We start from the raw sequence: 72,089 nt of genomic DNA on the forward strand, positions 1-72,089 counted from the left end.
TCAACACCCTTCCAGACTGCATTTACTCTCTGAACCAGTGGTTGGTCCTGTTAGAAATAACTTAGTGAACACAACAGAAATGTCCTTGCTGTATTGTCTTTTTTGTATTGCTTTGTTTGTTTGTGGATTTTGTTTTTGCTGTTGTTGTCGATTTGGGGTTTGGTTTGGGGTTTTTTTACATGCTATATTCTTATTTATTTGTTGAACTGTAAGGCAGAAAAAGGGAAGGCCATTCATAATTCAGAGCTGCAGAAAAAAAAACATCCTAAGGGCTGTAAAGTTTGGACAAATAACAAAATCTGGACATGCCATTCTTCTCCTGTGGCTGTGTTTAAGGACTCAAACCTTTTCAACTTCCACTTTTTCACCAAAAGCCCTTTGACCCTTGGTTTGTTCATTTTTACCCCTATTTCTAGGAACTTTTCGGTAACTATTCCAATCTCAGGAGTGAGATAAGTCTCAGAGTTAAGCTGGTATGGTGGTGGAGAATTTAGAATGCAAAAGTTCAAGGAAAGAAACAGCGCCAGTTTAAGAAACACCAGGGCTGAACCTCCCTGACTAGATTGGGTTCTTCACCCAAGATACCCATCAGTATCTGATCCTGCCTAGATAGGAAATCCAGCAAAGTATACCTATAGGTTGGAAGTACACTAGTTATAGGTTGGAAGTACAGTTGGTATAATCAAGAAGCAACATAACCCTCACTTGTAGGCATTCAAAACTGGATATAACTGTAGGGTTTGTCTGTTGGGTTTGGTGGTTTTTTTAATTATCTTTAGATGCTTTTCAAAAAAAAAAAAAAAATCTAAGCTAAACTGAAAAGACATTTTTGCTGCAAAGTGAGAAAGTTTATGGAGAAGGTTATGTTTCTGTATCAGCTGCAATTTACGTCTTGAGGCTATACCAAAAATATTTTCTGAACAAAAAAGGTTTTAGTGCAGTACATAAATGGTTGAAATACAGTAGCTATTACAGAAATGGGAAGAGGACTACAAACGCCTACGTAAATTCATAGGTCCCTTTCTCTGTGAGATGCACATGCTGATGAAGTAAACCATGTATTACAGTAAATGGAGAGTGTAGGAGCACCTGGATATATCCCTCCATACGTAAGAAATGTGTATGAACATGTGCCTCCCATTTCCCGAAGCACAAATTATGATTTACTGTTGAGTTTCAAAAGACATATCCTCACAAATATGAACCATTGGGGAAGGCTTTTTTGTTAATTCATCAGGAGCACTTCCATTTGTACCAAGCAGCAAGGTAACACTTCAGAAGAGCTCAGCTACTCCACATACTTCCAAACAACAGAGCTAGATGGCAGGCAGGAAACATGCAGGGGTAAAGGTTTTGTCTGATTCTTTCAACCCATGTAATAATCATCATTACATTGAGCTACCAAGTAAGAATGTTGACCTCTATGATTCTATGTTTCAAACATTAAATTTCTATGGCTCACACATTCCTCCTTGGGCTTTTATCCCCTTACAGGATTTCACTTTTCTGGAAGGCATTAGCTATACAAGAATAAAAATGCAATAGTTAACAAGTTACTCAGGACTTTCTCTAAAATGTTAGGTGTGATGACTGTAGAATACCGCTGCACTGACATGCCTCTAGCACACATGCTGTTAATTCCTCCTGTCTTATTGACTGCAGATTCACTTGTAGACCACTATATTTGGGAACTGTCAACATTCCTCAATGATTTAATAAGCAAACATTACCAGCCAACCTAATAATAAAGACAAAAAACTATCTGCTCTTGCATTACTACTTATTTGTACTATAGCACTGCTTAGAAATTTGAACTGAGATCAAAGACCTACTTACATCTCCATTTTTAAATTGAAAGCAACTGTGTTTCTAGGAAATAGACCTTAGCTGCATATAATTTACAGCACACAGAGCAAGCATAAAGGGACTGTCTGCCATGGCTAGGGTTAACTTCTGCCAGTAGCCAAGGGCCAGACCCACACTCTACCTGGGTTGGAAACCAGTAACCAGGGCTGGAAGGGGCCAGGCAGGGAGCCATTCAAGGGGACAGGCTCAAAGACACAATTACTCCAGCCTTCTATTTAACACAGGATGGGCTGGCTCAACTTCAGCAGCCCCACAGGGTGGATCTGGGGTTTGACACCACACTGGGCATCTCTCAATGGAGAGCAACCCACCTCCATCCCTGCAGCAGCAACTTCACCTCCACCAACAGCTCCTTTACTCCCAAATCCCTGCAAAGCCAATAGCTGCTGCAGCAGCATGTTAGCATCTCACAGCAGTGCGCACATCAAGGAATGGAGCCCAGGAATGAGGGCAAGCACTGCTTGTGTGAGGACAGGAAGGTCTGTTCCAAAATTGGACCTGAATCCCATGAGCATGAAAATCTGACTTACCTTGGTCTGAGCTATGTAGCAGGACCAAGCAAATAAAGTTATGCCTCTAAATTCTTCCCATATTGCAGCATCTATTTCAGTTTAATCACCATCAGGTCCTCTGGGAGTCAGCAAGAACAAGGCTAATTCTTGTTTCATCCAAGCAGATTTATCCTGCAAAAAAGTGGGGACTATTGCAAATAGAAAGGCAAAATGCATTATAATTTTCTGAAATACCTTGACATTTGAATGCTGCATTGGCTTTTTTTTCAGTCTGTTAAAGAATCTTAAAACTACAAGCTGTGTTATTTGAACACAATCTTTTTTATTCTAAATGCTGGTTTGTTTCTACCACCAAATGTCTGCTGTTCCACATACAGGACATCGTTATCCCCCAATGCTATCTATCTGAAAATTGTCTGTATTTCTTGGCAGTAAGGAACAGAGTTACATATAACAGAAAGGCAGTAGTAAAGAGGATTTGGCTTGTTCTGGCAGATCTATCCATAATCCTTTACAGAACTGCTATCATCTGCTAAACTGTGAACCCAAAAGAGCTCACCACAGCGCTCAGGGCTGGCACAACCTGCTGTGCGGGTTTCCCTTCATACCTGCCCATTTTACCTGCTCACACCCCACCACCACAGGGACATGGGCTGAAGGAAAGCAAGAAAAGTTTTTCAGTGCCCAAGAAACAATCTTCTGCCACCAGAGAGGAAAGAGCTACAGACACTACTCTTATTTTCCCTTTTTTCTCTCAGTTTTGATGCCATTTCAGATGTTGGAGTGACTCAGAACTGGCTGAAAGCACAGGAAAATTAAGCTGGAGGCTGCCATGGAGAGCAGACTGCCAAGTCTCTCCTTGTCAGGAGATAGTGGTGGGCTGGAAGCCACCCCTACTTCAGGCTCCAGCAGCCCCAGCATACCTGGAGGTACCAATGAGAAGATATCACCAATGAGAAGACCCTGTGTGGTGCTCTTCTCCACTTCTCCCCAGGAGGATGGAAAGAGGATGCATGAGTCTCTTGGAGCACTTCAGCTCCCTGTCCTGAATCCACCTTTCTCTCATTGGAGCCCATTTCCTTCTGATGGCTCAAAAAAAAAAAATTCATTTTAGTAATTCTGGAATATCTGTGTGTTTGTTTTATCTCTTTCTAAAGTTGCGTCTATTTTAGAATGCTTTTATTACTAATCCAGATTTACAAAACCAGTTCTTTAATAACAAAACTCCCCAATTCACCCAACACTAGTAAAACTTAAAAAAAAATCTGACCAAAAAAATAATCATCAATGACTGGAACCATTTTGGTTTTAGCAAAGTGACATTTTCATGCTCAGGAATGATTTCTGTATTGCAAACCATGCATTATTCATCTCTGTTCAGAACTCAGTCATGAAAAATGCAAAAAATCTCAGAAATCCAGGCCCTTTTATTTCTAAGCCTTGGATAATTCAATAAGAGTCATTTAAAACATTATTCAGAGGACCCAGTGATAATCCATTATGGGCACCACCCAGGGAGACAACTACAGCAGAAAGATATTTTACCAGAGCGCTGGCCAATAACAAATTGCAAAGCACAGAGGCACAGTATTTCTCTTTTGCTATATTTTCAGTCACTCTTTTACTGATTATTTTTTCCTTCCACAATATCTTATTTATCATTTTTAATCATGTCCTAGTGACCTCCATGGTTTGTAATTGAAGGACCAGCATAAACATGATTAAAGAACTAGAAAAAAGTAATAAATAAAAACAGGAGAAGTATGGATGTGTGAAAGCATTCAGAATATTTTGAAGTGTGTTTTCTCATAGGCCTCCAGGACTATGCGGGGAAACGGTTTTATGTTATGAAGACACCATAGGATACATATTTAATATGAGGGCTGAGTTGTTCCATACCTTCCTTTCACACTGCACTGTCCTTGCAATCACTGCAGTTACATGGGGGAGGCAGAGCTCCAGCCCCAGCCTGCCCACACGGCATCCACAAAATCCTATGTTAAATTTTCTAGACTAGATGCTCCTAAATGCTGCTACCAGGTCTACTGAAGGCTTACATTCAACTGACACCTACAGAAGAATGTTGCCTGCCACAACTCAGGACAAGGCAGCATTTACTTCTGCCTAAAGCTTCTACCACAGGTGGAACCGCAGTCATTTTTGTACTCCAACATGCTAGAGCACTCAGTTAATCCTGTCTTCCTCTTCTGGCAATCAGCAAGTGGTGCTTGAAGTGTGCACTCTATCTCAGAGCAGCTTGGGCTGCCCGGAGCTCCCAGCCCCACCTGTGTGGTCCAATAACCCTGCCAATAAATGTGACAGCAGCTCTGTGGCTTTGATGTAAACTGTCACCCCTGCCCATTTGGTGTCAAATGGTGTCAAATAACTATCAATAAATCTGAGGTATAACTCACCATCAATTTCTATCTTGTCCATGGAATGACTGACACTGATTTGTTCCTATACCGAAATAGAACTGGCCCACTATTCCTGGTGGTGTCAACAGACCTCTCTCACCTAACCTCAAGAATTCAGTTATGAAGTGAGGGTGGCAAAGGATGACCAGTGCTCTGCTATAGGTCATAAAACTGACAGTATAAGGATGGGAGGGAGGGAAGTTCAGACAGATACAAGGATGCCCAAGTTCTGTAATAATTTGTTTCTAAAACAAAAAATAAATTAGGAGAGGAAGAAAGAAGCAAACGGGCTTCTTAAAAAATATACTTCTTCAAATAAAATATAATCCTGTCAACTGTTGTCTTACTGTGAGCTCAGCTGCTGTGCTAAAGCTGCAAGCCGTATTAAGAGTTGCAGAAACCATAAACTCTAACATAACTCTCTTTAATTTATAGTTGTCTGACAGTTTTGTTCTACTAAGCTATTTACTTGATGTATACCTAACATCACTTCAAATGAACAGTTCGAAATAGAAATACAATGTAGATGGGATAAATGATTTTGTCTAGAAGACTTTCAAAGTTGGCCTGTAAAATACACCAGTCACAAAACTTGCTTACTCCCACCTGCATACACTGCTGTTCAGAGCCATCACCCATTTCACCATCCACAAGTATCCTCCCATACAGACAGAGGTTCTGCTTTGTCAGAATGCAAAATCACATCTTTAGGTGAGATATGTCACCTTTACTTTGTGTGTAGGCACCTGTCCACTGATAAATCAAAAACCCTGAGAACAGGTGTCATGGTTTAAACAAAGTCAGCCATAAACCATACAGCCCGTCCACTCACTCCCCGCCTTCTTGCCCTCCCCCTGCACCCAGAGGGACGGAGAGGACAATAGAAAAGAATGCAACTCCCACTGGTTGAGATAAGAACAGTTTAGTAACTAAGGTATAACACAAACCACTACTGCTACCACCAATAATAATAATGATAAAGGAAATAACAACAGGAAAGAATACAACACCTCAGCACCAGCCGACCAATAACTCCCCCACTCCCCACAGCCAAGCACTGACCGATACCTCGTTCCACCCTGCAGTCCTAGCCCTTCCGGGTAACTCCCCATTACATCCTGGGCATGACATGCTGTGGTATGGAATACCTCTTTGGCTAGTTTGGGTCAGGTGTCCCATCTCTGCTTCCTCCCCGCTTCCCCTCCTCCCTGGCAGAGCATGAGGCTCAGAAAGTCCTTGGCCAGACCAAGCATTTGAGCAGCAACCAAAAACATCAGCGTTATCAACGCTGTTCCCAGGCCAAAAAATGAAAACACAGCACTGCACTAGCTACTAAGAAGGAGAAAAATGACTGCTACTGCTGAACCCAGGACAACAGGTTAAAAACTGGACTGTACCTCCCACCACTTGTGAGCTATTGTTCAATGCTGGCAATTGTACTTGGAAACAACAAATACGATGTAGAACCATACAGGACATGGACCAAGAAAGACCTTGGTATAAGCATGGATTACATTTCAAAGACTTCTATGCAACCAGCTCTGGAAGGACATAGTCTTTCACCCTCTTTAAGAGTTTCATAGAGGACTCTGGCTAGATTTTCACAGCCTCACGTGTTAGCATTGCAAAAGCTGCTCTTACACAGGCTCATTTATTCGGCAGAAACCTAGCAGAAGGACAGTGAAGTGTGATTAGGGTGACCCCATTCTAGGAACTGCACAGGCACCACACACAAGTAATTACACATGTAAAAATACATAGGTAAGCAACATACACAGAAAGGGATGTGGAAAACAAATCTTAAAGTTACATTAAAAATCCACTCCTACGGAATTCATTGCAACCTTGAGGAATGAAGAAGAGCACCTCAAATAAGGCTTTTAAGTGAGCAACCCAGAAACATTCTCAGGAACACTGTATAAACACGTTTGTGCTAGCCAAGGATGATTCAAGAGATTTCCACCAATATTCACTTTGGAAGCTGATAAAACATAAAAGGTGCTACAAAAAAGGAGATTTATCCTGTCAAGGTTATTCTGGCCTTAGTCTAGCAAAGCACTAAAGCACATGTATACTTTTCCGCACAAAAACAATTTCAGTGTAAACAGCCTTAAAGCAGCTTATAAGATCAAGGCTAAAATACCTACACCTTTTCTTACAAAGCCTCATAAGTACAAGAAAGTCTTAAAAGCAGTTTATTTAATATAACATCTCCCTGAAGTTCTGACCTTGACCTCTTTCATTCTGAAGAATAAATATGTTTATCAAAATATTCAACAATTAGTCACAGCAAGAACAGAAACTAAAGTCCTATCATATTACAAAGAAAAATGTCCTTGTTCTAATCAGCTGTTACTCACCCCTTTTGCAAGCAGTAAAGTTGTAATTACCCCATTCAAGGCTCCACATCTCCAAACTTTAGTCTAAGCACGGAAGTTTGATTTATTCATCCAGCATGCCTGCTCTGCAAAACCACCTGTGAAGGATCTGCACTATAAAGCAAGTCCACATCCAGCCAGGAGCAACAACAAAGACAATACCTAACTGCTGCCACTGCAAAATGGTTTTCACCAAGAGCACAGTAGCCCATTATTAGATTGTCAGGAATCTTTGATTTAAAGGCCATAAAAGCTATATTTTATCCTGGATTTTGCTATATCAAGTGTTTTCTAGCCTGTAGAATTAAATTCCTTAAGAACTGAGAACTTTCCTATCTTAATTGCATTTTTTATTTGTTTACGCTGTTGGCATATGACTCCAGATTCTGTGCAGAGTTACTGAATAAAAGAAACAAGGTGTACAACACTCAAACAAATCAGAACAAGCCTTGTACCACATATATGGATTCATTGACAAAGCAAAGGTGCAAGAGTGAGGTATGTTCATACACCCAAGACAAAAGCAAGACCTGGTGCTTTACTAAGTACAACATTCACACCATGTCTGGCTCAATATCTGCAGATATTTAGAGAAACATCACCTCTAATGAGGGTGATATTTTGATCTCTGTTATAGAGAATCACTGATGGGGGAGAGCTGGAAAAGTCTTCCATCTCAGGAAGCCTCTCTGAGAAGATTACTAGGAGCCCAGTGACAGAGACCAAAGCAGAAGCTGAACTTCATTTCACAATAGCTCTCACAATGGGCTTGGTCTGTGTTGTGACTAGAGCTAATAAAAAAATAACATAGAAGGCTCCAAGATGTTCTCTTTTTGCATTTCCTCCATAAAAAACTGATACAGTCAAACTAAGAAAATAAGTCTGAGAGATGTGTTGCTTAGCAGAAGCTTCATGCAGAGCTCTTTTTTGTACAAGACAGAGCTGTCTTGTGTCACTCTGTAGGGTGGGTTCTTACAATGCCAATGGACCTTGACCTGCCTTTGGGGCTGCATGTAATGTGGGATAGAGTTTGTTCAAGGGAGTAGACAAACAGACTGGAATGAGACACCGAGATAAACAGATTAAAAATCCCATTAAGCAGTGAGTCAGTGTAGATGAATCAAACTATTTAAATATTTTTGGTTGGAAAGAAAAAGAACGATGGCATATGAGGCTGAGGGAGGAGGTGGGTATCCCCCCTGCACATCAGTTTACGCACAAACTGGAAAGTTTCACTGAATACTTTTAGTTACCAAGCAAGTTTCTTCCTGGTGCCAGAATAGCAGGAAATTGTTCTATATCTCAACAGAAGCTAGCAACATTTGGAATACCATTCAATCTGCAGACTGGCAATCAGTGCTGTGACTGGTATACCCAGTGGAAGCAGAGCAGTTCTTAAAAGCAGTCCCACACACTCCCTACCATCTCCTTTATCCTCCAGCAGCAGGCTGTCCAGGGCTCTACCCCTGCTCCAGCCCTCTGTCTCCCCCTTACCCAGCTGTGCAAAGCTGGGTCTGCGCTATAAGAAATGTGAAATGAGTCTTTTTGTCTGAGACAGCAAAATCTTTTGAGAATAGTAAATCAGATGGTGACTATGCTTTGCATCTCTTGGGGAAAGAACAGTCCACCTGTTCTTTGTATGTTTGGTAATGATTTCCCTGAAAGCAACCCATTGATAAAATAGAAAATAAACAAAAACCACCAAACAAAAACAAAGCAGAGTAAAACAAGTAGATCAGGAATACGTCAAGGAAACCGAACAGCACTACTGCAATGCACCCTGCTGGAAGAAAAGAAGAAATCCTGACAAGGGGTTAGGGATGCGGGAGTGACTACAGAAGACGATCCCTGCATATAACAGGAGCAAGTCTGCAATCTGAGCAGCACACGACATTTGATGAGCCCTCCTGGGGCTGAAGCAAGTTTGTTTCATTCTTTTAAGTTGAAGTGATGAATTCATGAAGTACTCATATAAAAATTCCTATAAGCACATACAAACCTTATAAAACACACAGTGAAAGGCAGAATTTGGCCAGAAAGTTCATTACTGATGAAAAACAGGAAAAAGATGCACATGTAGAAAACAGTTTCATACCTAGTATATAGATATAAATATCAACATTGATGTAGCGGGGTTTATCTTGGTGGCTTCCAGCCTTGCCAAAATCAAGTAAAGTGCTGAGAAATTAAAACTTATAAATTATTTTATGGTCATAGCCTCACAAGCATGAAGTTTCATCAATATTTTTCAGAGAATGTCAAAAAAAATCTAAGCTTAGGATAAAGGAAAAATCTGAGTTACCCACTCATCTGTCAAAAGGAAAACTAGGCACACATATTGATTACAAACATCAGGTAGCTTGTTGATGTTCTCAGTTTACAACAACATATAGGGTATTAATGCAGAAAAAGAAGTGAAATACAGTCTGCCTGCCACATGTATGGTTCCCCATTTTAGTTTTCTTTAAGTCACTATTTATTCTGCAGGTTCCAAAATTCCAAAGGAAGCCTGCTTTCTGAACTTAAAGCACAGTGTTCATCAGGCCCACCTAGAGGTTTTTTCTGAAATCTCACGTCTGTTAGCATTAAGCAGAGAGCCCTTCAAAGGAAGACTTCTCCATAAGAAAGACAGGAATAGTAAGTTGTTATTAACCAGGAATAAAGAAATTTTCCATGGTCTAAGATGCTACCCAATATTAGAAGCCATTCCAGACATCATCTCATCAACAAATTGTGCCAGTTGCTCCCTGAAATAATTTGGATGTCTTGATTTTGGAAACACTGAACTGTAGATTATGAGTATCACAAATCTCAGTTTTATCTCCAGAAGAAATCAGCAAATTTAAAACAGGAAACACATTCAAATGATATCGCATCAATAAATTCACTCAATACAGGTCATTTCTCAAAGGATTCACCAAGGCACATCACAAAGTCATAATACCCATTCATTCCACAGAATGAATGATTTTGAAGGGACAGGTGGATAAACCATAAATTAATGATTTTTAATATAGAAATAAGTGCAAGAAATGTCTAGAAGGTCCACAAATAATGAAGAGCTCTATTTCTTTAAGAAGTTCCTTAGTGATCATTATGGCTAACAATCATTTTGCCAAATTTCAGAACTTCCAGTCTGACCACAAAAAAACATAATAATAATTTATTTTTTACCGGAAATATCCATAACAGTTGTTTCAGGTTTGTACTGTCTTCACTTACGATAAGCAGCAGTTCTTTTGGTTACTGGACATGCTTATTTGCTATTTAATAAATGGCATTTATATTTTGCCATTATTTTCCTTCTAATTACTGCATCACAAACAGACTGCCTTTTAAAATATGTAGTTTGATGAAAAATTATAAACAATAATCAATCAGATCAAAATAAATTCAAGTCATCACTGGCATCTGCATGTTATGTAAGTGATCTTTTATTTTATAGTCCAGTTAATTTTATCTCTATTTATGTCTTTGTAATAAATATCAGTAAATTGTGCACTATTTATCATTTCAAATTATGACTGTGCATATATAATGAGAATATTGTGCTCACAACAGTTGGTAGGAATGAGTGAAAATTTGTAACAAGAGCGCCTGCCTGGCCTTTCATTTTAAGCATAACACCTTTGTAACCGCCAATACTAAGATATATGAAATTCCAGATGAAGAGAAAACACTATAAAATCTCCAGTACCTAGACTCCCATACAGTAAACTTTTTCAAACAATGGATCAAATTGCTGCAAACTCCATTGCTAGAAATAAGCTTTAAGAAGCCTTTTTAAGCAAGTATTTCCCGAAGTAATCCTCTATTGGCACTAGAAAAAAATTTAGAGAATATGACTATACCACTCTGTAACTCAAAATGTATATCTATTAAGAGAACATAATAAATCATAAAAGTCTGTCACAACCAAAGCAATGAGTTAAAAAGCAAAGATTAAATAAAATTTAATAAAAAAGTATTATGGGCAAACGTGAATCAATATTTATTCTGTAGTTCTACCATATTTCTTCAACATGAAATAGCCCAGAATGTCTCTTACTTGCAGCATTATCTGTTTTGCAGCTCAGAAAGAATTTCAGAGAGATTGCTTCAAATCAAAAACTCTTATGGGGGATAGCAGTAAATATTACTTGCTAAATAAACAAGGAACTGACATACCATCACTCATCTTGTCTAGAAATTACAAGAAACCCAAACCTGCAGAGAAATTATATTCACAGTAATCAAGAGAACCCATGAAACAAACAGAGGGTGGGGTTAGGGGGAATAAAGCAACCAAGAAAGGGTGTGCTCACCCCAAGGCGAGGGTACCTGGTGGAAGAAATCAGGCAATCTTCATTCACAGATGTCACAGACCAGCATCTCTCTGATGAGCTTATCCTCAGCATCTCCCACCTGCTCCTTTCCTAAGGTGGTGTTTGGAAATGGGAAGGATATAAGTCTGTAACAAGGAACTAGATCTAGTTTACATTCTTAATTTTCCATTGTCCCACAATCTGCACTAGCAAGTGAAAACACAATACATTCAAATTTGAACACAAATTATTTTAAGCAATACTTGTTCAAGTACTGTCATGAGGTCCCATATCATGATTTTACGCTAGTAAATAGGTAACTCCTAATTTAAATAAGATAAACAAATGAGAACTGGGAAGGGTGTCTTTTAAAAACACCCTGTATCCTCTCGTTGTTTTACAATATCGTTATATTGGAAAAGCAGCTTGTCTTTTTCCCTGCGTATCAGCAAAGCAGTTTTGCAGTAGTCAGGGCTAAGAGTGGTATTGAGAAACAATATCTTCTGGGGAATGTTTTGCTGGAATGGATGGCTCGTGTTTAAAGCTTAATAGAGCTCAGGCAATTTCACCTTACTCCCCATCCAGATGAGGAAGATATCATAAATAGATGAACTTCAAGATGAAATGAGACTTTCTCCTACATGCAATGAGATTGCTATATTTCAAGTGCGAGTGATAGGGATATTTCCTGTTTTTAAGGAGCTATTCCAAATGATCACTGCTACATTCAGTAGAAAAATGTCTTCAATTTTCACATGGAGAATATACGAAGCGGTTTTGCCAACTCGTATGCTTCTCTGTCAGACATTTAATTTATCTTGCAGCTGGCAGAAGACACAAGAGTCATGTCTGCTGTCAACATCAGTGTAGCTGAAATGGTGGCCCCTTTGTTTTCAGACATGGTTGAGATTTTTCTTCTGGGGAAAGACATGGATGTGGTAACTGATTGCACAATCTCACCACACATCCCCACTGTGTCTGTTCAATGTTGCTATCTCAAAGTTCAAGAAAGAAGAGAGAAACCAATCTGACAACCAGGCAGGGATCAGTGGGGACACAGAGCATCAGCTGCCTGCATATCAGCAGTCCTGCGGCATAACACCAGCCAGCTTCAGCACTGCTTTAAGACTTTCCTTTAGCAAAGCAATTAAAGCTTCCAAAAAGCGACTAATGTTGCTTTAAGTGTTGGTTACTCAGCCTGAGTATACATGTAGTATAATTCAGCATTTCTCTGCTCCTGACAGATTAGATAACGTGGTCAGTGAATTTGAAAAGCATAAATGCAGAACTCATTTGCATCAGTGCTTTCAATTAGCTCAGAATGTTTTCTCATTTAATTATTAGCCCATGGTAAACTAGTTATCAATTAATTGCTAGAAAATGGAAGTAAGTGTGTGTTATTGCTTAGATCTCTAATTGGCTCTACTGTTGCTTTCTTGTTAAATGCTAATTGAAGTTTTGAAACAGTCAAACATTAGTTAACTTTAAATGGTTTAACAAGATACACTGGGGTATAAACGCATTTATATTACACGTTATATTTATGCCAGATTATGGGAACTACAAAGCAAAAATGGCAGATTTTTTCTTTTTCACTAATACATGCCACTATTTATATGTCTCTTAATAAAATGAGCAATGTCTTTTTCTTAATTTCATTTGTCAGCTATCTATTCAATGTTACAAATAACACATATAAGTCAAGACAAAACTGACTTCAAAGTCCTAATTCTAGTTTGTAGTTCATGCAAGGTCTCAATCTGGGGAAATGAAAAAAACCAAACTCAGATTAAGCATTATAACCTGGGACTCCGCCTGCTAACACAACACATCCTGCCTTCCTCTTCTGCAATTCTGACCCATCTCCAAGAAATACAGCTCCCTGTCCCAGGCACTGTACTTGCACTCATCTCTCCTGGGGTCTGCATTCCAGGTAAGCAGCAAAAGAGGTTTCTTCCACTCAATGTTTGTATGTGCTTTTATTTCTTCAAGATCTTCTTGATATATCACTGTGAAATTCAGCTGAGCTGTGACTCCCTGCTTGACTGCTGGATGCATAGCATAAACCCTCCATACATGTATCTGTTTACCAGCTAAAAATCATTATTCCCTATACCCCCTTCTCAGTTACACACCCTGGTATTTCTCAACTGTGATAATATATCATTTCCCATATCATCATTCTTTCTTAAAATACAGGAGAACTTGCTCATTGGATCACTAAGTGATCTCATTGCCATGACAATAGATAGTCATTTGTGCAGAAGTTTCATTTCACCATATTCATCCCCTCAGCTTTTTGGAGGGAAGAATCCCATTTATGGCTTCCACACACATTCTAAACATAAGGAGCAATTGAAAAAATTTCCTGAAAGGAAAGACATCAAACTAGATACTAATGTTAAACCAAGTGTATGGAATTCATTCAAAAATAGAAACTATAGGCAAGAAACAGCTGTAGCAACTGCAAATGTTATTTTTTAGTATGGCATTTCAAGCTTCAGGTGGAGTTTAGCTGCTGGAACTAGAAATGTGATAGATTAAAGCTCAGCTTCTCCCTTACGCATTGCACTCCATTAAAAAGTTATAGTCATCAAAGAAGAAAAACAATGTCTTAGAAGGGCAACATCATCATCTCAGAGCTGTTTTCCACAAAATAAGGAAGGTGTTTGCATAAAAAACATGAGATGCAAATATAAGCAGTTTGTAGCAATCACCAGTACAAACACTAACTTTCACTAATGCTTCCAATTTAAAAGTAATAATTTCATTATGAAACCAGATCTCAATGAAAATATATGAAGCATTCATTTTTTTTCAGTTTGAGTACATCTGTAGTCTTCATATTTTATTAGACATTGGGTAAGACAAGCAAAGACACTGATATGTTTAGATCCTGTAGATCAAACAGAGCATTCACAACTTGACAAAGAGGGGTGCGGGAGTAATACAAAGCTTCATATCTATGCTATCGTTTTCCAGAAAGCGTTTTAAAGACTTGATTCAAAAAGCCATCAAAGGTGTGTCCTAGTTCCAGGCATCCTAAGCACAGCTCACACACAAGTTTCATCACTATTAAGGGAGGAGATTTAGAAAGGCCCAAGTGGTAGATAGCAGCAGTAAAACCCAGTCAAAGCTGCCAAGTACTTCTGAAAATGAGACACTAATTTAGAGTCCTAAAGATGGGATTTCTGAAGGTGTTACGGTCTTTAGAAGTGTAAAAGTCCCATTGATTTTCAGTGGAATTTTATCCCTCTAGACAGCTGAAAATCCCATTGCAAATGTCAATTAAAGAAGCCAGAAAGTTAGAACTTTCAGCTGCAATTTGATTGCCACTGAATTATACCTGAATATGCCCCTTTAGCTCCTCCAGGGCCTTTCAAACATTCCAGCTCTTGAACTAATTTAAAAATGTTCTTTGATATAGAAATATATGCCAGTAGATTAATAAATCTACCTGCAAGAGGCTAAACAGATGTTTTAGACCTCGCAGCTGCAGCTCCAGATTCCATTCTCCAGATCTGAGCAGGATGAGTCCAGAGACAGAGTGGGGAGTGATGGCTGGAATACAGAACAGATCCCACAGCTGGAACTCCGCATCCTGCAGCAGCAGCATCTGCCTCAGCCACAGAGCAGGGAGAGCAGATCAGGAGAGCTGTAAGGAAAGTGAAGGCCAGCCTGGGCTCCACGTATTCCATTAACAAACATTCCCTACTTGCAGCTGATTATCATCATCACTGAGCATATCCTTCACTATTTTAAAACACCAGAAATAGAAAATTTCTTTTTCATGCAAAATTTTTCTCCAGACCAACAGTCTATGCTGTTAACAGGAGACAGACACCAGGATTTCCTGCCTGACAATGAGGCTTTTCAAGGTTCTTTTGAAAAGTCAGCCCTCAAAACTATATTTTCCAAGAGTTTGAACATACAAACAGGTTACTGTGCAGAGCATCTTCTCATAAAGCAGCTGGATTTCTACATTTACACATGCACTGGGTCTATAACTAATGCAAGTTAATTCCCGTTAATTTAGAACTTTGTTCGTTAAACTGATACATGGGAGCAAATTAAACTATCTCCATGTCTGAGGTGGAAGAAGTTACAGAGAATGAAAGGACACAGAGAAGCATTTAGCTAGTTTCCTAAAGTGACTATACATTTTCAGCTTAAATTGATTTCCTAATTTCAGTCCATTTCCATTGCAGGTAGGCACTTCTCTTGTGCACCTACCCATCTCTTTGTCCCTCTAGTTGCATGAGGACCTGCGAACACCTGGTTCAGAATGAGCAGTTTTATCAAGCACCATAGCAGGCTATGTGCAGAATGACTGTTGAATAACAATAAAACAAAGCACAAAATCACATCCTCCTTGTGAGACTGTGTTCTTAATATATGGCAGTGTAGGTACAAAGCAAGGTTTTGAAGACATCTCTGGGCGGGTAGGAGGAAGACGTAAAGGCTTTACAATTCCAAAACACCTAGCCAGTGCATACGTGTTTTCTGCCTTACTGAGAGGTAGCAGCAACAGAGCTGCTTCAGGCTGAGCTCCAGGACAGACCAAATTACCTCGCCTGGCACCACGGCTTTTCCAGCTCAATATTTAAGAACATAATTGCATCAAAACTGTTCTGTGTCTGAGCTCCTGTAGACAAAAAGAGAAAGCAGAAAATTGAGGGGGAAACTGCCTAATAGGAAGAATTAAAATGAGAAAAAAGTAAAGAAAGAGCTGCCACCTAGGGATATTAGGTTGAGTTTGTGTCCTGGTTTAAGCCCAGCCAGGCAGTCTCTCTCTCACTCCCCCCCTTCCTCCCCCCGCTCCCAGAGGAATGGGGAGGAAAAATCGAAAGAATGTAACTCCCACGGGCTGAGATAAGAGCAGCCCAGTAACTAAGGTATAACACAAACCACTGCTGCTGCCACCAGTGATAATAATGATAAGGGAAATAACAAGGGGAGAGAATACAACTGCTCATCACCCACTGACCGACACCCAGCCCGACCAAGCAGTGAACTCGCCCTTTCGGGTAACTGCCCTCAGTTTATATACTGGGCATGACGTGCTGTGGTATGGAATACCTCTTTGGTTGGTTTGGGTCAGGTGTCCTGTCTCTGCTTCCTCCCAGCTTCCCCTCCTCCAAGGACTCTGAAAGTCCTTGGTCAGACTAAACGTTACTGAGCAGCAACTAAAAACATCGGTGTTATCAGTGCTGTTCCCAGGCCGAAAGTCAAATACACAGCGCTGCACCAGCTACTAAGAAGGAGAAAAATGACTGCTACTGCTGAACCCAGGACAGTTTGAGAAAAGATTGTATCTGATCAAAAGCTTATAACACTAAGGCCTTGTCATGGTTTAAACCAATCCACACAGCTCGTCCACTCACTCCCCCCTTCTTTCTCTCCCTCTACTCCTGGAGGGACGGAGAGGAGAATCGAAAGAATGCAACTCCCATGGGTTGAGATAAGAACAGTCCAGTAACTAAGGTATAACACAAACCACTACAGCTACCACTAATAATGCTAAAGGAAATAACAGGAGGAAAGAATACAACACCTCAACACCAGCCAACTGATAACTCCCCCCACTGCCCCTGGCCCAGCACTGACCGATACCTCCTCCAACCCTGCAGTCCCAGCCCTTCTGTGTAACTCCCCATTACCTTCTGGGCATGACGTGCTGTGGTATGGAATACCTCTTTGGTCAGTTTGGGTCAGGTGTCCTGCCTCTGCTTCCTCCCAGCTTTCCCTCCTCCCTGGCAGAGCATGAGCCTCAGAAAGTCCTTGGCCAGACTGAACATTTGAGCAGCAACTGAAAACATCGGCGTTATCAGCACTGTTCCCAGGCCAAAAAATGAAAACACAGCACTGCACTAGCTACTAAGAAGGAGAAAAATAACTGCTACTGCTGAACCCAGGACAGGCCTGTACTAGAAATTTAACAAGAGTCAGAGGCTTCCCTGATTATTTGGCATACACAATTGCACACCTTTCACTAGAACAGATGAATTGATGGTCTGTATACATATCTTCTGAGAGATACAGGGAAATCTCTTGTATACAGGTTAATTAGAAATGAAGCTTTGCTGATACTATTTAACAGTAAACAGCTACCACATCAAATAAAATTCACTTCAATGTGTAGCTTAAGTGGAATAAAGGACCTTTGGAAGGTTGTTTCATGTGTTCTTTTTTAATATTAGGCAGTGATCAAAATACCTCTTCAAGGAGAGCACATAATTTCTCAGAGGGAGGTGTTCTGCTGAATGCCATGTTGGCAACACTGATACTTAAATTCAAGAGTTCAGCCCCAATTCTTGTGCTCACCCTCCAGGTGAAGCTCATTTATCATCTCCATGCAACTCCACAAAGATGAAGACCTGGAAGAACAGTCTGGAGATATTGCAGTGGAGAATGACTTTGTAACAGGAGAATTACCACCAGCATACAATGAATATTTTATATACCAAAGTTGGGAAGAGAGCATTTGTCACTACAATTGACACCCATGGGGCTGGAGTCAAGGTGAACAAGAATTTCTCAAAGTTTGGCTGGTTAAGAGGTAGCTCAAGGATAACAGTCTTGTAAAATACATAATAATAAAGCATGTAAATAAGCTATTTCTAATGGAAAAAACAAGCTCCCCAGCACATTATGAGATAATTACCCAAACTGTCTCAAATATCTTCCTTGAAAGTGATCACCAAAAGCACTAGAAAGAGACAGTTGTGAAGTTGTTAATGGATGTTTATATTGTCATCTTTGTATAAAAACTTCCCAGGAATTAAGCCCTTGACATCAAGAATTATTTTCCTTATAGTGCAGTAAAACACAGAAAGAAAATGTATTTTACATATAAACATCTGTGTGGTACAACGTAAATATGTTTGATCACGATCACACCTTAAAAGTCTGCAGGAACGCTGTCAAGGAAAACAATTTGTCACATACAAATATTCCATCACTGAGGCTGAAGAAAATTGTTTGGACATTAAAAATCTGTGATTTTCACTTGAAGTTATTCTCAAGGTTATCTGAAATAATTTTTAAAACATTTTGACTGATTTAAGATGAGAAAATGCAACAAAGAAACATTTGTATCTCTGGCAATGGGTTCCTGCAAAAAGATTCAAAAAGATAATGACCCTTCCCACTGCAAACTACATACACCATGCAAGCATACTATATATAAAAGTAATTGTCATATATTCTGACGTCATAGCCCAATATTCCACCAAAGGTACTGGGCTCCAGGATATCCTCCAGGAAAACCATTTTTTCTGCACAAATCCTCTCATTTAACTGCATAACTGGACAGACCTAGCTGTGGAGCAGTCATTAATTCTTAGTTATCTGCATCTCAAGTCACACACCACCACTTCACTATGCTATAAATTTCACAACCACAGAATTAGAATATACTTCCTGCCCTAAAAAGCATAAAATAAGAACCCACAGATGATGGCCAAGAGAAGGGGAAGCATCAGAAAATATTAGGTTGTACTACACAGCACCTCTAGGAGAGGTCCAGCATATCACTGCCCAAACTCATCTCAGTCTGAGTGGGTATACATGCTTGCGTATGAATTTATATACATCACATGGGAAGTAAGATTACATACCTGCTAAAAAAAAAAAAAAACAAGAATCCATGTGACAGTGCTTGTTTGAGCAAAGCACTTTCTAAGCAAATTAAATTTTAGTAAGATGCTGATTGTTTGGAAAAGAAAGCTTTCGTCCCGCGTTGCCTGTTCCAAGAAGAGGGAATGCTTTTCTTTCACCATTCAATTCTTTTAATTCTGCTGATTTCAGGAGAAATATTCCTGATATGTGCTAAAATACAGACACCAACATATAAAATACATGTCTGACTCCTGAGTACAGCTTGTAAAGTATCCATAGCCCCACCGTGATGGCAGTATAATTGTCTTCATTCTCTACATATATTTTAGCAATAGCAATATAATTCTTAGTGGTTATTGGACATATCATTTCATTACAACTAACCCTCTTAGCATGCTTTATCTTCAACCTATATGTATTCTATTTCACCTCTCTTTGAAGTACATAAACATCTCAGATATTCTATACCCAGACAAGCCTAATTGCTGCCTCCGTAAGAGTTTTCATGGCTCTCCAAGAAGACTCAATGGCCTCAATTGCTTTTAATATATTTAATTTACCACTTTTGAAACACAGCCAGAAAGGGAGAGGTTTAATGACACACTGCAATTACCCCCTTGCATTTCTGACACTCAGAGAATACGGATGCAAGAGAATGTGGTAACAGATGGTCCATCACTGTCTAAAGATGAGAGATGGTACCTGAAATGAAGGTCGACTGTGAGCCAAGCCTACCGATACGGGTTGCAGCAGAGCCAAAAGCTGGTGCTGCCACCACCATTCAGCTTCTGTGTGGACTTTTTCTTATTTGATACCCTATCATTTCCAGAAACCTTCACCATTGGACACATGAGACATACACCAGGTAAAGGTTCCAAAAGCTGCTAGACTAAACCAGTATTCCCCTAATTCTACCCCCCTTAATCATAGACATAGGCATACATAAAAGTATAAATATCTGACTTGAGGCAGAGATGTCAACATCCAAACTGGCAAGTGCGGCACTGAAACCAAAAACCACCTCATGACACACCTACAACTTTAACATTTTAGCTTATTTAAATTTTCAGCTCTAATAACAAGACAAAAGAAGTGTTGCACTGTAGAGGAAGGTTCTCAAACTGCTGTTTAAAGACATGATAACATTCAGGAATATGAGCTCAAATTTTAACTTGAGTCATGAGATCAGAATAAGCCCTCAAACCTCAGTACAGCTTTGAAAAAAAATAAATGACCTTGCCACCAAGTTAATCTGGTCCATAATTTACCTACCCAATGCTCAAAATACTCATAGGCAAATGAGAAATCAGTTGCTGATTTTACCAGATGTGCCCTTTATGATCAACATTCACCTATAAGTATTTGATTATTGTGCATATAGTGTTATAAATATAGCTGTGGTGTCTGCTAAGGGTGCAAAGGCAGGAGTATGGGAATGCTGTTTACTGAGGTACAGCTTAGATATGGCTGTGATGGGCTCCACAGGATTCTCTGAACTAGATGTAATCACATCTAGAAGGTGATCACACATTAACCACAAGCTTAAAAGTCTAGAAGAGGCTGTGGTTCGTTACAACAGAAATATGCATGTCTTAAAAGCCTGATTCTTCCTTCCCTTTTGTTACGTGCATATAATATAGTGGCACTGTTAAAATGGCACAACTTTATTAATGTGATAAGTTGGAAAGGCTTTTGGAAGAAGCTGTTAAGGTTCAATGAATAAATCCATTTTTAATATAAAGATCACTTATGCGATAGCCCAGAATGATTCATTCCACCATCTATCATTTCAATCCCACTGCCCCGCTTAAGTCTTCAACTTTTTTATTTAAAAAAATAAATCAACTAAAGAAAGCTTCAGGAAATGTTTATTGAAAAGTGCCAGTGCATGTTTAAATATTGTTAACAGCTCAGTGACGAACCAATCATCGTACCTTCTCCATAGAGTATTCAGATTGAAATAGCTTAGTTTATGTTATTATATTTCACTGTTATAAATAAAAATTCTCCAATATTGCCTTATGTGAAGACGAGCCATAAACAAACCAACACTTTAATGAATCATTAAAACAAACTTACAAATTCTTCTAAAATTAAACTTCTTGTGCATACAGTAACCTGATCATTTTTTCCATTTAAGTAACAAACCTGAGAAAACACTAGGATCAGAAATATTTCAAATTGATATGACATAATCCCCCACCTACCTAACAGATGAGCAAAACACAGGGTATTATTGTTCATATGATTTGACATAGATGCACTATTAAAAGCCACCCTGTTAATGATACAAACGTAAAAATAAATTTTCTTTCGGTATTTAGATTAAATGTGTGGTGTAATAGCAATAACCTCACAACTGTACCTTACACAATGCACGCTCTGACTGAAGTAAAAAAAACTATCAGAGTTATGATATTTTTAATTAAACCCCCTCATTTTCATGTGCATTTTTATACACTGTGAAGATTTAACCTTAGGTGGTTAGATTTAATTCATTAGCTACATTATGCATTTACACCACAAAATAATCTTCTTGGTAGGCCAGCTGACTTCTTGCAATACTCTTAAAGGTACTTCAAAATCCAATTTTCATGTTGAATATAAATCAGTCAGTTCTGATTTGGCCAGTGATGCACAAAATTGAATATTTAAAGCTTTACCTCTGCTGTCAGGCCAGGTGTCAGGCAGCCAGGTGTACAGTTGCCGAATGGATGAGCTTTGTTTTTCAACATCCAATATAAGCTGTAACATCTCCTGCTCCTCTTTCCCTGGGATGTTCTGTCTCATCCTCAAAAGAACAAAAGTCTCAATAAAAAGCTGCTATGAGACTTTCTCACATCAGCACATCTCAAAGGCAGTAGGCAGAAGTGACTTGATCATGGTCATGGAGGAAACCTACAGTAAAATAGTGCAAGGACCAGGCTCTTCAACAAGAGACCACCTCATCTTTTCCACTGCTTATTCCACAGTGCAAAGATAACAGAACATCAAGGAGTTCCCTGATACAAATAGTTGAAGTGAACACATAGACAGGCCATTAGGCAGACTGCCTGCCCTCCAGTTCCTCCTATGGAGGAACACCTCACCAGACCATCCGTGCAATCCTACGATCTGTCATTTCATTTTATTTTCAAACATTTTAGAGAGGAAAAAAAAAAAAAAGGAAAAGAAAACCCACAAAACTTTTGTAAGTGTATCCTCAGTACAAAGAAATATTTCAAAAGCTTCAGAAGATTAACTTTCCTACGAGTTATTTCAATGCATATTGCTACAATCAAAAGACAATTTTGTTTTATGACAGTTACGATATTTCTAAGTCAAAACCAGAAATAATTTGGTGTGGTATATCACTTTCATTTCCTCATTCATAAATCAGATTATTGTGTTTTGCAATACCACTTCAAAACACTTTCATGTACTTGATCTACCCTGACTAACACTTCCAGAAGGGTCTTCCAGTGCTCCTGGCATCATCAGGTTGCATCTAACAGTGTGGTAGCAATTCTTTATCATATTGTGTTTAAAGGTACGTATTTTTAAGGATGTTTGGCAATTCAGCCTTTACTTTCCGCCAGTATATTGCATTGGTATACTATGAATGCTCTATGACCTTCCCAAAAAATTTATCAATAATACCTTATCAATAATACCTTAATAGTAGGAATCAATAATACCTTAATAGTAGGAATTATACCCCCCAGATAAGCAGCATGAGAAAAGGCATGTCCTGAATTTTGGGACAGAAGAGCTGAGACTTTCAGCATTAAGTGCTCAGACCAAGAGAAGAGAAAGCATTGAGGTCACAACAGCCAGAAGACTGAGTCTCTGAAGGACCACGGCAGTGCAAGCAGCCACTGTACTGCAACATACTAGTTGCCTTGAAGCGTAAGTCTCAATGACTACTTTTACACCCCCATGCAAGACCATTCTTCTAAAGCATAGCCAATAAAACATTTCTAGTATTGCTTTGGCTTGCAAGTAAGAACTGAAACAATGCTGACAAGACAACATTTCAAAGAAAAGAAATAAAGCCCAGTTTCTAAACCAGTTTAGAAAACAGTACATTTCTACATGTCCAACAACTTCTGAAAAGAGCCTTGGATATCCCAGCTGATGAGCTGTGCCAGTGCCAGGGAGTCTAAAAATAACAGGAGGGTTTCTAAGAGTCAGATCCAGGCAGATCGGGAAGTTCCAATCATTAAGACACAGAAGAGCTGAAGCTCAGGTTAATGCCAGCCTCTCACCTGAGCTGCCAAATAATTCAATCAAAGGCAACACACAGCAATGCCCTCATTTTGACAATGGCAAATCCTATCAGAACAAATGTTTGCCAAACATTTTCAATCATCCCTAGCTTTAAAGTCACTTGAACTTCAGTGGTTAGCATACAGGTTCAGCACCCACTGTAGCTGCAGATGACAGAGAGGTAAAGTTGGGGGTGGGGGGGAGTGGGTGTTGTGTAGTTTCTTTGCTAACAGCTTCACTGAACTGTTGAATCCACATCCAGCTTTGGAAGTCCTTGAGTTGAAAATGGTTCTCAGCAGAGAGTGCAGGAGGAGGAAATTTCCTCTTCTTCACCGGCTCTCTAAACTTTCACTGCTGGCTACTGCCACAATGAAGCCATGGGTGAGAACCAGCCTTGCTCGGACCCAATCCAGGCACCTTCATAATTTCAACAAGTGGCAGAAGCCATTCTTCCATTTATTACCTCTTGCTACAGCCTTGCCTCATTTACCATCAGACCGTCATAGTTACTGCAAAATACCAATATTGAGCAGTAAGAGTAATTGAGGCCCCTATCTTAGGAGACATTGGCAAGCACAATCCAGTTTTATTAAGAGTACTGATAGTGATTTATTTGTGCCTGGGAGAGATTACAGTTCCATCCACACAGCGTTATGTGACCACTGTAAATACACACTGATTTTTCAGAAATGATTGATTATATCTTCAGAAGTGATTCATTAAGAGATCCTTTCACACAGAAATTTCAGAAAACGTGCTCTGAATACTTTAATAAAACACAAAGAAAACATTTTGGCAGCTTATATCACTATTACAGTAATAAGGGTAAATTCACCCTCATGTTTTTATTATTCAGATGAACATGAACCAGAACAAGAAATAAGGTACTTTGTCCCGTTATTGCACAATTTGTCAGGATCCATGAACTAGTTCTATTACAGTAATGGACGCCTTTGCAGTCTGTATTCATTTTACCATACTGTATGGCAGTCATGATAACTGGCCCTGGAGCATTTATCCAAGATCAGGGCTTCTCACATATTACTGAAGACCACACTGCTGAAGCTTCCAAGTAGTTATCCAGTAAATGTACTTCTTTAAAGGTAATAATTTCCACACCACTGCAGAATGCGTTTACAAAACTAATCTTCTAAGGATGAGGAGCCACTGAATTGAATACCAAAAAGATTTATTCATATAGTTGCATGTTATGTATTATTGATGCTGAAGTTGCTATACCCTTGAGCAGCACAGTCAGTTTCATCCTGCCACTCTTTTGATCCAAAAAGCAATTATTTGTTCTATGTCATTCTTTCAATTGATCTCAAAAATCAGTCAAGTGTTAAGTAGCTCATATGTGGGTTCTGCAGCTCAAACAATAATATACAACCTAAATTATATTATGTACAGCATAATATAAATCCAGGATGCAAAAGTAATGCTGGATCTTGTATTTGCCTCTTCAGTAGACTGTTACTGTTACTGCTATCTACACCTGGAACTGTAATTTAGAATAAAGCTGCTGGTTCAAAGCAATGTATGGGGTTTAGTCTCACTAACTCTGAAGAAAAGCCTTGATAAAAGGGTTTGAATCAGCTTCATCCAAGCAGTTCAAATTAGGAAAATATGAAGACAGACAATTATCTCTCAGTTAAATGATCACTTAACAATGACAGATATAGTAACACCCTGAAATAATCAGAAACTGGCTTCCAATATCAGAACAAAAGCAGTTGTCTAGATATCTATGTAGAACTCTGTCTACCTCCAAATGTTTCAATCTTCTCCTTGAAACAGAATTCATTATTGATTATTTTGCTTGTGGATTTACTGCTGTTTTCTATTATTTTAGATTTCAGTTTTGATGTTTTCTTACATTAAATAAAACATCCGAATTAAAAAGTGATCTAATACTAGATCTGTTTTAAATCAGATAAGTTTATACGTAACTCTTCTCTATAAATTCTGCTAGTAAGGACTGGAAGGGTTTCAGCATTTGGCAATCAAGGTGCATCATACCGACCTGCTGATAAAGACTCACCAAAAAAAGCACCTTATATTTCAGCAGAAACAGGTTACAGTGACAGAGTTCAGAGTTGCAATTGCCACACGAGTATGAGTATCTGAAGCATCCCATTGGTGAGTATACAAACAATGATAATAAGTTGCCATATTAAAACAGCAGAAATGGTGGAAAGAAGCAAGAGTGATAGACTATTTCATATAATAAAACAAAGTCACTCGAGGCACACCTAGATAACAATTCACTGAGGACAACACATCCCTAAGGAACAAAAGAGATCCTCAGCATAGACACTTCTAATAACAATATTAAATCCAGTGGGATTTAAATATATTATAAAATATGTGAAGCAACACCAGTTTTCTTCCTTTTAAATACAATTCCTCAATCCTTTCATTTTAAATGGCCCATTTATGTGATAATTTGCGCCAGCAAATACTGCATAACTGCATTTCTATCACCACTTGAAATTACAGCAAAGCTGCTAGTACCCTCCTCTTTTTGTGTTCATTCAACAGCATATGTCTGTGTGTGTGTGTTTGTGTGTGTATCTATAGCTGTAAGAACTTCTCCCATTTCATCTCACTCAAGAGGACAACTTCAACAATAACTTCCTATCAGCGTTCAAGCAATTCAAGCAGCAACTGCCTAGAAAAAACCAAGCTCTTGCATTAAATATTTTCTACTTCAGACCTTGTAGAACTGGGTACTGTGGTATCATGGTTTAAACAAAGTCAGCCATAAATCACGCAGTCACTCTCTCACTCCCCCCCCCCCCCTTCTTGCCCTCCCCCTACTCCTGGAGGGATGGAAAAGAATCAAAAAGAATGCAACTCCCACGGGTTGAGATAAGAGCAGTCCAGTAACTAAGGTATAACACAAACCACTACAGCTACCACCAATAATAACAATGATAAGGGAAATAACAAGGGAAGAGAATACAACACCTCAGCACCAGCCTACCAATAACTCATGTAACCCCACCCTACTGAGCACCGACCGATGCCTCGTCCCACCCCACAGTGCCCTATAGCCCTTCCGGGTAACTCTCCGTTACATCCTGGGCATGACGTGCTGCGGTATGGGATACCTCTTTGGCTAGCTTGGGTCAGGTGTCCTGTCTCTGCTTCCTCCCGGCTTTCCCTCCTCCCTGGCAGGGCATGAGGCTCAGAAAGTCCTCGTTCAGACTAAAACATTTCTGTTATCAGCAATGTTCTCAGGCCAAAAGTCAGAACACAGCGCTGCATCAGCTACTAAGAAGGAGAAAAATGACAGCTACTGCTGAACCCAGGACATGTGGTCACCTAAAAAAAACCTTAAAAAAAAAAAAATCTTGCCTTTTTGTTTTATTGTTTTCACCCTTCAGTTATTTTCTTTTTTAAAATTATGCCTGCAAAACACAGGCAAGCAGCATGATGAAAAGCTAGCAGGCTTTATAGATTGTAAAATGACAGTAAAGTTGTATGAAGACAATAATTTCCTGTGACTTTCATAGATCAGGTCAAGGGAACAGGCCTTTCTATAAAGTCATAATCTCTACCAAGACTATTCCCTGTAGTTTAATTAGGGATATTTTTTTCCTCTGAAGCAAATAACTTTTCAGATGTGCACTCCACACAGTTGATGGTTAGAATTATGACAGTAATTCAGAGTTACTGTTTGCATGTATTTTGTTTGAGTTTGCAACAGAGAAAATTAAAATTATCTCAGTATTTCCAAAAATACACTGTTTTTTAGTCTACCCAACTCATTGTTATGGATAACAGATCAAACATCATTCAAAAAAGTACTCAGAGAAATTAGCAGAAGAGAACTTAATGAAGAGTATTAAAGTTGCCATTTCTAGCTCAGGAAATCTCCGAGCAATAAATTACTGGAAAAATGGGAGGAAATACCAAGGAAGCACTAATGTGCGATTGCACCACGCTCACACTTAGCCATCCACCATTACCACTGGAGTTAAAGAACCTTTGGCCTGAGCCAGGTCTCAAACTCTTTCTTCTCTCAGGTCCTGATACACAAAATTCCCCCAGCTTGTCCTTCGTATCAGACAAGTGTTGTTATTATGGCCATAACTGCTCAGTCCCTGTTCTGCATGATCACTGAAAAGACCTGTGCAGCAGAAGAGATCCATGCAAGTCACTCACAAAAACCTAGCAAAGTTTATGATCTCTATCAAAATGCTTGTAGTTAATATAAAATCAAGAACATACTGGGACTGTTCCCTCCTGTGCTGAAAAACAATAGTGCAATGTAGCAGCAGAATAAAATAAAATGTTTCTCATTACCTTACAATCTCAGTAGCACAAGGAATGAACAGTGAATGCTTTACCAGAAATGCTTTCCAAAGACTGTTGTGCACCATTACACAAATGCAACCAAAACTGGAATAAGCATCCCCTATTTCAGAGGTTTCTGTATTGACAGACTTTTCCAAATGATTTCACTGGAGGCAGTGGGTTTGTCCTAAGGGTCTCTGCCTGTGTCATTCTTGTCTGCTAAATTCCCTGAGAAAACAATGCGGTAGCATTTTAGTCAGCCCTCTTTTGTGCCACTAGTAATTCTAACCTACGTCCTGATCTTTGAATGTGGCCCTTAAAGTAAGAAATCTTCAGATTTTCAAAGTGCAGGCAAGTTAATATCCATCCATAGACCTTTTAATTTCTTCGCTGAGACATTCATTGGTTTGGCACATCATCTGATGGAGTGAACATCACTAATCTGGGACAAAGAAAATCAAATCTTTGGTTCAAATTGCTACAGTTTCAGGCCCAAACACAGCCCACTACATCTTTCTCTATACACCCTCATGCCAAGGCATGGATGGTGGTGCAGAAGGCACCAACATTTTGATATTATCATGTGACATTTTACATCATTATGCTCCTGATATGCCACAGGCATTTCTGAGAGTTAGGGTTTTCATTAGTAATAAATTGTTCATCTCCAACATAAATATTAAGCAATCATTCATGTAGTGGATTCCATACAGAATTTCAGATACAGAGATGCCCTTTGCAAATGCTAATTTAATGAGTTCCCAGCCCATGAGGGAGATCACAGGCACTCTCACCATACTGACAAATAACCTGCAAAGCCAGCAGAATAAGATCACATCCTGTGAAGTTGCTGTGGCAATTGTGTAGGAGTTTGGGTTTGGGTTTTCTTAAGTTTTATATCAGGAAATACAATACACACAGTAAAAAATACAGATATCAGCATGTTAGACCTCTCCAGGGAAGAAGAGTAGTTTGGGAAGAAGTCAGATATCTGGTGGCTTGTCATAAAAGCCAGAACACAACCGCATTTAAAACCTGTAATTAAATCTTATCCAACTATACATCTCAGCCTTACCAGAAAAACATCGATCCATCTAATGGCAATAATTCACAATATGAAGAAAAAAAAATGGTAGAACAATTCATTAAGCTCTGATGTTGCATAATAACTTCAACAGCACTGTCAGCACACCTTGCTGTTTTGATGAGGCATTTTCAATCAGGCACCTCCGGATAGTCTGTGTGTGCCACATGAATCAGCCCGAAACAAAGCGCTACCTGTGCCTCACACAGTAAAAGAATAACTTGTACTGTGCCAACAGATTTAATGAGCTATGACTCCAAATCCCTGACAGGGAATAACTCTACTTTATTGTTTATCCACAGCGTTGTCTAAGCCTCTCTACGAATGCTTTACACAAACACCATTGCTCGGGTGGAAGAACCCACACACGGCTGAGCCGCTAACTGTGCCTCCTTCATGGAATCACAGGCTTCTGGCCAAATGCAATTATTCAGATATTTGCCCTGCCTTAGGCCTTGTGTAAGCAAATTATCAGCTTATATATGCACTTGACTTTGTGCAATTAAGCTTCCTTTGAATACCTAATTTTTGTGAAAGCTAATTACCATACTCATTGCTTCTTGAGATTAGAAAGGGAATATATAGAAAAGTTTAATGTTGCTGTACCTCTATAACTAAAATATCTTCCAGAAATAAATTAGCAGAACAGTTTCTAGCTCAAATATAATCACCTTGTCTACACAAATATGCATATTATTCAGCCTGAAACATCTCAAGGTTGGTTTTGTTATTCACACCATGACATCAAGTCATTTGTGGAGCAGGAGCACTCTAAGCCATGTGCTGAGAGAACACAGAGCAAGAGCTACATAAGATTTGCAGCGTGATAGTTTGTCATATAGATTGGAGAAGAGAAGGCTGCGTGGAGACCTCATAGCAGCCTTCCAGTATCTGAAGGGGGGCTATAGGGATGCTGGGGAGGGACTCTTCATTAGGGACTGTAGTGACAGGACAAGGGGTAACGGGTTCAAACTTAAACAGGGGAAATTTAGACTGGATATAAGGAAGGCGTTCTTTACTGTGAGGGTGGTGAGGCACTGGAATGGGTTGCCCAGGGAGGTTGTGAATGTTCCATCCCTGGCAGTGTTCAAAGCCAGGTTGGACAGAGCGTTGGGAGACATGGTTTAGTGTGAGGTGTCCCTGCCCATGGCATGGGGGCTAGAACCTGTTTATCTTAAGGTCCTTTCCAACCCTAACTATTCTGTGATTCTATGACATTCTGTTAAATCCCAATTATTTTGCTGGCATAAGTTACATTAACTCAAATGAAGAGTGCCAGCATAATTTGTTACCCATACACTGCCACTTGTTATCATAACTACACAGTTGCTTCTTAATTCCCAGCACTTTACACTGGGAGAGCTTTTAAGCCTCAACGAAATTTAGGTATTTTTCTATTTATCAATTATTATAATCACAACACATTAACAAGTAACCATTTCAGAAACATGGATATTTTTATGCTTACAGATTGCTTCTGAGAAACAGGCTATATCTCTACTTTTCTCTTGGGAAAAAGGGCAGAGGAATTACTAGGAGCACATACAAAAAGCAGTAAATACATACATCAAAAGTAGCAAAACCCAGTGATTTGACTGCATGATCAGTGGTTGCCCACAAATGCAACCATAAACTGCAACAGTTGGGATGTCTTCAGGAACAGACCAGCTAAAGAGGATGACCTTACAGCAAAAGGCAAATTTAAAGAGGGAAGCTCAGATGCTTTTCACAGGACAGAGAGGGTGTCTAAGAGCAGAGTGACTTCAGCAATTTGCAATTCTTCAAAAAGTTACAATGTGGATTCCAATAGGAGTTGATGTGCGACTGCAAATAGCAAAATGAAGCATATTTAGCTGTAAATAAGTTCTCAGTATTTATGTTGTACCATCCCCCTAGATACGTTATTACTAAGCATATAACAGATTTAATATAGGGTTTTTTTGGCAGAGAATGCACCCCAGCTCACACCCCAAAAAAGTACTGGAGCACCCAATAGCGTAAAGCCTGATACCACACTCCAAACATTGAACACTCACTGCAGATCCAAGATGTGCCCATCTGCTCTGCATCCACAGACAGAAATTACCTTGAAGTGGGACAAGTATATTTTCCTCTGAAATAAGTGACCAGTATTTATCCAGTTCATCAGAAACAGGCAGAGAAGACAGTGACGGTACAAATGTCAAAGTACCAGAAGTGCATATATTCTCCCAAAAGTATGTCTCAACAGTGTTAGCATCCTACTGGATCCTATTCTTAACCATGCATGCATAAACCTCTACTTCCAGGAAGTAAGTCCTTGCAGGATAAAGACTTCATGTGTTTTCTTGTCGGATTCTGAACTGCAGGAAGCCATCATCAGACATAAAACATGAATCATTTGTAGGGGAAATTCCTCTCACTGTGTGCTTTGGTGCAGGGTTAAATTGAAAAGTATTTGTTGCATGCTTTCTGCCATGTATTATCATGCCGAAAGTTAGTTAAAAGTTAATTAGCAGCCAGGTCACTTCGATTTTTTTTCCCTAGCAACAATCCAAGGCAGAGATAATTAATGAAACAGGGGATCATGTTAATTATACATTGTTTTAACTAGAAAGGAGATAAACTTGAATAAAATATATGAGAAAAAGATACGAAGTTACATTCTCTTTAGACCAACACAAACTGAAACCTTATGGGATCCCTCTTCATATACTGTAGTTAGGTTTCAGAAAAAGCACCCTTTTTGTTTGATATTCAAGCTTTGTCTTCTGCAAGTTTAGAAAGACTTCAGAGAATCTACATACCATCACTTCTTATTACATTTTAATATTTAAGGAGCCTTGGTGCAAGAAAAATTAAAGCTCAGAGCATTCCAGAGGGGAAAAAAATCCTATTTGTTCACATATAGGTAGTCCATAACTTGAATATTAATATAATAATAATTATTATATATTAAATATTATAGACTTAAGGATAGAGGAGAACTGAAAAAAAAAAAACCTCCAAGAAATTTAATACTGGATTTAGAATTTGATTTTTAAATGATTACCAAGTAATGGAATATTTCTAGTTAATTACCTTGTATGTCTATAAAGATTTTTGTGGACCTCCCAGGTGTAATTCATTTTACCAGTGTTGTTTTTACAGTAACTCATTTATCTCAGTAGATGAATCTCAAACTATGTGAAAACAGTGCTTTCCTTAACCTCCCAACCATATAGGTAGGGAAGTCTGTTTTAGGGGAAACTGAGGCACAGGAGGGATCCAAGAGCTTTATGAGTCAAGATTTAAGTTGTCCATACAGACAGTAGCCTGAACTTTGAGATTTACTACCAAGTTACTTACATAGTGTATGCCTCTACAGACCTGGAATTAAAACTCACTATTTACAAGACAGAAACCCATAAAAAGCAACAAAACAGCACAAGTGAAAAATTCTCAAATTGCCTCCAACCTGCAACCTAGGAACCAGGAACTGTTTGGAGAATATCACATCTAACAAGGTGCACAACCAGAAACAGAGACAAAATATCTGAGCAAGGTTTTGTACAAATGATTTCTCTATTTTACCTGTGCAGAAGCCACTGACAAGATCTCAATTTCTGTAAAGAGTGATATGAAAACAATTGAGACGCAGACACTTTTGCTGCTGGCCACGTACATTGGTCAAAACCAGCAGTTACTTCTCCCTTTCCTTCTTTTTCCCCCCATTAGTCTTATGAAGAGAGCTTTGTGAAGCCTTTCCATTACCTTTCCTGAGCAAAGTCTGCAAATCAGCAAAAAATTCTAATGAAGGTAACATGAATGACTGGGAGTTCTCAAACAGATTTCAGTGAGGTTGTTGATGGGGATAATACCTTTCCACCAGGGAGGTAAAAAGTGCAACTGGTGGTGATGCTGGTTGGTGGGGGGGGGGGGGTGGTGTACATGTGTGTTTGTGTGCATGCATGTCTTTCTTTTTTCTTTTGCTTAAAAAGCAGCTAACTCAGCACTGTCTCATCTGGCACATCCTGAAGTTCTCGGTACAAACACAAACGTCTCACATCTGTTCTGGGTTATGTTTCTCTTCAAATAAGATCATTGGTGATAAAGTCTGGTTTAATCTATGCTTTGTTGAGAAAAAGTTTACGCAGAGGGGCATTGGGCTTTGTACAGTGATGAACACCAGTCAGGTGTACAGCCCCAAACCTCCTCCTCTAAAAGGAAACCAGCCCTGAAACTGCCTGCTGCCCCATTCCAAGGGGTACGTAGGAGGGCTGAAGCCTCTATTTTCCATAAAACCATTACTGCCTTCATAGAGAGTTCTTGCTGTAGCCCACCACAAGGATACCAAAGCCAAGATCTTACCCCATAGCTCTAGGACACTAATCATTCTAACTTACATGCTTTTAATTGGTTTTCCAAATGTCAGCTTGGTCCAGGATAAGAAATTCAGCATCTCAGCATTCTTCTGTGTCATATTTATCATTGAAGTGCCCACAGCACTCAAACAGGGCAAGATTTAGTACCAGCACAAATGACCTGGTGAAGGAGCACATTTGAAATTCCTGGATGGACCCCCCTACACATGCATTCTACACACACATCGCACTCATCCATGCACACCTCTGCTATTGCATCCCCTGCCAGAAGATAGCAATCTATCTGTACCTGAAGGATCCATTTGCATCCTTGATACATGTTTGTGCAGGTCCAGTGGCACAACACAACCACTTCCCCACTGGCCTCAGTCAGGCTTTCTGGGAGATGTTTAGACCCCTTTGTCATACAAGCAGAGTAGTTAAACTTACTGCTAACTGCCATGAGAATAATCCCCTGATAAAAAAAAAAAAGTTCTGGAAATTATTTTATGAGGCATCCCATAAAATATTTTAACCAGTTCTAGCAGGGGTCCTTTCCTCTTATTGTCCAGATTTTTCAGGAAAGTGTATTTCATATCAAATCACAAGAGATACAATTTCTAGTATTTCCCTGAAGAAAGAGCAGGCATTAATCTAAGAACTGATACTATACCAAGCCAGGAGAATTCACATCCATTCATGAATTTGCATAGGATAACTGTGAGTACTGGTGAATGAGAAAAATTGTTTCTAAAAAGTACAATTAAAATGACCCAAATGTTGTCTCAGTAGGCATCAGCCTCACATATATGCTGCAGCACAACTAATTTGAATCAATGCCAATAGCATTGAACCATGTTTTGTAACTATGGGCAAACAGAACTCGTAATTGCGCTTCGATGCCAGCAGTATGCACAACTGCCTGCATATTGGTTCAAGACTAAATAACACAAGTATTGTTAACATTATTTTTATGCAATGCAACAGCTCAATCTTCTAGATATTAAGTATTCACCTATTTCAGGTACATCTTTGGCTAAGTTTTGCCCTTGCAAGAACTTGACTCCAGATTCCTGCCTCCATCAAAAGGCACATGCATGCACACAAACAAGAAACCACAGGTGGCACTGGTTTATAGCAAAGTAACTAGAAAACTAGAGGAAAAAAAAAGTTCCCAAACAACATGAGTTATGTTCTTTAGGCTTACACAGCACACCACAAATTTTATAGATGTGTGTCTCAAGCAATCTAATATAGGATATCCATAAAGATGACAAATTCAGTTTCACTGACACATCGCATCAGGTACAGAGAATTAAAAAGTAAGACAAAGCTCCTTTATGATACCTATAGAATCTTCCTTCTCATTTCAATCACTTTTCAAATAAAACCTCTTGTAAAGATAGAACTAGTTAATTTCTCTTTTACTTTTCCAATATTTCCCATTCTTTAACTTATTTACAATTAAAAGCTATTCCAAATGCCAAGAGACAATCTGTTCTTTCGCAAGGGATTTAAAGAACTGCCACAATAAATCAGTGCAAGGGCTACTCTATATACAGGGAGAGAAGGAGATGCTGTCTATATGAAACAGCAATGAACTGTAAAAATCAGAATTAGGGGGCTGAGCTGCTTGTCAAGCACGTCAACATGATGGCAGGTCAAACAAGAAATCCAATATATGCACAGCTATTCAAAGCACCCACATAGCACACTTCATCTTGGAACAGAAGTTACAGAAAACACATCCCCTACCCCTTTAACACCAGACTTAAGCCAGAATTCTTGGATTACACCAGCACAGAATATGGGCAGCAGCTGACACCCATGTTTTTTCCTCCCAGTTCCCAGTTGAAACCTACGACATGGATTCACATGTAAGCAGGAAGCTGCCTAACCTAGTAAGCTGACTGTATGTGTTAGACCTTTTGGAAGATTTATCTTTTGCTGTTACCACAACCTGAGCAGGAATTCACTTACCAAATTTCTTGATGTCACAAGAATTACAGGGCAAAAGACCCTGCACAAGTGGGAGCCTCACAGCGTGTGGGGCTGTGTAGCCTCCGTAATCAGCTTCCACGAAGTAATAAGTGGGTATATCCACATGTGGTGCTATTGTCATCCATATTGCATCAGCACTAAGAGACCACAATTAAAATCAAAGATCCATTGTTGGAGACTTAATAGGTATCTATGTATTCATATTACAAGGAAAAAGCCCTATTTCAATGACTTTACAAGCTAAATGTACAAATAAAGAAGATAGCAGTATCCATTTCACAAAGAATTGAAAGGGAGGAAAAAGTACAGGAAGATTAAGATCTAAGTACACAGTTTGCTGCGTTTCACCTTAATCGCTCTGAGCGGTTCACAAGACAAGACTGACACACAGCTGGGAACTAAACATCACTCTTCCCAATCTACTACTACAGATGCAGAGCAACAGATGATGTTTTACTGGAGGATATGGAAAGCCCAAAAGATTTGTGAACATGAGAAGTTTCAATTCCTTTCCTAACTTGCTATCTGCAATATTCCATTGAGTGAAAATTAAGAAAAATAGTTCCTCCTATCTGTTTCTCAATGTATTTTCTGCAATAGTCATGAAAAGCAAATTATTCCAATCTCCAGGGAGGAGCATAAACTACACCTTCTCCAGAGCACACAACTGCTTTATTTCCCTCTCTATTTTTAAGTTTTTGGACAATCTTTTAAAGTCTACAGCAAGCCTATAAATAAAAGCAGTGAGTTCAAAGAAGCAAGGATTGACTTGTGACAGTCATGACATAAACTCTCACTTCAAAACAATTCCCCATGATGGTCACTCCAAAAGCCCACCAAAAGAGGAAACCCACATGCTGACAGTCTGGTACAGGGAAGGGCTAAGGGAGTTAATGCATTCAGAGCCATGCACTGCTAATGTGTCTGCTGCTTTCAGACTCGTTGCAAGATCTTGCTTCATAATACTCTGTATTCAGAGAGAATTATTCAGCCAAGAACCTTGAAGTGCTGCCATCTCACAGACAGGAGTCAGCTGCAGCTCTTGACACCCCTGTAAGACTGCTATATACTATTTTACTCTCTTTTCACAGATTAATTACCCTGAGAGGATAAAAACAAACAGCAAGGCTGACTGTAATGACTATTTAAACCAGATAAATTGTGCCTTCAGTTCATATCTATACATTAGGCTTGGTCATAGACAGGTAACCTTTAAAATTACTTGTTTCAGTGACTGAGCATTTCTGAGTAGAGCATCACAAGGGCCGGAGCAGCCGGGTGTGCAGGTCCCTCTTGGCATGAGAGGTTTGCTTGCAAGCTTGTCAGGCTTATCTCTTGGTGCATGGGTTGGCAGGAATTGTGATGCCAACATTAGACAACCGAGAGAAGAACAGACTGTATGAAATCACTACAGTAATCTAGGAAACCAGTTCTCTCCATCACAGCCATATGCAGAAGAATGCATAACTCCACACTGAGTGATTTCTAGGGGTCATATGTCTACCAAAGGAGAATGCACCCAGCGGCTCGCACTTAGACCATGTTCACAAATCACATTTGAATAGCAGATCTTACTGATCACAAGATCTAAAAAGCTGAAGAAAATTCATTCAATACACATTAGAAGCATTCATCATTTACCAAAGACGTTTCACACCACATAAGATAGAACCGCAATTACTCCTTTGTTAGTCCCTCCTAAATGATTTTCTCATCATCTCAATAAAAGCTGTCATTCTTTCCTCTAAGTTAATCCAGAGGCTAGTATATTAGTTTATTTTGATCTACTTGCAAACACAGAAAGCCAGTGAAACTAGAAACACAGTAGGAATTTATTACTTAAAAAAACTATGTAAATGAGCACACTCATATGCATATATACAGTATTTAAATTATTCTCCTCACCATCTGTGGCAATGACTTTACGATGGCACATTTTGAACAGGTATAGATTTATATGGACTTTCTGCTTAACATTTCAGATCTATTCTCTAAACAGAGTTTTCCTTCTCCTGTGGCAGCAATACCACATTTTGCTCTTGGCATTTATCACTTTCCACATCCCTTGATGCAAATCAGAAAGAAGCAGAAAGAATGATGGAAGGTTCACAGGCATTTGCTTCTGTCAAAAAAGACTTATTTTATTACCACAAGGCCCTCCACCCCAAAATCTTGGAGATCATAGGGGATGTCAGATTGCTTTACATTGTACCACATAGAATGTCAAACCAGCCCACCAGATTATGCCAAGCAAGAGTACCAGGAAGCTTCCCAGAAAGGATGCTTTGAAGAAATACGAGAAGATTCATGGGTATGTACAAAGCATATGGGTATTTCAGGAAAGTCACAGTTCTCAATTTAGGCAGTAACAAAGAGATGCCTTTCCATATGAAGAAAGCTTCCATTTGTTTTTAAGTAACTGAAAAAGATTTCATTAGCTCAGAACACAGGAAATTTACGGTAAGATATTTTATTCGTATTTCTTTATGCATGTACAAGCAAAAGCATTTTATCTTTTCTGGGAATGATACACAAATATAAATCACTCCAGAAAAATTAATTCCATTTCTCCATAGTTTACAGATTATCACATATTTCTTTTTAAAGTCCTTGAAAGTACCATGTATTATTTAAACATGCATAATTCAACAATAGATCTGATGTTTAACCGAGTCTTTCATTTCATTCTTTACTCACAATTAGACTTTATACTTATTACTGTAGACCACAATTATGAACATTTTGACTACATACCTGAAAGAATGCAGAAGGAATTTTGTCTCCTGATGCAGACCCTGAAAAAATTCCGTAATTGCTTGTCATTCAAAGAAAATTAAAAATCATTTTGGGAAAAATATTAATTGAACTGCAATTAACCTCAATAACTTTAACATTGCAAAGAGGGGCACCACATATATCAGGGGCCTTCACCAGACAGATGAAGGACAGCAACCACTTTGTGTATCATTAGTCTCACCGTGATAGAACAGATTGAACTCTGCTCTTTGGAAGCAGGCAGCCTTGGGGTCTGTCAGCGGGTGTTTGACTTCACTGCAACCCAGGGCATGCCATGAATTTTGTCTCACCTTGGGTTGGTTCCATGACTTCAGAAGTTAAATTTTACCCTCATATGGACCCCATGTGACCGGTGTCAAATCATGCTCCAATTTCCCTACATGCGTTCTTCAGTTGGGTGTTTTAGGGGTTTTTTTGGGGGGTAGGTGGGGGACAGGGCAGTGGTTTTGGTGTTTGGGGTTTATTGTTTAGTTTGGTTGTTTGGTTGGGTTATTTTTGGGGGGGTGGAGGGTTGTTGTTTTGGTGGGTTTTTGTTAGTTTGTTTTCATTTTCATTTCTTATTATTGCTACTATTACTATTCTCCTCTTCACACTGTAGGAGCAGCACCTCCAAACACTGGTTGCTTGGCCCACTCAGCATTATAGAAATGCTTGGACAAAGCTGCTTTTAGCCCAGAGCTCCTACAGAAGCCTGAGTTATCAATAGATCACAAACAGATATTATTTCAGACCAAAAAAATGACAGTGTTGAACAATGCTGACAAGGCATAAGGAACATAGATGCTGTATATAATGACACCATTACTATTTTACATGAAAACTGAAGAATCTCAGTCATATTTTGATTCATCCTACATCTTTAAGATCTCCACAGTGAAGGGAAGATTAGCCTGCTATGATATCAGTGCAGAGGTCATAGGGGGTTAGACATCCAAAGTCAGCAAAGGATGAGTATGGTCTTTTTGAGCTCTAACAGAAATCTCAGCATCTTCCTCAGCAGAAGGTACCATCATGTCTCAGTGCCATCATGTTTCAATACCATCATCATGAAGGGCACCAATGTGTGTCAGTAAGGAACTTTAAACATGTATGAAGACCTTTCTAGTAGAAAGTGGTCTAGAAAAAGAAAGACACTTGAAAAGTATTTGTAGAAATGAAACAGACATGTCAAAGCAATGATGGTACCTTCACGTTCAGCTTCTTGGCTTGAGAGCTGCCTAAGGAAATCCACTGAACAGCACAGCAACTCTCCAACAGACAGAGTGTTTGAGCCTGGCATATTCCTATTCAAAAGCCTTCCATAATGCACAACTACATTGTTCAGTCTCTTGAAAAGTTGCAGATTTCACTAAACTGAAATTTTGGCTGCCTTTGGACTATATAGCAATGTAGCTATTATCTTGACTACCAATAAGGAACTTTCTAATCCAATTCATTCTAGTTTATTGCTTAGAAAATCACCCATTCATGAACTCCCTGCTCTCATGAAGTATGCAGTTGGATTGGGTTAACACAGCCAAATGTGTAAACAGATAGCTGCAGACTTTCTGTGCAGAGAACATTGCTGAAACCTGACCCAAAGCACTTCCTCTAAAACACAGAACTACTCAAACATGCACTTGGTACATTTCTTTAAATGAGCCTCGTTCTCTCCAAATTTCCTTTCATTCTCAGCAAACCAATAGATGAGATTTCTCACAGTAAAATCTAAATGAAGTTGTTATCTGCTTGTAGATGCTCTAGCAGCCAATAAAGTAATGAATTAATGTATGTGGTAGCCACTCATCCCATCACCTCCCAGCTGCTGAAATCCTTATGGAAGCCCCAGAGCATCAAGTATCTTTCCCCTGATGTCACTGACACAAAAGTGTATACAAAGCAAAACTAATTCATCCTGAAGCACGAAGCTTTTCAGGCATGTCAGGGAAGCCTTCCTGTATTAATAAAAAACCAACACTTCAAACCCCCAGCTTTAATGCCTGTCTACATTTCTTTTTTCTTTAAAGGTTAAATCCAGAAGAAACTACTTGCTTTTCTCATGGTATATCTGGCCCTGTAATCTATACCATATTTTCCTACCAGAAGTTACTCAGAAGTATTAAGAAAACATTGATTTTCACAGGGAAATATTTTTCTAATTGAAGCATCCGGTGTTTCAAAGTCATTTTAATACACATACAGAAAAACCATAATGTATACCTGGTTTAAGGCACACAGATTACAGAAATGCATGACATAACATTGCCTTTGCAATCACAGCTCCACCATCCTGTTCCTCATCTTTATTTACATAACTTTAATTGCATCATCAGCATTTCCCCACGTGCTTTCTACTTCCCTGACCACATAGGATGAATCCTTTTTACTTAATGAGCATGTATTTAATATTTCTGGTTTGCCTCATTTTTCACTGTGTGTCTGAGGCCTTATCTCTTGCTACTGTCCCAACACTGCTCTGAATAAAGAATTTTTCATTTCCTTTGGCTTTTCTCTTCTGTTTGTCACTATCTAAATGCTTCACAGCATTAATTAAACTGACAAGGTAAGGCAGCAGTATTATCTCTATTTTACACATGGGGTACTGAGGCACAAAGAAGTTAAAGTCAAAAGTAGAAGTATCCATAAACTTCACAAAAAATATTGCAGTTGAAATACAACCTACAAAAAAGAGAGCATTGCCTTGAAGTGAAGGCACTTAATGAAGACCAGAACAAGAGCCACTTGTTTGGGTTTGGGTGAATGAAGTGCAGAGAGTTAAATCCCAGTCATTCCAATCTGACAACAGAAAATGGCATTTCCATTTAGCAAACACCTTTGAATGTTTCAGGCAGTTCCAGCTTAAAAACTTTGAGATGTATGAATTTGTAAGTTTTGTTGGTTCACCTGCAGCTAAAGAAAGCCACTCACTTTGGATGTTCTAAGAAGGTCTTAATTGCACAAATCTATTAAAGGGATTTGAAGCAAACTAGTTCAAAAGCAGCACTGGAGGATATAAAGCAAAGGTTTCTAAACCCCAGTGTTGATAAAGGAGCCAGCTTCACCTCTAATTCAGATAGCTAAAGAACTGATTTAGCATACATGTTTCTGTACGTGCCTCTGGAACAGTGCAAACAGCTCTGTTTCAGAACACTGATGCTTTGCCAGGATTTCCACTCTTCCTTCACTCTGCTGTTCAGTTTTCCGGTACTTTTTTATTGCCAGACTAAAAAGTCTGATATAACCTTCGCAGCCCTGGGGCAACCAAAAGGACGGCATTTATCATCTGACAGATCTGTGACAGATCCCAATGTTACTGGCAAAATAAAACTAATTTTACATACAAATTGCAAATTCGTAGAAGCCTGCACCCTCAGCTAACACAGGCAAGAACCACTAAGAGAATTACCTGAAAAGCCTCAAAAAATCAAGCCAAATATGACTCCTGGGGGCAAGAGGGAGGTTGTCTGCACTTTTTTTCAGCTATAAACAGCCACTGAGTATTATTACAAATTATCCAAATCTGTTACCAAATATGATTCTGTTCTTTACATGGTGAGTGCCTACTCACATAGAAATTCATTGAAACTAATACATCTAATCAAAGTCACACAAATGAGGGGCAAATGTGTCTGTGTTTATACAAGTAACAGAGAGACCTCTGCTTGCTCCAATAGCTGCGAACTCCTCTTGACAAGACAGAGCTACTTGCCATTGTCCCAGTACACACCCAGGTCTAATCTTTTGAAAATACAGGTTCCCAAGGTAATTTATAGACTTGAAAAGCCAGCATTTTCAAAAATAAATGACAATATAACAGCAAAATCCTGAAAATACTTGCAGAAAGTGATGGTTTAAGGACTCAAATTGCCAAAGAAATGTCATAACAATTTGACTGAAAGCATTTTCACCTTGTTATCCATTTCCTTCTAATCAGTTCCAGCATCTGCTATTTCTTTCCCTCTCTACAAACTGCTATTAAAAAGTAGGAAGTTACTGATTACAAGAATGCGCCTCAACTAAATCCCTTCACAACATGTCAAGTGCACTAATATTTCAACAGCTAATGGCAAATTCCACAGCACTACATATATATTTATTCATTTCAATCATTCAGGCCAGGGAGGTATGAATAAGGGCACTGTCATTTAGGGCTGTAATTAATCATCCTGGACACTTTGTTGTCAGTGAGCATAAATCAAGGAGCAAGTGTTTCTCCTAAGTGATATGTAACCAGCATGAACTAACACAGTAACAAAATCTAACACTTGTCAGTAGCTAATATATCTTTTATCTGTCTTTGACACCTAAGATGAAGGGCTGTTTTGCACTTGCCCTCCACCTCTGAATTTATTTTCTGGATGTAGAGAACATACTTTAAAAATATTAACAGCGTATAAACTCAAGGCTGAAGAAAGAAGTTGCCAAACACCAAGATAAAGGTTTCTTAAGAAAAAAATCTTATGCATTAATACAAGCCATAGCAAATACATGTTAAAAATAAGATGGTTCAAACGACCATTTGCAGGACACTGTAAGGCAATTCCTATACTGTAAAACAGTTGTAAACCAGTTTAGCTCCATGTATGCATTTGTTCAATATCCACCAGGTCATTAAGAGAAACATGCAAGTACAAACCAGACTTGAAGCACCCCTAAAAAAGGAAGAAAACGTGAAGAACTAAAGCTCATTTTCAAAAAAGTTTCTATGAATCCATAGAACACCCCCATGGGTCTGGATATTCCAAGTGCCGCTGTAACTGGACACAAGAATCTGGAAGCACGGAAGTCAAAGTTTTTATGCTCATTTTGTGTGTGACCAGGGTTTTCCAGCCCTTGCAATTCTTAAAGGTGTAGGTATTATCCTCATTTCAAAACTTAAGTTTCATGGAGACAGTTAACCCAAAGAAAGCCAATGGTGTGGTTTAAACTACTGACTGCAGTCTACCACAGGAAAAAATAGTAGGTTTTTTATTTAATCACACAATTCTATCAACAATACATGGAGCGGAAAAATGTATGTACAGCTGTATTACTGTCTGTACTCTAAGTGCTAAGGCAGAATTCTGCCCACAGGCAATAACTATAAACCCACATCTGAGATAATCCATTTGTAAAACACTAAGCATACAACACAGACTTTCAATCTTTGATAGAAGCATTCTTCTCCAAAGCACAAATTTACACTCAAATTCATATTGCAGGGAATCAAACACTAAATATAATTATCAAGGTTTTCTTCTTCACTGGATTGTTTCTTAATTAGATTCAAGTGTTTTGTCTCACCATTACATACTGTTGCTGCTTTCTGAAAATAAAATGTCTTTAATTATTCACAATATCTAACTACTGGGAAGTGCCTCAGATTGCTTTTGTTAAGAAAACAACATTTAGTTGCTGAGACACAGAAAATAAAAGGAAAGAAATTCCTCCTCTATCAGATAGTTCTAATGAAAGCCAGCAAAAACATACACATCAGGCTCATGTCATAGAATGGTTAGGGTTGGAAGGGACTTTAAAAATCACCAGGTTCCAGCCCCCTGCTATGGGCACGGACACCATAGGGGTGTCCAGAGATGGAAGTGTCCCATCATCGATCACTCTCCTGAACTTCTCCCCGCTCCAGAGGGAACAGAGCACTCGGGAGCCTCCTCCATGGAAACACGGTGCTGGAGGCAGCAACCCACTTGCCTTTGGCTGGTCATATTTCTCTTGACATCAGTCCTAATAGTCTCTGGACTCCTAACAGAGGACAACTATAACATTTAAGAAACTTCTGGCCACCTAAATGAAAAATGCTTTTTCAGCAAGAAAGTACTGCTTCCCAAAAGAGAATACCTTTATGCAACTAAAGAGTCTGAAGAATGTCAATAACCCAGATAAACTTCACAGCTGAAAAGAGCAGTGGGCAAAGTGTGCAACGCTGACAGGGAGGACCCTGACCACAACTTGCTCAGGGAGAAGCAGCTGAGATGCTATTCATATTGCCTTTACAAGATAAGTCCCAACAGACAGAAAACACACCCAGAACACTAATGGACTTGAAGAATCACTGAATCGTTCAAGCCACCAGGCTTCAAAGAGTTCTACCCAGGGTGGGTAGAGAACAGGCATCTGTTTTATTCTTTCCTTTCATGGCTGCTAGACAAAGGATGGATATTGCCATGGGCTGTTACATACACACACCAAACAAATAAATATTTTAAGCAGTACAGCAAACTGTTCAGTGGTTCCCTAGAAATATTTTGGTTTGTTCTGGCAAAAGACTTAGTAAGAACAAAGTCAGAGTGACTAACTTCTTCACAGGTAATGAAGAAAAAGAATTAACCAATAAGGTTTCACACAGGAGCCATACAAGATCCCCGATGGCTGCACTCGAAAATTGCTCATGTTAACAAAGCACAGCCCAAATTCCTCCATTACTGTCCCAAGTACCACAAAATAAAAGGAATCAAAGTCTGTTTGCACTCACCAAGCTCAGCAGCAGCTCCAAGCCATTTCAAAACCAGATGTGTTAAGATCTCCCAGATTGATCAGGATAATTTTTAATGCAGAAAAATCTATTTCTGCACCTGGGTTTTATATCCTGTTATGCTTCTAAAAGAACTTAAGACCACTTAGTTTCAGCCAACTTATTCCGCCAAGTACATGCTGGTGCACTGCTTATAGTATTACACAGAAAAACTTGACTCATCACATCTTATTAAAGTTACATGTGCTGCTATTTCGTGAAATACTTGGCCTGACCCATCAAATCAACTGAATTATTTTATGCCCTTTCTTCTTTTGAGCATGATAACTAATTCCAAGTCATTCAATGCACTTCATTAAAACCAAAAGTTAGCATGAAGAACAATAGCTGTTAGAGCTTATATTGGATCAAGCATCACCTCCTCAATGAAACAGCCAAATGACAGCAAAAGTCAGAATGTCATTTATTACTAAATTATCACCTTGTTCATATCAATTGATTTTTAAGATATTTTCCACATCTTTCCCTGTTTTTACATTTGATCTAAACTTCCCCTCTCAACAACCCAAGGCAATGGCAGCGAGACTCCAGCAGATGCTCCACTGAATGAGGGACATGCTCAGCAGAAAAGCTGGCTGGGAAAGGGACATCCCATCTCTCCCTACAGAGCATATGGAGAAGCCTTATGTCCGGGATCATCAGCTACAAATGTAGCACTCAGTTCAAATTTAGCTCATCTTAAAAGCAACCATAAATCCCACAACCACATTTCTTCCTTCACCCACTGGTCCTGGTTCACCCATTTTAGTCCAAAAGCACAAAGTTATCTTCCTAAAACTTCTAACTCTCAAGAAAGAAAAAGAGCAGTAAAATAACGATGACAGATTTCAAGACAACTCAACAAGCGACTAAATGCAATCCTAAATTAAGCAAAGGTGAAAGGAATGAAAAGACATTGACTTTTCTTGCCACAACCAAAACCTTTCCCCTTAACAAAAAAGACAAAGGCTGGGTGAAGGATTTTAGTTTTTCCTTTGTATTCACTAGTAAAGCTTTAATTTGGGTGACATCTGTGTTTTCAGCACAGATTCCTACCTAACAGATTTTTACCAAATTATTAAAACCTTGTTAAGTAGATAACATCAAGAAAGTAGAAAAGTTTATGACCTCTTTTACTTCCTTTTCACTGAAGAGTGAGCTACAACCATACAACTGCTAAGCATTTAAACCTTAAAACGTAACAGAGAAAGGAAGATTCAAAGAGTAGCTAAGTTAAACAGTCATTCATCTTGGGTGAGATAAAATTCATCTCTGGCACTTAGGGAACCAGCAGGTGCAATCCAAGCCCTCAGCAATTACCTCTGAAATTTGTGAAGACTGATCAAGGTCCTTGGTTACAGAGAAATTGCAAACTGTTCAGAAAAGAAGATGGCAGCAGGAGGCAGGAAGCTATATGTTAGTCAGCTCTGCCTCCAGCCCTGGAAACACCTGGGAACAATCAGCTAGTGAGCAAAAACAAAGCTATGTGTAACAGCTGGCACAGTTCTGTCAAGAGCAAACCACATCAAGCCCATCTAGCTTCCTTCTGCAACAAGGTAATAGGATGAGTGGATAGAGCAGCCTTAGGTACAAGAAGGATTTTTGACCCTGACCCACATGATGCTGTCACAAGCCACTAGTAGAAGGCCCTCTCTTCAGGACTCTGAACTGTTTGTGTAACCCACTGGGAAACACAAGGAGCCATTATGGATGCTCACTGTCAAGGGGAGCCCACAGGGATTTGCCCAGTGTCCAGTACAACTCAAAATCTTCACTAATGATTTGGGCGATGGACTAGTGAGTATGCTGGCTAAATCTCCCAATGCCAGCAAGTTCGGATTAACAACAAACGCATGGGAAAACAAGAGCAGAATTTGAAATGACCTTACCAAACCTTGCAAAAAGCTGGGGGGGAGGACCCAGCACCAAAAAGAGCCCAATTCAAGCAAAACAAGTGCAAAAGTGCAAAATCTGGGGCTCGCAGGTACAGTGCCCCCATGCTTTCCAGAGCAATCCCAAAGAGCTGATCACACATCTGCTGACTTTGGTAGCCTTGAGGTTGTCACTAGCAGTGCTTATCTTTCCAGGTGGACTTGTTTCCCACGTGATATATCAGAAGCCATGCAGGAGCCTAAAGCAGTCAAAATTTTCCCAGTTTTCACCTCTATCACTAAAGCTGTTGGTTCAAATAACTTTACCTCACAGGAAATAAGCTGTGCAGCCACTGTCATTAACGTTAATGCAGTCTTGATTACCAAGCCCTGCCCTGTGGGATGCCTGCTGTTTCTCATATTTCTGTCTCATAATGTCATCGCAGGAAAAGTTTGCCTTAATAAATGCTTTCTATGACAGCTAGGAATAAGAAATCGTACATCTCTTCTCCCTCAGCCTCACACATGCGCTGATTATAACCTAATGAAGTTTATAAAAATCAAGCAATGTGGTTAGAAATACCAACTAGGAAAACTCTCTGGAGTAATGATAAATCATGCCTCTAATGTCCTCATTTGTCTGCAAAAAAGAAATTATGCCATTAGTTGGGTAGTTCAATCCTGAGCAGTCAAAGCATTGGTAACAAAATCTGAAACTTTTAAAGGCAATAAAATTCTCTACTTTTTAACAGTTACGCTGGTAGAACTGAGCTTAACCTTAGGAGAGAAACAACCAAAAAAAATGATGTTCTGTATTTTTCCACAGATATTTGCCAAATTGTTTTTCCAACCTTTAATTCCTATGCCACAAAGCTAAGAAATAGAATATTTAATTAAAGCTATATTAGGAAGGGAAGACCTGCTTTCAAATTAAAACTGGAGTATGCACCAGTAACTAATATACATATCCTGAAGTGGATATACAGTTGACACATGGTTTGCATGAACAACTTATGCTGGTGACATGATGCTTTTTAATTTCAGGTGGAATCAGAATAGAAAGAGATAAGCATAAAGAAAAACCGCCATTGCATCAATCCTTGCTGAAGCACAGGGAGTACTAACATGTTCTCAGCCACTGTCCCCCAGCATGCTTTCCCTGTGAACCTTGTGCACACATCACATATCATGCAGATAAAAATAGCCACAGTATATATATCACCAGGAGCCTCTGCCAGAAAATGCTACTCTACAGCAGAGCTGAAAAACAGAAATCTGAGAAACACTGCAAAGTGTTGCTGAGAATCAGTGGAAATGAAGGAAAGTTTGCAAACAACAAACAGTTATTTCTGAAGTGCTAGTGAGCGAGATGTTGGGAGACGTGTGCTAATTGAATATTTTAACTGGAGAAATATGGGAATAAATACTAAAACAGTGATAGAGACATGTTCACAGTCAGGGAAGAGATATAACTTTCTCACTTAAAATGTTTAAAATCAAATTAGAGAGCATAATCACAAATGTATTTAACATTAGGAACAGAAAAAAACATGGATTATTGAGGATAGCATAGCTAACTATGTGTTTGTATGATACATGACTTTATAATATTGGGTTTATAAAATATTTCAGTTAGGAACATATGTATTGCATCAAATGATTGCTAATTTCTAACACCAATGACAGCTAAAAGAGCATATTCAGAGGGGAAAACAAAACAAACCAAACCAAACCTTTTTTAAAAAACAAAAGAGCAAATATAGGTTGTGGTGGTACCAGTTTGATCTTTAGTATTAAGCCAGAAAGGAATCCCAAGAGTAAGCAGTATCTCAAGGAGATGGAGGACTCCCTTCTCTCTGCCATTTCTCAGCTGAGCTAGTCTTGCCCGGGAGCCAGGACCTGCACCCAGCATCCTTCCTTGTGGTCGAGGGTGCCTGACACACAGAGTGATGGAGCCTTCTCAAGTCCCTCCTTCCTCCAGTGGTTCCCGTTTTGCCAGACAATGTGTATATATGTGCTTTTGGCATTTGTCCAAGGAAGAAAAAGGGCAAGAACATGCCCCATCCCCCTCCTAGACCACGAAAGAGAAAATTACACTAACGCGAAACCATGACAATGGGAGAGCCAGATCCACCTTCTGCTGAAGACACCTACCAGTGCAGACCAGAATGTCAGAGGCAATAAGAGGGCTGCCTGCGAAAAAAGGTAGTTCAGGTGACACAAATAGAGGTTCCAAGCAATAAAATCTTTAAGGAACACTGAAATACCACTTATGTTTTTCCTTCTCTAGGTATGACCAAGACACCCCATGAATATGGTAGGATTTGCTTCCCACTTTGGAGTTACATCAGCATGGGGAATTTTCATTCACATTTACTCAGACAGCTTCACATCACAAAGATCTTGGTTGCTTTCTCCAGTGCTTTTTCTGAAATCATCTCCTGCTGTACTCATCACAACCAATTGTATGTCATTTCCCCATGAGTAATACAAGCAATTCGCTTCAGCCAGGCTTCCAAATTATGTAGGAATCATGTTTATAACAAGCTCCTATTATTTGCATGCTTTTATTAGAACAAGAATATCACCAGTGAAGAACACAGTGTTCCTTTAAAGTCCTGCTTTCAGAGCAGCAAACTTTAAAGGCAATCATTGAAATATATAATTTACAAAATTACTGTAATTGATGTAACTGTTATATTGAGAGGTGTATAAGTTCAGGAGCTTCCAATACAGTGCATTCGGGTTTTAAAATTATATCTTCTCTTGAATAACAGAACATAACATAGCTAATAACCTGTCTTTCAGCAACAACCCAAGTCAAGCAAGTGGCAGGGCTAAGCTGCAGAGCTTGCTGAACTTGTCATTTTCTCATATGACAAGTAAATAGATGAAATAATTCAAATTAAATGAAAACCAAACCTTTATGCAGTCACCAGCTTTTTGGAGGTGTGAAATTCCACTTGCCTTGAGTAAAATGTTGTTTCACCTACCTGAAAGACCAAATATGTGTGACAAATGGGTAGAGATTTTCTGCAGTCAGGTGATATAAATTTATTTCTTTTAATGAGAAAACTCAGTACTCTTTCCATTGAGCCTCTGTGAAATGTGAAGATCAAAGAGGTCTCACTTGCTACTACATTACTCTTAAGTGGTTAAGATTTAACAATGTTAGTATGTATCAGTAAGTAGCCACCATTACAAAAGAAGTAGCCACCATTATAAAAAAAATACCAGGTATGTGGCATACACACGCAACAAACATATTCAATTTTATTGCAAATTACAGTCATACCTTTAAAACACCTAGTGAACTGGCATATTTATACTGTCAGCACTGTCCTAAATATTGTTCAGAAACCTCTCCTGTTTGAAATGTCTATTGTTCATTGACTTACATAAAATAACTGGCGCTATAATTTTGTACCTGTCAAAAATCCAATATACAGCACTGACTAATTGCTATTTTGTGTGCTCAGAGAGGTATAAAATCAATTTAAGCACTCTGCAAATCAACAAATTCTTTTGTGAAACTGCAGAACAGTAAACATGGTTACTACTGCCAGTCTTCGTTTTCAGTCTTTGGGGGAGGAGGATTTGCTTATATCATTTATAATCTTATAACAGTTCTGAGACCAATCTTGTGAAGTACTTAAACCACTCTTACATTGGTAAACCCTAGAAACCTCTTAGCTTCTATGTGAATTTTTGGTTTGCATGACTTCCCAAACGATGCAACGTGTCTGAATGCCCAGTGATTTACGCTTTCCTCTGCTGCTCTTTGTATCTATGTCAATAGCAAAGAACTTCAGAAAAATGTAAGCTTTTTAGGCTTTGTGTGTGTGAGTACGTGGCAAGGTGTATACAAAGCCAACGATTTGACAGGCTATTCAAAGAGATGCAAAAAAATACTGAAAAATACTCTTTATTTCTCATCTCAATCCCATTAAACAGTCTCATTCAGTCACACCAGTTGCCATGTACAGAGCACAAAATAGTGTTATTTTCTTCTTCTTGGGCCTCATCTTACCATGTTCTAATGCTGTTCCCACTGAAACAAGTAACAAAATTTCTCCTTTGAAAACATTTTCCATTAAGCCACTTTTATCAGACCCTGGAAAGAAATGAATGAACCTTCAAGTGCTACCATCAAATTTCATGTCTGTGTATTTCAAAAAACAATGTATCTATCTTAATTTTACAAGTTTGGGCAAAATATTTTCTTCTGTGAAAATCACATTTCCAATGTTACTGACTGTGGATTTTATTGGCAATTGTGTTGTATTCTTGTAGATGCAAGAAATAAAGGCAAAGACAAAATAGTTACAAACTGAAATAAAAAGGTTATTATCAACAGGTAAAAAGGGGAAGAATGCCATTCATGGCAGAAAACGGTTGCACTGAGCAACTGTGGAGTCACAGATTTCCACAGCTTGCAATAATAGTTTTGCAGTAAAACAAACAAGCAAGGGCAGTAATGTTCCAAGAGTCAATGGAAAGAAATGAAAATACATTCTTAAATAAGTTGCTGTTTCTGATACATCAGTAAGCTATCACCTGTCCAGCAGAAGTTCAAGTCAGCATCAACTGAAATGAACTTGAATTACAATGGCGTGAACATACCTTGATTAACAGAAGCCAAATGATGCAACATGTAATTGCTTTTGCCTAGACATAACATCTACCTTCATCAGTGGTCCCATTTTCTGACATTACCTGTTCCAGGGGATTGGTCTGTAAGTGGAAAGCTTCATCCTCTTCTACTCTTGATATAACACGAAGTAATTTCTTCTTTGTATTTGCCGTCTTAATGTATTTAAGCAATTACTCCATAACTTGACAGAGGCAGCATGAAAACAGACTTACAGCTTAGTTTTAATAAACATTAATACATTTATGCTGGTGATGGCAGACCAGCCTTCTACTAATACTTGGCTTCCCAGATTACATCTATGAAAACTAATGATCTGTCACCAGAATTGCCTATGTTCTAGTGAAGCAGTTAGTCAAGTACAAGTAAAGTTAGGCGTAAGAAGGTGCCTCTTCCCATTTGCAATAAAGCCTTTCTGCCAATTTTGCTAACAAATTAAATCCATTGAGAGTAAAAATTTAATTACTGTCATGCAGCATCTTTGTATTTGTGATCAAATAAAGCATGTTTCTGTGAGCTTTGTAGTCCCTTACTCTACTGAAATGGGAGAGAAGTAAGATAAACCTAGCTGAATATCGGAATAGATTTGTAATTATTGTTTGCTTGGAGAAATAAAATTTCTGAGAAAAAGTTTGAGTTCTTTCATTTAAATAAAAAAAAATCATTTTAGCAGTGTGGTGGCAGCATTGCCATTTCATGTCTAAATCAGAGGAACACAATTATATCTGCCTAATATACTGTACTTGACTCAAACAATGATTTCATAACAGACATCATCTTTCTGCAGAGGTCCATACTTTGAGGACTATGCTGTAGGACAGCATGGAGAATCGCAAGGGCAGTAGCCTGCTGCTTAAAACAGGCATCATTCAACACCTACAGCACAGACAAGACGACAGGGTGTAAACATGTCATACAAAGCAATCTTCAAAATATGTCTGCTCGGCTGTGTCACCACAAATTTGCTTTATCTACTGCCAGTTCAAGTCCAAGTCTGAGTTTGTTTAGGGATTATTATAGGACATCTTTTCACTCATCAGCTGTTTCTGTCTGAGACTTGCACTCTCTTTTCCCTCACCTGAGTTAGAGTTCTTTTTTCTGACACCCTTCCAGTGGCTGGATGAGAGCTCCTGACCCTGAAACTGCAGTAGCTCATGCGAAGTAAGCACAGATAGTGGATGGAATGGAGGCTGTGAAAAGGACTTGCATCTTCCAAGTGAAAAACATATAATGGACCTTATGAATTATGCAGAAAAAGACTGAGTCTTGTTTATGCAGGTATGACTGAGGGAAGTATGCTTGTATTAGACTTAACCATGTTTCAGAGTAAGATATCTTCACAATACAACACATGCCTCAGGAGGTTTTCTGAGACTTGTTAAAGCACAGGAGAAGAGGGCTTTCAGAGCACATCTGCTCAAGGCTAACATATTCAGTAACAGCCCTGAGGCAGAAATGGTGCAGTGAGCCTGTCATCTGCACCACACAATCCAGCTGTTGAGGACCCTGCTGCCTGTACATTGACAGTGTCTTAACTGTTCAGTATGTTGATGTCAGAGCCAAGAAAATAGATCACGATTAACATCATGAAAGAGCAAATAATGTTCAGTCCTGTGCTAGGAAAAGATAGAAAAACATGTCTGAAAATGGTCTGAAGAGACCATCCTGTCTATGATGGTCTTGCTTGGCTCCTGTCAGTTGGCAAGAAGCTCCAGAGATTAAGAGCAGGCCTTCCCCAAGACACACAATCCACGCTCCTCTTGCAGAATGACATCAGCTGCATTATCTGGTATCACTGTTGGATTCAACCTGCCTACTACCAAGGTAATGCAATTAGAAAGACTGGGAACTAAAACAGAAATGAAGCATTTACTGCCTGTACTCAAGAAAAAGCTTCAAAAAATATATTCATGGAAATATAAACGCTCCAAACTTCTCAATAGCTTTAATACAATCACATATAATACTAAAAGGCCAGGTTACTAGCACTCCAGTGTAACACTCATTGTAGCAGAAAGTCTGAATAACCTGAATATACTCTACTTATTGTACTTCAAAATACATTATATTTTTCTTCATAATGAAGGGAGCATTTGCACTCTTTTGTGCCATTTTCGTAGCAATCTCACTTAAAAAAAAAAAATCCAAGCAATTCTAAGATCTGCAACTTCTTGGTCTATAATTCTGTGAAAATATTTTCCTTAAATCTGGTTTTCAGTCATATCTCTCAAACTGAAATCTCAATCAAGACTTGTTTCCTGCACTACAAGGAAATACATGTAGCGTAAATATATCCATGCCTCGAAGACCTCGTAGTTTGGACAGATGTGACAATCTATTATTAACTTCCCTGCAACTGAAATCAGAACTGTGTTGAAATGTGCTAGAGCTAATAACAGCACTTTGCTGTCAGACAGCATCCACAAATCAGCTAAGCATGTAAACACTTAGCTTCCTAATTGTTTATAGAATCATAGAACAGTTAGGGTAGGAAAGGACCTCAAGATCATCTAGTTCTAACCCCCCTGCCATGGGCAGGGACACCTCACGCTAAACCATCCCACCCAAGGCTTCGTCCAACCTGGCCTTGAACACCGCCAGGGATGGAGCACTCACAACCTCCCTGGGCAACCCATTCCAGTGCCTCACCACCCTAACAGGAAAGAATTTCCTCCTTATAGCCAATCTAAACTTCCCCTGTTTAAGTTTTAACCCGTTACCCCTTGTCCTGTCACTACAGTCCCTGACGAAGAGTCCCTCCCCAGCATCCCTATAGGCCCCCTTCAGGTACTGGAAGGCTGCTATGAGGTCTCCACACAGCCTTCTCTTCTCCAGGCTGAACAGCCCCAACTTCCTCAGCCTGTCTTCATACAGGAGGTGCTCCAGTTCCCTGATCATCCTCGTGGCCCTCCTCTGGACTTGTTCCAACAGTTCCATGTCCTTTTTATGTTGAGGACACCAGAACTGCACACAATACTCCAGGTGAGGTCTCACAAGAGCAGAGTAGAGGGGCAGGATCACCTCCTTCGACCTGCTGGTCACGCTCCTTTTGATGTAGCCCAGGATACAGTTGGCTTTCTGGGCTGCGAGCGCACACTGTCGGCTCATGTTCATTTTCTCATCAACCAACACCCCCCAGTCCTTCTCTGCAGGGCTGCTCTGAATCTCTTCTTTGCCCAGTCTGTAGCTGTGCCTGGGATTGCTCTGACCCAGGTGTAGGACCTTGCATTTGTCATGGCTGAACTTCATAATTATGGGTGATAATACTTCTGCATACACATACAAATTTTCACATATTAACCATGATTCAAGAAGTTTTCTTACAAATTTAAGGAATAAGTCCAAGGGCAGTACCAAGCTAAACTGACCTGTTACACTAGCACAGAGAACTACAGAGATGGGTTATGTCTTTCTTCTTCAGGAAGGGAGATGGTCGTGAGTTGCTGCAGGGTTTGCATCCCCTCCTATTGGTCCCGGTGGGATCTAGGGTGCTCTGTGGACCTTATCTCCAGCTGTCTGCCAGTTTCATGTAGCAGTATGACACCCCTCAAGTCTTTGTGGCCAAGTATGGTGATAAACTCCACCTGATCAGCTTGTTTTATTTAGGTAATCAATTTTTCAGCCTATAATATGGCAGCAAGTCTTCATGGCCCATGCACAGCTTTCAGGAAAAGTAAGGAAAATAAAAGGAATACTGCATTACAAGTCCTGATAATTGATACTGAATCTGCCAAGCTACAATGCATCAAGTAGCACAGAGTTTCCGCCTCCTCTTGCTTATGGCAGGAGCTCATCAACCCTATGCAGCACTGGCACAGCCACAGAAAGGACTCATGCAGTGTCACTGTAGGTTGACCATGAAATGCTGGCTAAGTGTGACCACTCTTGGGAAACAGCCAAGCCACAAAAGGAGAAAGGTGAGAAGGGTATGCTGCAGACCATAGATCTCTTCCTGTGACAGAGGGAATGGTGGTCTGATGGGCAGCACAGGGATGCTTCTTGTTTTGGAAACAACATGCAGGACCCACAGAATTCCCACCGTATCCTGCTCCTGCAACTTCCCAGCTCCTGTTACAGTTAATTTTCTCTGAATTATTTGGCTATGGTCCACTGCACTCAAAATCTAAAGCATTTCTCTCTACCTGACTACTCCCAGCCAGATCATACATCAAATAGATCCCTGTGGACAAACAAACCCCATCAGACTCCAAGACGATCTTTTTTTTTCCCAACTCTAACAGTAAGACATTTCTGAAAGCTGGAAAAAGTTACATAGCTTTCTTTACTTTCCTCTCTGGTGTGATGGCTTTCATTATGTTAACTATTTCTTTGCTTCCCCCAACCCCAGTATTGGTATGTTTAGCATTTCTCAAATCCTCTCTGCAGGAGGAGGTGCCATTTGGGATGACAGAGCTGAACTAAAGAACAACAGAGGAGACACTTGGCACATTCCCTTTTGAAGCCTGGCGTTTTCTTTCTTTGCTGTCTTCATTATTTTTACTGGAAATTGAAAGGGTGGAGATTTGCGGGCTCTTCACATCAGAAGAAAGCAACACAGACATCACCATCCATGTCTCCTGATAATTAAAATAAACAGCAAAGGGGGCTTTCCCCCTACTAGGCTATTGGAAGTTAGGTGCAAAGGGTTTCTGTTCCCTTAAACCCTGGATATTTTCAATACTTAAAGTGTTAATAAAGAACCTCTTTTTCTTAACCTGATATGTCTACTTACCTCTTGATAACCGCAAGAAGCACCTAATGACTTCAGTGGGTGGCTGGATGCACATCAGTGACAGGGCTCCGAAGTTTTTCCTCTGAGCTATATGGTGAGTCAAATGCTAAGTTTTCGGGCACTAAAATTCAAAACGTGCTCTTTACTCACTGACTGCAGCCTGGAAAATCCTGTTACCATTTATGTCTGCAGTAATCAGCTCACCTTGAGACTGAAAAATAAGACAGGCGAGTGCAGCAGAATAAGCAGATATACAAAGTCCCCACAGTTCAGCACCTGCTCTGGAGCTTTCCTTATGGTACATGTTGTTCTATCCATGCTCTGAATTAGCAGTTTCCTTGTGGACCTTTTCTTATGGCACTGATCATGATGTTACCAGAGTGTTTCATACACTTCCACTGCATTAATTTGCACAACTACTCTGCATGGTAAGGTAGTATCCCCACAAAAGCCTAGAATGAAATATCAAAAATACCCCTAAAGTTGGGCAAGGAGCCTAAGATCTTAACATAGGGTTTTCCAGAGAATTTATTATTTTATACTCCAGCACAAGCAGGGTGCAACGTGCAGGTTTTTAACTGAAGCTGTCATGTGGTGGAGATGACAGGTTTTTAACTGAACATGCAGGTTTTTAACTGAAGCTGTCATGTGGTGGAGATGACCAAGATAAATGAGTACCTCTGGCACAGACTCTCTGCATTGGGGCATTTTTCATTAGAGCCAATAGTAAAAATTACAGAGAACAATTCTAAATCAGCTTCCATTTCACCAGTTCCTGGGGGGACACAAACAGTCCAAAAACATCTCTTTTCTAAAAACACCTCTCCCACCTAGAACAAACATCAGCCAATCCTGACAGGACAGCAAACATTTGGTGTTTACACAACAGCAGAAGAGAAGCGCTAGGAAAAATGGGATTTTTAATATTCTCCTCCACCTCCAGAAGCAAAAGCACAGCAGTGTACTTTCTGCTGCTTTGTGAATATACATGAAACACATGTAGCAGTGTGGAACGAACTCTTCTTTCAATGGGCAGCTCATTTTTCACACGTAACAGAAAAGAAGCAGCATTATTTGTTTTCAAATAGTCACAGCGCTTGCCATTGTCTTAAACTCAAGCAGAGTGTATTGCTAAATGCTAAACTTTGAAATCCTTAAATTCAGATGACCCTATCAAAAGCTATAGTTTCCACAAAGCCAAACAGTAATCCAGTAAACCAAAAAGTAATCCAGATCTGAAAGTTAGGGCTAAGTAATGGTATAGATTACACAATTTTGGAAGTGGGAAATTCTCTCCACAAATGTTCACATCAAGTCTCGCATGCCTGCATCCCTCTCTCAGGGGTGCAGGCACTGACCTGCCTCATCTCCATCTGGACCAGGCGCTGACCCTGGGTCTCTTGCCTTCTTGGGAGGAATAGTAGCCCAAACCAAAACAGTGGGAGAGAGAATAGCCTACTCAGATCATTGTACTGCAAATCTGAGTGTGCCATTCAGAAATTCACAGGTTAGATGACATAATTTGTTTGTAAGATGTCGTATGGTTCCTTCTTGCTTTTTGCTGTTCAAAGGCACAGGACTATAGCGGCTCATTAACGCTGTCTTAAATGATACCCTGCATAAGCTGCAATCATGTCACCAGGGTGAGTGATACAATGACAGGTAAACTGTTGTTGCTCAAGAAATATGCTTTATTAGCTGGATCGCATCAACAACTCTGTTCCAGGCATGTGTTGGGGTTAGAAACTTCATTCTGTGATTTATAACAGTCATTATATCTAAAGCAAATAGTTGCCCGGATACAGAAGGAAAGAAATCACATATCCATCACAATTCAATTATCTGCTTTGCCTAAAGGACTCTTACTTCTCACCTGTTTTCTTGCCCCTCCCCGAAAGTTCTCCATTCGAGATTCCACAAATTGCTTATTCCTTGTACATTATCATCCTGGACCACAGCTGGCTACATGACTTGGGGTTTTCCTGCTGCTGTAAGATGGGGGCAGGTGTGCGTGTGCGCGTGTTTGTGTGTGTGTGTGTGTGTGTGAAATTAATTTAAAATAAATGTCCCTTAAAAATTGCAGATCACCAGAACTCAGAAACTCAGATCTAAACACTTTCACCTATCCTAGTGCTGGACTGCCTGAAGCTTTCTTATTCCCCTTGCATTTGTGATTCCAGGCCAATCCTTACTCTGAAAGCTCCTAAATCCTGCACCACTGAAGTCTCAGAGAATGGCATCTGTTGTTTCAATGAGCTTTTAACCCAAACGGTAGAACAAACAGTAGGAAGAGGAGGGGGAAAAGCAGAGTAAGCTAACAGAGTCCTGTACGTGTAAGCACAAGACCCAGCTGTGATGTTCTGTCACACCGCTGCACATGATCTCTCATGGAGACCATTCCAAATGTGATACATACTGGCCCTTTGCAACCATGAGGCAAAGACAAAACTTGGCCCTGACCTGGTTAAAAGTTCAGGCTTGTCTATAACCCTGCCACCCTCCCACAGTGCTGGGGAAGGTCCACATCAGCCACCCAGTCGGCAGGCAGCACTTGAAATGGAGTCCTCGCACCCTGAAGATAACTCAGTTACGTTTACCATCAAAGTGATAGATTTGTAATCAAGTCACAATGGCTTTTCCTGTAATACATGCTCACAGGCATGACCAGTAGAGACCAGCTTTTACTGAGGTAAGAGGTTTCAGGATGAGCTCTTGGCTGGTGACAATAAATCTCCTAGACCACCTTTGTAAGAAAACTTCCACATCTGCAGAAATCAGGTCATGCCTTTGGGATCTTGTATGGCCTCCCAAATAATGAAGTTTCTCAGAAGGAAGTTACAGTAAATTACAATGATAAGGCAACCAAATCAGAAATTAGTCAAAGAAATATTTTGGCATGGTTATTTAAACTTTGTTATTCATGTGTTGAGAAAGATGTTCAGTTGCTTCTTATTTTTTAAATAACAAATATTCTGTCATTGTTTCTTTTACTCAATTGGTGAAATGACATGTGGCAGTTTTAAAGATTTATTTGCACTACATCACTCTGCTGTTGGCTGCTCCTCAGGAAAGAGTGAGGGGAGAGAGGGATGCAATGTGGGAAAACATCCTGAAACATTTCAGTATCTTAATTAAAAACAGAATGCTAAAATGAAATCAAGAAACCATTAGCTCCAAATCTCATTTGTACTAATGTTTACTTCCAGTATATTAAGAGATCTAAAATGCATGGTGCCATTCAGGATCACACCTCTCATTTAGTGACACACTTTTAGGTTGCTGGTCCAGCCTACTATCATAGCCTCTTGCTCTAAACTCTGACCTACCCCTTGCAAGACTCATCTCTCACAACAAGGATTAAATGCAGGAAAAATAAACTTTACCATTGCTAAGCTGGGTGAATATTGAATTTTCAGGCTGAAGACACTGAAATGAAAATAAGGCACTTTTCAGAGCACACCCTCATGTGCTGTCAAGCTCTGAGAGGTGAATTGGGCATCATAGCTGAATGGTACCCAAAACCATACCCAGGGTGCAGTCACCGCATCCCTGCTTGATGGCCATGAAGCAGACAGTCTCCTGCATCACACGGCCCTGCAGCCCCAAGCACAGGGAGAAGGGAAAAGTTTTCTGTTTGCACACACATACCCACAGGGTTTGGATGTCTGCAAGCAGCAACCTGGTGATCCAAACCTAGCACCATCCTGGAGCCTGCTCACGACTTACAGTGAATTCTGATATGCCCAATGTCCCTCCTGGTTTACAGCAGAATATGCAAACAAGAATCAAGTTCAGCAACATGAATTCAAACCAGGCGATGGAGAGATGCACAGGACTATAGGCACACTCTTTAACTGGGTTCAGCAAATCCAGAAATCCCCATGCCAAGCTATAGAAAAACCTTTCACTGCCTCTTCTGCTCCCCATAGCTGCACTGCATTGTTCTCTCCGGTACTGATGCTTTTTATCATGTATTCCTGTCTTGCACTCACTGGATTAACCTGCTCCTGTTGTTAAACACTAGACGGATTGTTGACAATCTGTATTAAATGTCTGCAAGTACCTCTTCTGTATCAATAATCTTCGGCTTACTAACACAAAAAAAAACATTTTAAAATCCTCTTCAGTAAATCTTAAATCTCATCAAAGAGACCAGAAGTATTTACTGCCCCTGGTTTCAGCACTCAGTTCCTCTGGTGGCAGTCTCAAATCTCCCGAGCCTTTTCAGTCTCATTCTCCTTTCGAAGCATCGTAATTCCTTGCATTCGAGCTGCTCTCTCTCCCTGTTCCAAACGCCAGAGGGAGGAAAGCAAAGCAATGCAGCAGCTGTTTTTGCAAGAGAATGTTACAACAGCTTAGGCAAAAAGCTCCAGAGGTTTCTCTGCAACATTAACACGGTGTGGCTCATTTGGAGGAGCTTTTGGAGCTTTTGGAGGTGGTGACTCCACCCAGCTGGGGATCCCCGGGACAGAGATTCACTGCTGCTCTGTGGATGATGCCTCTATCAAGCAGCTTGTAGGGGAACTTGTCTGCCCATTTGCTTAAGTTATCTGCAAAACTAGGGTCTGACGTTCTTGGTAATACTTATATGTAACTGGGAATGGCTGCAGGCAGAGGTATTAATAGAATAGATAACAAATAATTGAGAAGCACATACACACCACTGCTCCTGCGACAGCAGCCCCCTAGACAGGGAAACAGAGGATAACTAGAAATGGTGAAAGCTTCATGCCAACACAGTTTGGGAAGCAGATTCATGATTAAACTCTCTTTTTAAGAGGAGGGCCTCACTGAGCCATCAGTGTGAGATCCATCCCTCCTCACATGAGATTCTCTACACCTGCATCCGGCACCCACCAGTCCTACGCACATACCCAGCAGGGCTCCCTGCAGCATTCCTGGCTCCATGGTCCAAGCAATGCTTTTGAGATCGATCGTGTCTCTCATTAAAACTCTGATGCAAAAAATTACTGGTGGAATATTTTCATACAAGGAACAGAAAAGTTGATTCATGCCTTTAACTAAAAATTAACATGAAATCCAAGACAGCCTGAAGCACATATTGTAGTCACCAGCTTTTTTCCAGTAAATAAACTGACAAAATGCTGCTGAATTTGAAGTGTAAAAATTGGTTGCAAGTTCCACGGAAATGCACAGAAAAAGCATCACATTTAAAAGCATACTGAAATTGGACATGACCTTCAGCCGCACTTGTACTAGCAGCACTTGGACAAGACGCACAAATTGTCATTTTGCACTCAAAAACTACTCAAAACATGGGTGCAAATACAGAAGAAAATACTACACCCCTGTCAACACTCCTGCTGGGAATGAATTAAGTTACTTAAGGCACTTCCTGACACCCCACTGCAAATCCATGACCTATGTAAGATGTAGTTGCAGAGATGGGTTGCAGACAGGTCTGAATGCATACATGAATCACAGCAATTAAGTAAATGAAATAAGAATGCTGTCTTCTGATTATAATAATCAGAAGCCATGGCTAGTTAGGTACTGTCAATTTCACTTCAATAAGAAGTACATGGGTTTTGATTGAAATATTCATGCCTAAGTGGTCGTTACTATTTTAGTAATCTTACATATGTTTTTACTTCCTTCTTGCTTTTTTAAGTCCACATTACTGTACATTTGGCCTTTTATTTTTCCTATTACTTATCCTAAACACAAGCTCTTCTGAAAGATCACCAGTAATTCACATAAATTATAGAATTGTTATTCTTCTTTTCTTAAAAGAAGCGTAATAATTGCAAACTGCAGCTACTGGAGCTGAAAACAACTCTCCAGACAGTTGCACATGCGGAATTAGATTAAAATGAGCTCATTTTTTAAAACGACCTGATAATTTGTAGGAGGGAAATAAAATAAATCTGACTATTTTCATCAGCAGAGAATGCTACAGTCCTCAAAGCAATAGAGAAGTGCCTTACTGCATGCAGATGAGGCCAACATGACCTAGAGAGGCCAGGTTAACTCCACAGAGGGTTGTAGACCATGTTGAAGTAACCATAATTCCATTGTCCTGTCAAGGACAGCAAAGGGGCAGAGGGTGAAGAATCTTGTACCACTTACTGGAGAAGAAGTTCAAAACAACCTGACACAAAGTACCAGGAGAAAAAGATAAGTAATTGAGGTTGCAAGCCGAGATGAGTCTTTTGTTCTCTCTTATCTTGACAGAACCTCATGCATGGCAAGAGCAGAAGACTGGAAAGTTTTCAGGTCAATGGCTTTCTCTGATCAGGAGAGCAATTATGACAAAATTTGAATTTATTGGTCAACTCCATCAAATTTCCCTTCACTGGAATCCTCAGAGCTCCTGCAGGTGCCATGAGAAATACTTGGCTAGCTGAAGGACAGAGTCTTCACTTGCAGAGCCAGTGTAAAGCATGAACAGGGTCACACAGGATCACTATTATGTATATTTCAGAGCAGCCCTGCAGAGAAGGACTGGGGGGTGTTGGTCGATGAGAAAATGAACATGAGCCAGCTTCAGTGTGTGCTCACAGCCCAGAAAGCCAACCATATCCTGGGCTGCATCAAAAGCAGCGTGACCAGCAGGTCGAAGGAGGTGATCCTGTCCCTCTACTCTGCTCTTGTGAGACCTCACCTGGAGTATTGTATGCAGTTCTGGTGTCCTCAACATAAAAAGGACATGGAACTGCTGGAACAAGTGCAGAGGAGGCCACGAGGATGATCAGGGGACTGGAGCACCTCCCGTATGAAGACAGGCTGAGGAAGTTGGGGCTGTTCAGCCTGGAGAAGAGAAGGCTGCGTGGAGACCTCATAGCAGCCTTCCAGTATCTGAAGGGGGCCTACAAGGATGCTGGGGAGGGGCTCTTCATTAGGGACTGTAGTGACAGGACAAGGGGTAACGGGTTAAAACTTAACAGGGGAAGTTTAGATTGGATATAAGGAAGAAGTTCTTTACTGTGAGGGTGGTGAGGCACTGGAATGGGTTGCCCAGGGAGGCTGTGAACGCTCCACCCCTGGCAGTGTTCAAGGCCAGGTTGGACAGAGCCTTGGGTGGCATAGTTTAGTGAGAGGTGTCCCTGCCCATGGCAGGGGGTTTGAAACTTGATGATCTTAAAGTCCTTTCCAGCCCTAACTATTCTATGATATGGGAGTCCCGACTGCATGAAAAATACCAAATCACTAGGCTCTCAGAAGACACAGCTGGGACATAGCAGTCCCTAGGAACTTGGTTTCATGAGTCATTAACAACTTGACTTTTATGAAGTGCCTGTTAAACCACACCACTATTTTGACTAAACCTCCTAATAAGTACTTTTAAGTGGTGAGAAGACCTGACTTCATTGAGCCAAGAAGCCGTTCCTGATTTCTGGGTGACAATTTAGAAGCCAAATCCAGAACAAAAAAGGCAGACTATTAAAACTTCAGTTTCCAGGGATCACTATAATGAATTACCATTACAGCCAGCTACTGACTAGTTTTACGGTTAACCTGTAGTATTGACAATATTACTAAAATCCCTTTGAGTAGGCTTTGCAGGTTTATAAATATAACCAATTATCATGTATTTGATGAGATTTAATTTAAATCTAGCAAAAAATATTCCCAAGTGAGTCATCTATTATTCATAACTTAAGATGAATTCAGCCTCCATGTCACAACTTTCCTCCTCCTCCTTTTTCAGACCCATTGCTTCTACATAAATTAAATCATTCACTACATACATCCAACTCAGATTTCCTTTTAGAAAGGCATATTTTAGAAAAAGCAATTACATTTGGTCATTGATATATCACCCAAGCTTTCAAAGCCCCCAAAATGGAAGAGGGTTTCAGATGTTAATTTGAACCAGGTTTACACTTTGATAATAACTTGGTGTAGAAAAGAGGCTGCAATATCAGATGAGAAAATTAAGATCATCATCTGAGGTAACGTAATCCTTTCAAGACACAGCAATGGAGGCTTGGAGCTGTTTATTGAACAGGGATGAGCTACAGACAGTGCCATCTGCCACCACTCCCCATGACTGTAATGAATCGTGACAACTTGTGTCAGCAAAAGTTCCAACCCGAATCATGATCAACTCATTGCCTAACCTCCACAGCACCCAGGTACGTCAGTGTAAATGGGCATAGCTCAGAGGTCTGCTGACATTGAGGATCTTCCATGCCCTGATCTCAGTGGTATTATGAAAGGTGAAGCTAGAGAAGCCTTTGTTCCTCAGTAGAATTCCATATTTCACTTTACAGCAGTAGCTCTTTTAGACAAAACTGCAGCCTGTACAAATAACTTACAAGAAGCATCATTACACTACATTCGCTGCAATGCTGTGAATTAAACTGTAACGCTACAGGAAAACACAACCACATTTAATTGAGTTAGGGAAGAACGATTTATCAACTTGCTTAGAGGATATGCGCACCCAAATGAAGAGGAAAACATGACTCATTCCAGAATCTGCACAAAGCAGAAAATGCATTGATCTATAGCCTACAGGCTGATTACATTAAGTACACATTTTGCTGCACATATTTTGGAATGAAGAGACCTATCATAGGCACAGGCTGCTTGTCTGCAATCAGGCCAGAGGCAGGAGGAGGTGGTTTGTGCCCAGCAGTTCCACAGTATCCTGAAGTTTTGGCCTTACTTATGGAAGGGAGGGCGACAAGAAGCAAAAAATCGCTAGTTTTCATTTAAATCCTGCAATACAGCCCTGTCCTCCTTCCTAGACCTTTTCTTCCTCTTTTCCCCTTCATTTGTTTGTGCTTTCTACATGCATTTCTCATTTTGCTGTTTCTGTGCCTTATGTGACCTTGTGGATGCCTATATAGCCTCCACAGAGACTGCAACACTTCTAATTTCCTTACATTTGCCTGGGGGGTTTTCTTGACTGAAGCTCCCATCTGGCCCAAGCACCAGCCTCGAGCAAGTTAATTAACCCCAGTGCCCCTGGCTTTGTCCCTGTGATGATGCTCATCTAAACCATGGCAGATGGGCAGGTCGAGAGAATTTATTATTATTATTGTCTTCATTATTATTATTAATTAAACATTGCTACAGATACCTGGCCCTCAAGGAAAAAAACCTACGGTTGCATTCCTGCAGCCTGTGGTCACTCTGAATTTCACGCAGATTCAGGGGGGAAAACAAAGAGAAGAAAGGCAGAGGACAGCCTCTCCTGGCCCCCAAGAAAGCAGTGGGGTCAGCAGGAGAAGCTCTGTGGTGGGGCTGAGGGCAACAGTTCATATATGTGAGATGGAGCAAATAAACACCTTGCTATTAAGTTGTATTACATTGTTTGCTGCTTCATTTTTTTCTGAGCTGGGAATCATTTTCTTCCTTCTGGATTTCAAAATTCTGTTCTCCAAAGGTTCATGCCAAATTCTCCAGTGCCCCTCTGCAACAGAAGACTTATGCTCACTATCTGGCTGTCCCACTGTCATAAGGGCCCGCACATAACCCCTGTATGGACATGCAGAGCAAGGTACCATTTGAAAGGTTTACCCATCCAGACACATACAAGCAGCAGAGGGTTGTTCAACATAGGAAAATCATATCTCTAACAGCCTAACACAGTGTCTCTTCCTTCAGTTGATTATCTAAATCCAGTATAGGTTTTAAACATTAACAGCTCAGGTGACGCAGGGTTTTCAGATGAATGTCTGCATTCGGACAATCTTATCTTGCATCCTGTGGTGGCCAGACCACAATGTGCTGCTCTCAGTAGACTTCATCACTCTGGGATCTGCACGGAGCACCACCATCAGCAGAGACACATGATCACAGTGCACTACAACCAGGGTCCAGTGGTTTCGTTATAACCCAGACATGTTCCACTTTAAAATAAAAGTGAAATCACAAGTCAATTAAACAAAGGCAGAAACTATGCACTTTTTGATGATCCTAAATCACAAGCAATGATTCATTCTCAGGACTCTTAAATGAGGATGTCTAATGACATGATGGAAAATTAAGCCTTTTTGTACCAGGAGTGGAAACATTGCATTTTTTAACAGTAGTTACTGAATAATTAACTTGCACCCCTGCTAAGAGTATTTGCCATTAACTCCAATAAAAGACACCGTATGAGGCATGGATGTGAAGAATAATAACAAAAAAATGTATTGCTTAGAGACCACATTACTGGTATAACACTCAAGTTTCTGCCTGAGCCTAATATAGGGTACATTGTTTAAATCATTCAACATAAACAGACAAAAGTGCTTTATTGGTTATTTCAGTTATGATTCTAGAGTTGAGAAGTTTGACATGCTAGTGCCACCACTAAGAATCATCTAAAACAGGTGGCCTTCTACTTTTTGACAATTAAGTTCATGTCATTTGCACCTCACTTGACCAGATATATTTTTTTTATATGCTGCCAAGATTAAAACCTTTTCACAGGCAGGAAAGCAGAAGTTAGGCAGAGAATGTCAGAGCAGCCAGTGATCGCCGGTGACATATTGTAATAACGGACCTTTGGAAGCAATCTGCTAAGGTCTGTAACTCACAAAATAAATACACTTCCATAGCTCACTGCAACAAAGGTGTCCTTTTCTCTTTTCCATAAATAAAGAAGTATTTTACAATTATACATAAGAGGACTTCGGCACTCGTGGCTCCACCAGAGCCTACAAACCTTCACAAGGAGTCTTTTTGTCATTGGACTCACTAACATTTACTTTCTTGATTAAAAACATCTGCAAATCTTTGTGCCTCAGTTTCTAACAGTTTCAGGCTAAGACTTGGAGCTCAACACCACAGAACCAGCTAAGAGGCAAACATTTTTAGAGGTTTGCAAACTGAAGTCAGTTCTTATATAAAAACAGACGTGATTATTCAAAATGAAAGCTAATGAATCCCATTGGTAATTATACTTCAAAATTTATGCCAGGTATACCTTACTGTACCGTGCCAGTCTGTGTGGTTAAGTGACCTTCAACATTGCTATTTAAGGTGGCCTTATAATTATTTGATTATTATTTCATGCAAATTAACAGTTACCTTTCCTAAAATAGCTTATTTTCAATTTCATCCTTATTTGCACACTGCATGAAACCCTGACATTTCAGAGCTCTCCAGAGTCTTTCAGACTGCTTGGCACTATAACGTGTTGCTATCCAACTTTTCTTTTCTTCTTAATTTATTTCCAAAATCAGTCTTTGTTATTACCACAGCTGGATAGGTACGCCACCTAAATGCACACTATTTCATGCAACACAAAGTTACAAAGTGAATAGCGAAAGGCCTGGTTGAAACAGACTCCTGGCCATCCCCTTCTTCCAACAGCAGCTACAGGAGGGGAAATAAAAGTGTTCTTGTAGAAATAACAAAATGCCTTGAATAAATCACAGCTAAGAACAGACCAGCACAAATACATAAGCACACAGACACAGTTCACACCATCTCAGAGCGGTATGCACAACCTGGCACATTACCATTTACATAATTTCACAAATGTAGAGCTTACTTTTAGTAATTTATTATTAGCTGTCTGTCCAGACCTCTCACGTTGGCTGCCGAGCCTTCAAACGCTCTTCTCACTGGACAAGATGAATACACTACCAAAGAAATACATGAGTTTCAATAATTTGAGTGTCTTCATGAGATCCTCCAGAAAAATCACACTTACTGTGTGCGGTAGGCTTCTGCACCTGAGAGCAAGCCAGTGAACGTATAAATTCTCATGTTTTTTAAGACTTCTGTCAATTCTTATCATTGTAATGTAAATAAAAGCTTTTCTTTAGTAATCCAGCCATTTCTCCTTAAGTGTTTATTCACCGATGCCTCTCACCTGCCTTCATGGCATTATCAATTTCCATATAGGAGAGTGGTACATCTCTGCAGAAAACTCCAGAGCTGTTGTTGGGGGCAGACACACAGTCTTCGCACCAACCTCCTTGGAGTTGTGCTTACAGAAATTGCCCATTTGGAAGCTCAGGATCCACAAAATTGTAATTGAGTAAAACAGAAAACAAGGTGAACTAAATCTTTCTCCTCCTAAACAGCCAGATCCGCACGCAATCCTTCCCTGCAAAATTACTGCTCCTGCCCCTGAAAGCAAGCAGTGCCAATTGCTGAGCAGGTTTCTGGGTAGCATCAGAAGGACCTGAAGCTGCAGCAGGACCTGGAAATATTCAGTATTTCAGTAAGACTCTAAAGAGTGAGGCAGTTACACAGTTACTACAAACACAGTACACACTGCTTTGTCAGCAAAACAGAAATCGGTTCGCAGAGAATGTTGGTGCAGTAACCTTCATGCAGATGGAGAAAGAAACCCTCAGAGGGTTAGATATAACCTGCCAAAACTTACCCAGCAAGGCCACGAGAAAGCAGGGAAATCTCAGGCTCTGCTTTGATGCTCTAGCTTACTGCTAAATTGTCCCAAAAGCCCAGAAATCTCATCTTTGAGAGAGCTATTTAGGTAAAACCAAGGCTCACATCTGCTTATGACAATTTTGAGAATATTACGTTTGAAGAAACACCAGAAAAAGCCCACACTTATTCTTCACCAAATAAATGTAGGAGAAAAAGCTTATTATAAGGACTACATAGGCACCTCTAGTAGTGGAAGAGCTGTAAAACTGCAGAAAGAAAAAAGCTATGCAGGAGGTACACAGTAGCTCTTTGATAATACCCTTTCCTGCACTTAAGAATCCAATGAAAACAACACAAATGCCAAAAGGTTCATCAAACACAGTGCGGGTCATCAGCAAAGCATTAAAGGCCATCAACTTCCATCTATGAAAAGAAAGCCTTACCTTCCTACTCCTTAAAAAATGAAAGAAATTATTAAAAGAAAGACTGGGGATCTCCCACAAAGCAAACAAAACCTGGCTTTTCTGTACAAAGTCCCCAGAACTCAGAAGCAACATCTACTTTGGATGTTACATCTTTTTTTCTGAATTATTAACATTTTCATTTGAATAAGAATTCAAAATCAAGTAAAAGCTTCAAGGTCAACAATCTTTTTATAGTAGCAAAAGCCCATGAGAGGAATTTAAGTAATATTCTTAGCCAAAGGAGCCGTCAGTTCAAATAAATGTATCAAAGCCTTCAAATTATCAGCAATAAAATCTTATGCCATCTAATAATGACAATGATGACAATAATTACTAGGACAATGATTTAAAGCTCAGCATTTTTACACTGCCTCAATTTAACAAGTACAGGTTACTTATTTAGGTTTTTCCAGACTGAAAAAGCACTTGCCTGGGTTTGTTCATTTTCTAAGATTAGACTTCTGGAAGACAAAGAATAGCTTCTGGAAATTACCACACAAAGTTCCTGCAGAAGATGTGCTGTATGAATGGAAGGCAGACGTGTATGGATGACAGTCTCTGTTCACAAAGATAATGGAAGAAATAAGAGCAGAGGACTAGCAGACTTGTGGAAAGCAAAGACAGAGTTAAGAAACCAGCTTTGTTTTCAGATCAACAGCCTTCCAAGTGGATTTCTCATGTGGAAATCATTCAAATATTCTCTCTGTGTCTCTCAGGCAGCAAAATCTCTGCCTTGGAGGTAAGAGCTGAGAAGCCTATTTACATGTGAGTAATACTAATAAATATCTCTTGCATCAAAAGAAATTCAGTGCTACTGCCTTTTGTGGCTCTGAATGCACAAGTAAAATTCCTGAGGGGAAACAGGAGGAACCATGGCTTCAAACACAGCTCAGTTCTCCTGACTGTGAGCATTCCCAGAGGACAGGATGTTTCATTGGGTTATTTTAGCATCTGAGACATCAGTGCAGAGGAGAGAAACACAATCTCATCTGCCTGTGGAACCTGGACGGCCTTGCAGTGCCCAGTCAGCTTGGGCACGAGCATCTTGGTACAACTGGTTTATAGCTAGGCAGTTATTGAAGACAACACCAACAAAATGCAACATCCCTCATTTGTTTGCTGGATCCAAACTGCAGCTTCAGAGGAACACACAGATCTCTGCTTTTGGCCCCTGATGCCATGTGGCACGGGAGCTACAGCAGCAGGCATGGGGCTGTCACTGGTGCAGCAATCACTCTTTCTAACAGATCATCTCCCAACACCCTAACCCCATGACTGAGTTTTATTCCCAATATGGATAAGAAGTCTTTGAGATGTGGTTTGAGGCAGCAAGTTCATGCCTTGATGGCAGCAGGAATTGCAGCAAGCCTGCAAAAACATGCGCAGGAAGTTTTTTCCTCTGTTTTAATCTCAGACACTTTTTAAATGAACCTCACTCCACAAACGTGGAGCTGAAGAGGCTTTCCTTTCTGTTTTTTCGGGGCTTTTATTTAAGCATGAGAAATAAACCACATTAAAAGCTGCAAAAATTACCTCTTATATAGACAAGTAGAGATCAAAGGCAGAATATTACTTCAGACCTATCCCAAATGGTCAGCTTTTGAAAGATCTGGTCCTCTGCATTAATCTGTAACCACCAAAGCTTCTGGAACAAGCCAATGTTGTGTTACCCATTAGTCTATCTCACTCAAATTATTCCACCAACCTTTTGAACTGAGCAACTGTTAACTTCACTTGTCTTATCCACGGAAGAGACACAATAGGGGAGCCTGTGCTCAGCTTTCCTCCAACTGTTCGGGGAAGGGAGAGGATGTAGGCAGCTCTTAAGCAACATCCTAAAATACAGAACAAAATTGCCTTAGATTAATGAAGTCTTCATATTCACTTTGTGAAGTTCTAGAGGACACAGCTTTTTCCCCTGTGAAATGTAAACTAGCAAAGGAATGAATGATTCTGCATTTGTTGTTTCTTTTAAGTTTGTGCACAGTGAGTCATGCCAAAGCTCCTAAAATCTAGCTCTGATGTCATTTAACTATGACGACTTTCAAATTGTCTGCTTCACCCATCTATAAGTGGGGTAATTAAAGCAAAATGTAACTGCACACACTCCTCCCTACCCCACCTTGATCTCACAACTTGTGATGTAAATTGACACAGCAAACAAAAATACAAGGATCTATAACAAGAGCTGGAGAAAGTCTGTGATCAGCAGGAAAACTTACGGGAGCTTGGCCCTGTGCTCTGCTGTTGCCAGCATGTCACATCACTGAGGGAAAAACTCACTTCTCCATGTACACAAGTGCGCTGTGATTCGCTGATGAAGACCGGATCCTGCAGACTGCCATTTGGCTACTCCACAAAATACAGTGATTATTTATTGATCATTTATGCTCCATAGAACACGAAGTTCAAGATGCACTTCCTGATATTTCAGCTGAACTGCAGGCTGCTGTCATCCTAAGGAGTTCATAACAACAAGGACATCTCCTTCATGCCAGAGATAACTTGTTTCCACAAATAATACTCACATCATAGAAATTTGAAGGACAAGACCTAACCCAGCCAATATTTCAAAATACCAAGACTGGAAAATGGAGCACAGCTCTAGCAGGAGATGTGAGTTCTCTTGTCTAAACCAGGACTGGATTCAAACTGTACTGATGCAGGATAGTATCCCATTTTATGATTTACTAAACCAAAGGTTCACTTCTCCCAGTAAAGCTGGAGTACTGTATAAGCTGCAGTACACACAGAAACAGCCTTCTGTAACAAATTCTGTATGAATACTCGATACAACTTTTGTATAAATCCATGGCACGTATCTGCAGGAAAGAACAGATCAGCACACTGTAGTACAGCCTGGGCATTTTCATTGATACCTGTATATATATATTCACTATGACAGCAGGACAGTTACAGCTATTTTTCTAACCAAGGAACTTAATAATTTGAAATTCCTGTATAGGTACCAAAATAAGGGGCTGGACAAAAGTTAAACATTGTTATTAATAAAAAGGTTTAATAAAAAAATGCAGCAGAAACTGGTTATGAGTTCCTGTAACAGTAAAAAAGGATTTATAGCTAATTTTTCTCAAGCCCAAAACATGTTTTTCATAGAGCCATTACCCACAAAGCTGCAGAAGACATCTTTGTAGGAAAACAAAATCCAGCACCATTTCTTACAAAGTACAGTGTTAATGCAGTAAGTCCATGTGACTATCGACTCCAGAGACTTCTCAAAGCAGTTACTGGTAGCGATGAAAAATGATCTCGTAAGTTATGTCAAAACAAAAGCACAGTTTATGCAGTTTGTGTAAGAACCAGCACTCATGACACCAACAAATCTGGCTGTGGCCAACTCACTGTTTTAAAACACTGAATTGAATCAAGATGTTTATTGACACCAGATCAGTGTGTTTGCCTTGAGTGCAAACAAATATTTGGCATGTCCTGAAAACGAGCTGGCTGCAGCTTGGCAAAACCACACTGTTTCTGCGAGGAGAAGTTTTCCTGCTTCTTTCGAAAGAGGTTTTCTCAGCGAACGCATTTGTGAGTTGTTTGGCTGCGCCATCCAGCCCAGCTGGCAGAATCACATCACTCATTCATGTGACATTATTCTTCAAGCAAACACTCCTACTGATGAATACATGCCTGCTTTTCTGAGGAACCACAAGAGAAGTTCTCATCAGCAGCTGATAAAGTACAGCTCTGATGATGATGCCCTTAGA

General features: G+C 39.8%; 1 long non-coding RNA gene across 1 annotated transcript; it reads right to left on the bottom strand.

Annotated features, from left to right (window-relative positions):
• Window positions 1–20,991: 20,991 nt before the first annotated feature.
• LOC136018446 (uncharacterized) lies at window positions 20,992–45,711 on the bottom strand. The gene is made up of 3 exons (XR_010614413.1): window positions 45,658–45,711; window positions 37,809–37,849; window positions 20,992–21,888 (listed from the first exon to the last, which is right to left on the bottom strand). It is a non-coding gene; the product is annotated as an uncharacterized LOC136018446 (long non-coding RNA).
• Between the last annotated feature and the right edge of the window lie 26,378 nt (window positions 45,712–72,089).

Source organism: Lathamus discolor, chromosome 7 (assembly GCF_037157495.1).
Source record: "Lathamus discolor isolate bLatDis1 chromosome 7, bLatDis1.hap1, whole genome shotgun sequence".
Classification (NCBI taxonomy): Eukaryota; Metazoa; Chordata; class Aves; order Psittaciformes; family Psittacidae; genus Lathamus; species Lathamus discolor.